Here is a 72,089-nt window from a genome sequence, read left to right as displayed (position 1 = left end):
TTGTCGGCTCTTGGATGAGTCATAAAATCAAGGTCTTGACCGCCAGAGGTTAATGAAGATAACTTTTACACTGGGTGTGCATGTTAGCTCTGACTTCCTAACAGAATTCCAGCCTGGCTCATTAAATGTAGGAGCTGGGTACTCTAACTTCTGTGCCTAGGGCTGAAAAATGGGCTCTTTGATTTATTTTATTTGAGTTTCAGGGCCAGATCCTTAGCTGAGGCTGAGCAGCGGTCAGTGCTCTGGAGGAGGAAGTATAGGAGGTTTGGCTTTCTACTACCTTATTGTCTTCTCAGTGCTGAGGTGGCCGTAACTTGTGCCCACTGGCATACCCCCCTGTGTGTGCAATGTTGTTGTAGCCGTGGTGGTCCCAGGGCAACAGAGAGATAAGGTGGGGAGGCTATTGCCACACTAGAGAGCTCTCCTGTTGACATAATTAATCCATCCTCAACGAATGGTGGCTGACATAGTGCTGTGCACACCGGCACTTAGGGTGGTGTAACTTATGTCACTTAGGGGGTGGCTTATTCACACCCCGAGTGACATAAGTTATACCAATGCAAGTGGTAGTGTAGACAGCCTAACGTAATATCTTTTATTGGACCAACTTCTGTTGATGAGAGAGAAGCTTTTAAGCCACACAGAGCTCTTCTTCCCTCTGGGAAAGGTCCTAGGAGTGTTACAGCTAAATACAAGATCAAATAGATAGTTTAGCATAAGTAGTTAGCACATATTCTGAGGGACCATTCAAGGTGAAGTAGCCCATTAATACCCTTGTGGTCGTAGAACAAAAAAGAGAGGTTATAGTGGGCTCCAGATTATTGTAATAAGCAACAAATCCAGTGTCTTCATTAACACCATTATTTTTAGTGTCTACCAAAGTTATGAATTTAAACCCCCAGGCTCAACTTTTGAGAGTGTCGTGCAGGTTTCCTTTGAGAATGGAAGGCTGGGAGGTCAGATACAGAGTGATTGCTTTGTGAAGTGTTTACCCACAGATGATATGGTGGTTTTTGTGTTTTAGCATTTCTGTGTGAGTTCATTCGAGAGTGTAGTGATGGTCTAGTTTAATCCACCTAGTTGTTAGTGGAGCTTTTAGTGCACTGGATGAGGTACATCATGTGTTGTGATAGGCATTTGTAGGATCCATGGATCTTGAAAGATTTGTTGTAGGGGGTGTCGATCATTGTAGCAGTGGAGATATGTCTGCAGGTTTTGCATCCGTTGTTCTGGCAGTGCACGGTGCTGCTTTGAGTTGGTGTGTCCTGGTCTGTGGGGAGTTTGCTTCTGATGAGCTTTGTGAGGTTGGGGGGTTGTTCGAAGGCCAGAATGGGGGGTTCAGAAAAGATTTCTTTCAGGATGAGGTCTCCATGTAGTTGTTTGGTGATATACTGTATGGGATCCAGTGTAGGGTGGTAGGTGGCAACTAGGGGTGTGCAATCGGAGTGGGTTTTTATTTCTATATTGAAGCAGGTTGTCTTGGCGTATGTGGGTGGCCCATTCCTTGATGTGATCTACTTCTCTGGGGGAGTGTCCTTGTTTGGTGAAGGCAGTTTTAAGTGTGTTAAGGTGTATATCCCGGACTTTCTCCTCAGAGCATATTCTGTGGTATCTGAATGCCTGGCTGTAGATAACAGATTTCTTGGTGTGTTTGGGGTGGTTACTGGATCTATGAAGATTGGTGTGGAGTTCTGTGGTTTTCTTGTATATAGTTGTCTGTGCAGTTCCTTTGTTGAAGCTGATCGTGGTGTCCAGGAAGTCAATGCCAGTATGGAAGTGTTCCAGAGAGAGTTTATTGGATGCGTGGTGGTTGTTGAAGTTGTGGTGGAAATCTGAGGAACTTTATATTGGCTCTCCAAATGATGAAAATATCATCCATGTATCTCAGGTAGATCATTGGTTTTGTGGTGCATTTGGCAGAGCAGGGGGTTGAACAGTGAGCACCTCACAGCACATTGGAAAGTTAGCATCTGTAGCTCCAGCATCGGAGTCAGCACCTATTCAAGGAGCTGCATATTAACCTCTGAAGAGCTGCATGGGGCTCCGGAGCCACAGGTTGCCCAACCCTGGTGTGAGAGCATCAGGATCTGAGTGGCCACACATGGCAGGTGTATAAGCCTTTCATTACAGCCCAAAAAGCACTGTAGAGTCCGCCAGGTAGATAGGTGCTATGTAAATGTAAATGATCATCATTACTCTCTATCACCAAATCAGTGTCACCTGCTGCAGGGCTCAAGATTTGATTTGTACTAAAAACAAACAAAAAAGAAGAGAAAGCCATAAACCCAGATATGTGTGGGGTTGATAGTGTGGAGATGGTCCAAGAGGAACAGTGTCTTTCATAGGCTATTAGGTGTATAAATGACAACAGTTCCCAAAGCTCAGCGGATGAATCTTTCTACACAGAACTGAGGTGATGGTTGGTTTGTTTTGCTTTTTACATACAAGCAAATCTACTTCATTCTCTGACCTAGTCAGTGAAGTTCACCTGAGAAAGGCAGGGAGAAAGTAAAAAGAAGAAGGCAGCTGAAATAAAAGACTAAGCCAGGTGAGCATAAAGAGATAAAAGTAATACAAAGCAGTAATTCTTCACCCACGTATATTGTCTTCCCTTTAAGGAGCTCATGGCCTTCCACACACTAATCCTTTCAGAGGTAGGGACATATTTAAATGCCTGTTTTGCAAATGAGGAATCTGAGGCGGCACAGAGAGGTAAAGTAACCTTCCCAAGGTCACAGAGGAGTTGATTAAAGCCCACTCTGTTGGTTTCAGGGGGGTTTGGATCAGCCCCATCATGAGTCAGCGGCCAAGTTGGCAACAGAATCCCGATCGCACACCCAATCTTGAGCCTTAGCCAAAAGCCAAGCCTTCTTCTGTACAAACATAAAGAAAGTGCTTTCAATAGCTACAGGGCCAGTCCTAGGTCAACAAGTCTATCAGGCAAGAAAGAGCCATCTAGAGAAAACACCTGCCTAAGGCAGTACATCACCACCAGAATGGGAAGGGGAGGACTCCAGTAGGACAAAAATCTTAATATAGTACCTCTCCTGCCTCAGAGATATCTATTAAAAACACACAGTCCAACAGGAAGGCTAGGCATTACTTCTGTAATTTGTATCCGTAGCGCTATTCCTTTTCTCAGTCCTGCTGGAAAGAGGTCTTTGTATGGGATCCCATTTCCAGAGCAACCAAAGAGAATATACAATGGAGTGAATTTATGTTTTAGAAATTACTCAAGGTCTTTTTTGTACATATTCTTTTTTTCCCCCTTTTTCATAGCTGTTGTATGTCCTTGAACAGTTCCGGTAACAGCTTATTTCATTTAGAGCTGAACATTTACTGTAAAACCTATTAGCATGATTATAGGAGTAGAAATATACCACCAAGCACCTGACCAGCCTGGGATGGTGATAGTGATTATGAAATATGCAGGGAGAATAGAGAGGCAACAAAAACAGAAAACTCAATAATAATTGAGATGAAATTTCTAGACACCATTACTGACTGCTTCTTGGAGCAACTTGTCCTGGAACCCCCAAGGGAAGAGGCAATTCTTGATTTAATCCTAATTGACGCAAAGGATCTGGTTAGGGTGACCAGATGTCCCGATTTTATAGGGACAGTCCCGATTTTTGGGTCTTTTTCTTATATAGGCTCCTATTACCCCCCACCCCGTCCCGATTTTTCACATTTGCTGACTGGTCACCCTAGATCTGGTCCAAGAGGTCAATATAGCTGAACTGCTCAGTAATAGTATCAGAGGGGTAGCTGTGTTAGTCTGGATCTGTAAAAAGCGACAAAGAGTCCTGTGGCACCTTATAGACTTACAGAAGTATTGGAGCACAAGCTTTCATGTGACATGCATCTGACGAAGTGGGTATTCACCCATGAAAGCTCATGCTCCAATACTTCTGTTAGTCTACAAGGTGCCACAGGACACTTTGTTGCTTTTTGCTCAGTAATAGCAACCATTATATAAATTAAATTGAACATCCTTATGGGGAGAAAATACCAAAGAAACCCACCACAGTAGCATTTCATTTTAAAAAGGGGAACTATACAAAAACGAGGAGGCTAGTTAAATGGAAATTAAAAGGAACAGCCACAGAAATGTAATGCCTACAAGCTTCATGGTGACTTTCTAAAAACATCATAATAGCAGCCAAATTAAATGTATACCCCATATTTAAATAAATAAAAAATAAACAGTAAGAGGACCAAAAGAAGGGCACCAGGGTTGAAGAAGAGAATAAAAGAGGCGGTTAGAGACAAAGAGATGCTCTAAAAATTGGAAGTCAAATCCTGGTGAGGAAAATAGAAAGGAGCATAAACTCTGGCAAGTCAAATATAATAAGGCAGGCCTACAAAGAATTTGAAGAGCAACTAGCAGAAGACACGAAAATTAACAGCAAAGGTTTTTTAAGCATCTCAGAAGCAGGAAGCCTGCCAGCGAGTGGTGTCACTGGACAACTCAGATGCTAAAGGAGTACTCAAGAAAGACAAGTCCATTGTGAAGAAACTAAATGAATTCTTTGCATCGGTCTTCACTGCAGAGGAGTCCAGCAAAGCCCTGAAGGATATGCTTATCTTTAGCCACGTGAATAGCTCCGTGAAGTCAGTTGAAATCCCATAAATCAATGGGATTACTCATGCACACAAAGTTAAGGATGGTCCTTATAAACTCTTTACTGGCTCAGGGCCATAGTACTCAGCACCTTGTAGGATTGAGCCCTGGCCCTGGATTACAGTTGAACTTGTGAGTTTTCGTTCTCTGTTGATTTCTGTGGTTTCACAGCCGCAGAAAGGCTGAAAGCAATACCCAGTTTGGCGGCTGCAGATCTGCTCTTTCTGGGGTGAGGAAACACGCACAGCAACAGAAAGGTGTCCTGAGGTATATAGATGACTCAGCATCACCCTTTCTGCACATCATGTACTCATTTGACTATTTTGTTTGTTATTGGCAATCAGTACAGTTACTCAGCTTCTGCAGCCAAATGTATACTATTGAAAGAAGCCTACCCCCTTCTGTCATTATGTGCTGTTAGCTACAAAATGGAAATTAAGAGCAATCAAACTCCGCAGCAACCTCCCAGGAAAAGAATCATACATGCTAATGAGCAACAAAACCGTGGTGGCTTCACAATCATGAACAGAGGAAGTTACACTGTTTAAGAAAGATGTGGGTTCCCACCCCCATTCTTCTCATAAACAGCAACTATTCTATATACAAGGATTCAGTGTATATTGAGCCATGCCAGGAACAAAGGGATATTAACATGATTTTGTTCTGTCATTTGTATCCTACTTAGTTCTCACACCATGATAGAAATAGTCTGGGGAACTCATTGATGGGACCCACGCATGCTAGGAATGGGAGAATGTATGTTTTTAGGAGAATAAATGGGAGTAAAGTGGGCTGGCAATTTGTGCAAATTACACATATTCTTTACCTCTGCCTGAGCCAGGTGAGTTTCCTAAGGTTATATGCAGAATTAGGGGAAGAGTCAGAAGCAGAAAACAAGTATCCTCGTTCCTAGTCCCTTGCTGTGATCACTAAACATCACTGTGAAAGAAGTTAGATTTACTGTATTATGTTAGGCCTCCTCATTAGGTGTTTGCAATATGCTATACACCATGCACCAAGTAATCACATACCTTCTTCCCCTCACCAAGTCTAAATGACGAGAGGTAGATGAAAGCCGCTTCCCGGATGCTGCTGGTTCTCATACTCATAATGCAGCAAATTGAAGCTATTTGCCTGAGTTTCTGATGAGTAAGCTATTTCCTGCTGTTCACCAATGGAATTAAAAACGCAGCCCGGAGGACAGGAGTCATTCAGGTCCAGAGTGGCGAGATCTCACCTATCATTTTCCTTATGCCCTTTAAGAGACAGGAAGTGAGGAATGGCTGAGGAGTTATTGACGCAGAGCTGGCAATTAGTGATGCTCTCCTGATGCTTTCTGCAGGCCTAAACTTTCCCTTTTCTTCCACCCAGGAGAACTGAACTCTGCCACGGGAAGTCTCCCTCTTCCTTCATTAATGCCTTTCTGAGCTGTCCCAGAAATAGCAGATATGTATGTAACAGGGGAAGGCAGGTAGAGCAGCTACCTGTGCTGACAAAATATAAACAAGACAAGATTGGGAAGCAGTGTTATTGTAGCTGCATGAGTCCCAGCATACTAGAGAGACGAGGTGGGCAAGACAATATCTTTGATTTAGAAGAGCTCTGTGTAGCTCAAAAGCTTCTCTCTTTCACCAACAGGAGCTGGTCCAATAAAATATATTACCTCCCCCGCCTTGTCTCGCTAAGATTAGGAAGCAACATGTACCATGAAGGGGCAATCTGTCTGACTTCTATTAAAGCCAATGGGCCTGATTCTCTTCTGACTCACTAGTTTTATCCCAGTGTAACTCCATTAATTTCAGTGGAACTACTGATTTGCACCCCTCTGATTCGAGGTTCAGCTGGTATTTCACATACACCTGGACCCACTGATTTCAATGGGATAACTCACCGGTGTAAAGGGAAGCCCATGAACAAGCACTTGCAGGATCAGGGCCAAGGTCCACTCATATTTACATGGGCAATTGTGGACGTGCATGGCTGAATGTTTGGGCAATTATTTACTCATTCCAAAAATACTCAAATTCTGGCCAGCAACATGTTGCATCTTAGATAACAGACGGGGAAATAAATCTCCACTCTGCACTTATAATGGCATCCTACAGCACTGCAAGGTACAAAGACCTGCCTTACGGGTGGATGACATGAGTGACTGCCCTGTGATCAATCCCACGCCCACTCCAGCCAGCCCACAGCCCCTAAAGGGAGCATTAGGCCCAGAGCTGGAAAGGGGCAGGACTGGGGGTGCCCCAGATGGCGGCTTCTACCTTGTGTTGGGCTCCAGCTGCTAATCCCGGCTGGGCTGAGGAGAGATGGGACTTCTTCTTCCCCTGCATGGGCTGCTCCCGGGGCCAGGTCAGACCCACCTCCAGGAACCTCCTTCAGCTGCAGGAAGCTCTGTGCGCGCGCACACACACACACACACACACAGTTTCCTGCCCCATCATTCCCCAGCCACAGGGGGAGCAGCCACTATATGGGGAGCTGTCCCTCTGTTTGCCCAATCCCCGTGCATCTGGACTCAAAGAAAGAGCACCAAAAGTTCACACTCAGGGTACCATTTTCCCTAAGGCCAGCGCTGAATACACACTGGGATTGCAACTGCTTTTTCACATGCAAAGCAATTCATTTGGAGATGATGGAAACAGCCAACATTCTGATTATTAAAGCCTCATAGGAGAAGCTTCTTATGAAAATCACATATCAAATAAATGACAAAATGATGATTTCCTTCATGGTGGTCAAAGTTCATCAGCTACTTTTACAAATGAAAGATATCAGTGATCAGTAGGGCTTGAATGAACAGTAAATGTGAAGCCTGAATTGAGGAGAGAATCTTATTTTTCCTGATCTATTTATTTAGTGGTTTGATTTAAAAAAAAAAGGCATTGTAATTTTTCCTTGTTTTTGTCCTTTTCTTCACACTGATATTGTATCTGGGTCTGTGTGTATGTTTACCAACATTTTTATCGATAACAACCACAAAGCAGACTAGGAAGGAAAGGCGAATTTCTACTCCTCTCTGCATCTGCCCAGACCACTATGCAGACCAAGCACAGAGTTCTTGATCTGAGGTTAAGTTTCAATGGTGAAATATTAACTGAATTGAAGTCATTGCAAAACTCCCAAGATTTCACCCCTGAAATCTAAACAATAGAGGAAAGAAAATTAGGACCCCCCACCCCCGTTCTGCAAATACCTACACATGTGAGTAGTCCCATATGATTCAATACGACTGCTCTGGTGCATCATGTTAAGCCTATGCAGAAGTGTCCTCAGGATCAGGCATTCAATGAAAGAAAAATGAAAGAACGCAGAATGAGGAGCAGATCTACAGCAGATCTATCTGAAAGTACACCAGTTCTCTGACTTCTAGCCAATTTTCAAAGCTATTCTTTTCCATCCTCTCTGATGTTCCATTATTGGCAGCAAACAATCACATTTGTCACTTGTGTTCTGAATACTAACCCCATATTGAAACTGTCCAAAGAAAATCAAGCATAATTGCTATTTTATTGTTTGCCTTTTCTTGTTTGAAGGCTATTGAAATTGACCCCTTCTCCTACTCCCTAGTGAGCAATATAAAGGCTGTTAAAAATATATGTTGATGGCAGAGTTCTGTCTGAAATAGCAAGTTGAAAGGCAGTGTTCCCATTCAAATACATGGCTACAACTGGTTTGATTGCATTGATCAGTTTTCAGTCAGTAACAAGTGCTTTTAATCTAAACTCAGTGATCTAAATTCAGGTGAAATAAGATCCAGAAGGAAAATAGTCTTGCGGAGAAGACACTGACTTGGGGTTCTGGAGATATGGAGTCATCATGTGGCTCTGCTACTGATTTCCTGTGTGAACTAGGACTCGTCCGATTTTCATTAGTGATTTTCAGTGCCTCAGTCTTTGGGTGCCCAACTTGGGGCACCTCAAAGAGGATTATAATGATCCCCTGGTAGATCACTTGTCCCTAGGGTGTCCAGAGGGCAAGTGTGAAAAATCGGGACGGGATGGGGGGTAATAGGTGCCAAAATAAGAAAAAGCCCCCCAAATCGGGACTGTCCCTACAAAATTGGGACATGTGGTCACCCTGTTTGTCCCTTGCATGCAGTCAGAGTGTATAGGTGTACATTTAGACACTTTTTAGTTTGCTAGCTACACACTTTGAATTCTGTTTGATGATGATATTGATATTTTAAAGTTCAAAGTTATGGTGCAAAAGAAAGACTTCTTGAAACACCAAACTATAACATCTATGTATCTGTGTCAAGTATCAGAGGGGAAGCCGTGTTAGTCTGGATCTGTAAAAGCAGCAAAGAATCCTGTGGCACCTTATAGACTAACTGACGTTTTGCAGCATGAGCTTTCGTGGGTGAATGCCCACTTCTTCGGATGCAAGTGAAGAAGTGCATCCGAAGATGTGGGTATTCACCCACGAAAGCTCATGCTGCAGAACGTCAGTTAGTCTATAAGGTGCCACAGGATTCTTTGCTGCTTTTATGTATCTGTGGTATTTCTAATTCACCCCTCTCTATAGTATCTAAACACTCATAAGCACGACAGTTTAAAACAACAAATGAAGGTAACTACTGGATGACTTTGATATCTATGGTTTGCAAAGGCTCCACAGAAACACGTGGATACTGTGAGCAACACTCACAAAATATGCACAAAAGACAACCAAGTAATTTTTTTACTTGGGGAGAAAAAAAACAACCAACCTGCTCAGTAACAAGATACACTGGAAGCCCCAGAATGAGTATTTAATTCAAAGAGGTAATAAAATAGACAAATGGCAGTCAAAATGAAAGCAAAAATGGGGTAGATCAGTGGTCTCCAATGCGGTGCCCATTTATGTGCACCTGCCTAGTGCCCAGCAGGGGAGAGAAGCCGCAGCCCTGTGCCTGACAGGGATAGAGAACTCAGGCTGCGGGCGCGGTGTTCTCTGTTCCCGGCAGGCACGGAGCCTGCCTAGTGCCCAGTGGGGGAGAGAAGCTGTGCATGCCGGGGACAGAGAACTTCAGGGCTGCAGGCTGCGGGCGCCAGTGTTCTTGGTCCCTGGCAGGCTCGGGGCCACGGCTTAAGCCAGAGAGTAGACACGGCTCCGTGGCTGCTGGGGACAGAGAACACTGGGGCTGCAGGCTGCAGGCTGCGGGCGCCAGTGTTCTCTGTCCCTTGCAGGCGTGGGGCCCGCCTAATGCCCAGCAGAGGAGAGAAGCTGGGGCCCCATGCCTGCTGGGGACAGAGTACTCCGGGGCTGCAGGTGCCGGTGTTCTCTGTCCTCGTGGCTTCCCTCCATGCTGCCCAGAACTGTCACCAAAAAAACCACAAAAAAAACGCTCCGACTCTGCCGTCCCAAGAATGAACGGAATGCCACTCCGTAGCATGTGCTGCCCCAGGCATGTGCTTGCTCCACTGGTGCCTGGAGCCGGCCCTGTACGTGAGTATTCTTCCACTGCACTAATACTGCTGTTTTCTTGTGCTTTGTGCTTTATTATTTTTTAACATTTTGCCCCAAAATGAGTGGTTCGAATAAAAGACAACGTATTTATTATTTCAACGCAGAGTGGGAAGAATCCTATTGTTTTATTGAAAATAAAGGGAAATGTGTTTGCTTATTGTGCAGGGGTGCTGTTGCAGTGCCGAAAAAACATAATGTCGAATGCCATTTCCAAACTAATCACTGCTCTTTTGACATTAACCATCCACTTAAATCTGAGTTGAGAAAGGTTTGATTTGAGTTGATTAATTTTCTTCCATCTGCCCAGCAATCTGTTTTCACTAGACAAGTGATAAAGTCTAAAAGTGCTACTATTGCTTCCTTTAAAATTGCTTATCTGCTCACAAAGAAGAAAAAACCCTTTCAAGATGGTGAATTGTTGAAGGAAGCATTTTTGACTGGTGCTGATTGCCTGTTTCAAGGATTTCCTAACAAGGTTGAGATTTTGTCGATAATACAAGACTTGCAGTTATCAGACAATACAGTTACGAGGAGGATACATGCAATTTCAAATGACATGCAAACTCAGCTAAAGGATGACTTGGAAATATGTGACTGGTTTTCACTGCAATTCGATGAGTCGACAGATATATCGGATACAGCGCAGTTGGCAGTTATGGTCAGTATGGTATTTAGTAACTTCACCATAAAAGAAGAGTTACTAAAAGTATTGCATATGAAAGGGCGAACAAAGGGTGAGGACATCTATAATTTATTCAAATCATATGCAACATCAGTTAGTATGCCACCACACAAGCTGTCTGCGATCATCACTGATGGGGCACCAGCAATGAGGGGCAGCGCCAATGGATTCATTGCACTCAGTAAGAAGAATGAATCCTTTCCGAACTTTGTCTTATCATTGCATTATCCACCAAGAAGCTTTGTGCATCAAAGTTCTTTCTTTTCAACACGTCATGAATGTCGTTATTAAAATAATTAACTCTATTCAAGCAAAACCTTTGCAACACCGACTTTTTAAGGCCCTGTTGGAAGATGTTGATGATAAACAATCTGATCTTATCTTGCACACAGAAGTACAATGGCTGAGCAAAGGTAAAGTTCTTACACGTTTTTTAAGCCTAATTGAAGAGATCAAAGAATTTCTGAAGTCCACAAATCAGAACTTCGAGCAACTAGAAGACTCCAGCTGGTTAATGGACTTGGCTTTTCTTGCCAACATCACTGACAAATTGAACATTTTAAATCTTGAGCTCCAAGGAAAAGACAAACATGTGGCTCAAATGATAGGTTCTGTAAAATCATTCAAAGCAAAACTGATCTTGTGGATGTCACATATGAAGACGAAGTCTCTCGTACATTTCCCAAGTATGAAGGAAATGGTATGTGACAGTGATTTTAACCCATCACCATTTGTTATCCACATTCAAACACTTCTGGAACTATTTGAAAAGAGATTTCAACAGTTCACCATCACTGAGCCTGTAGTTACCTTTCTTGTGAATCCTTTTACTTGCCAAATAGAGGTAACAGAAATGGCTACATCAATTGCGAGTCTCATTCAAGTAAAAACAGAAGACATGGAACTGGAGATTTTGGACCTTCAAAATGATATTGTTCTAAAATCCTGCACAACAGATGAAAACTTTTGGAATCTGGTTGACTAAAAAAAGTTTCCTGCCTTAAAAAATGTAGCATACAAAATAAAATCTTATTTTGGTTCCACTTATCTATGAGAAGTTCTGTTTTCAACAATGAACATCATAAAATCAAAATACAGATCTCGGCTTACAGTTGTCCATCTTGACGATTGCTTACGAATGGGAATATCATCCTACTCTCCCAACTACGAAAAATTGGCTGAAGAAATGCAGTGCCAAAAATCACACTGACTTTATTAGAAAAGACATGTGAATTAATTATACCTATTTTCCATTAAGTGCTGATGAGCACATATGATTAACTTGTGTTTAACTTTTTTTCATATTTGTTTGTTTCTTTATTGAAATCCAGATACAAGTAACAATACAAAGAATATTTTTAATTAACCATAACTGGCTATCTATGTTAAAGTAAGAATAATAAATATATTTGGACCAGCAGTTCAACAATGTTTTACTTTTTGTAAAAACTCCTTAATTTTTCTTACAGGTAGATAAAAAAGAGCAAATTCATATGGTAAGGTGAAAGAGTAATTGCTGAATAATTTAATTAATACCTTTTACATGTAAAATTATCTTTTTTATCTTATGGATTCATATATTATGTAATATTAAGTACGATGTTTTTCATATTATTTAATGTACAAATAAAAAATAAGCCTTGAAAAATTGTTGGCGTCCGCCACACTCTTCTGAAAACATGAATGTGTTACTGGCCACAAAATGGTTGGGGACCACTGGGGTAGACTGATGAACAGAATATTCCATGGAGTGCATAAAGAGAAGAGAGGGAGGTATTTTGCATCCAAGGCAAAAATTATTCAGTATAAATCTGCAAATTAAATTCAGCTACCATTTAAAAGAGGGATAGTTCCCTATTGTCACCGTGCCTTGGTGGGTCACAGCTGAGGACGCCAGATTCAGGACAAACTGATGAGAAATAGAGCAGATTCACCCCAAACTGAAGGTTATTCTATCATAAGATTACACCAGGCCAGTAACAACTTCTGTGTCACCACACTGGTTAACAAGAAGTCAAAAATGCAGTCTCCTTAGGCATTCCAACCCTAGTTTCACCACCCAAACACTGGACTATGAGGAGTGGTTACTGAAAACCAATTTTATCAAAGAAAGGGTTCTGATCTCAAGAGATCAACCACACAGCCCGGTCAATATATAATGTAGATCCTACCCATGCTGCTTCCAGTCCTTTAGTAACTAAAATCTAAAGGTTTTATTAATAAAAGAAAAGAAGGAGAGTTAAATGATTAATGGATCATATACATACAATAACCACAATATTCTTATATCCTGTTTGTAGAAATGATCTTATAGACTGCTGGCTTGTAAAGTCTCTGGTAACTTCCAAACGATTGGAAGGTCCTCAGTCCATAGTTCAATAAGCTCCTTTTAGCTGTAAATCCACAGCCCAGAGAATCAGGGCAGGAAAGAGGCAAAAAGGAGTCATGCCAGGGGTCTTTTATACTCTTGGCCATGTGCCTGGAAAATTTCTGTTTCAAACAAAGCTCACAGCCCAGTTTGTGGAAAGTTACTGGCACAATATGGCGTCCAGGGTCACATGAGCATATCACATGTCCTTACATGGCTTGCTGACTCACAGGAGCAGCCATTGTCCACCATATCCCTGTTAAGGCATCCACAGGAAGAGTACTGGGAAGGATGAATTTCTTCTATGGCCTATCATGAGCAGGGGCGGCTCTAGACACCAGCGCGCCAAGCAGGCGCTTGGGGCGGCCGTTTCCCGGGGGGGCGGCATTTGGCTCCGGTTGAGCTCCCGCCGGCTTGCCTGTGGCAGGTCCACCGGAGCCCGGGACAAGCGGACCTGCCGCAGGCATGACTGCGGCGGGTCCCGTCTTCCCGCGGCTCCGGTTGAGCTCCCGCAGGCATGACTGCGGCAGGTCCGCTCGTCCCGGGATCCGGTGGACCTGCCGCAGGCATGCCGGCAGGAGCTCTACCGGAGCCGCTGGAAGAGGGGACCCGCCGCGGGACCGGGGAAGGGCGGCGCAGCGCTCCGCGCTGCTTGGGGCAGCCCGATTTCTAGAGCCGCCCCTGATCATGAGAGTTAAGTGTCTTTAAAGGGCTATCAATCACATAGCTGTCTGGCTTCAATGTAGATTTTACCAGATGGTTGTTATCCAAGGAATACAGCACATATGAATGATGCCAGTACATAGTCAATATTTATTACTTCAGATACAAAAATCATATATGCATATAAACAGGATAATCATACTTAGAAAATCCTAACTTTTCCATTGACACCTTGCATGGTGTGCTTTGTACAAGATTTGTTGCAATTGTCTAACAGCGGCAATCTTAATGATATAAATGGTCATATTTCAATCATACAGCATCACGCCCTTTAATTTCAATAGAACTTTAAAAGCCAAATACAGTTTAAGAGAGACAAGGTGGGTGAGGTAATGTCTTTTTTTGGATCAACGTCTGTTGGTTACAGAGACAAGCTATATCCTGGGACCGACGTGGCTACAACAACACTGCATAAATACAATTTAAAGTGTTTCATTTAAGATCAGATAATTTCAAAGGATACATGACAACTCAAACTGGTCATTCTTTGACTATTACCTTGATTAAAATAGATTTTATTCCCTTATTTGAGATTGTAAACAGTTGTAGACCCTCAATTCTAACTTGAATGGAACGTAAACAAGCACTCTAAAGTTAAGAGCATGATTAAGTGCTTTGCTGAATCGGGGCCTTGGTATCTAGAAAGTAGCTACCTTCGCAAACTGCAAGCCAGGTCAAGATGATATTTGAAAGAGTACCCAGTTTGGGGGGAAATAAATGTCATAAACCAGTAAGGTACCAAGAAATGTAAGATGCACTGATTTTAATAGATGGGATTTTAATTTATAAATAGTGTTGTGTATGCTTCAGAAGGTGCCAGAGCACACATGTAATTAAATAATTGCTCCTAGAGATAGACAGCCTGGGATTAAGTTGTAACTTGGTTATTATGAACCCTTCAGATTTCACCCCTGAATTTACATATGGTTATAAACCACTAGAATGTTAAGAGCAAAATGTAGTAGGCAGGAAAAATATGAATGGATCATTATGAATGGAGTACTCAGATGCCCTTGAATATCACAATCAGAGAACAGATGGGGAAAAAAAAGACTAACCAAAAATATAATTGAGATGATAAACCCACAAATTGCCTTCTTTATACCTGTCAGATAGGGAATTAATTCAATTCCTATATAAAAAACATGAATGAGGCTGGAAACCGATCTTGCTGGAGACCTGCCTACTCACAGAGATACTCTCCAGAGTCAAGATGAAGAATATTGGCTGGAGATAGCGCAAAAGAAGCTTAAACTAATGATATTCCACTACAGTTTTACAAAGGACTTCGATCTATAGGGACACCAGACCAGCACATTTCATCAACAGCAAAGTCACTTATGGAATACTAATTTTAAAGGAAAACACTCTGCCTGCCCTGCACTCTAGTTCTGATCTGAGCTCAGTAGCCCTAATTCTCCTCAGAGAAATCTAGCAGCCCTTCAGGGCCTCTCAGCCCCATTCTTTAATGAGTTATATTTACACTTCTCCCTGTGGGAGTGTTTATTATCTGCTGCTAACCATAAAGACAATTGACCAATTTCTATCTTGGAGTTGCATCTGTTTAGCTAGCACTGTTGCCCTAAGGAATCCAGCTGGCTGGCTGGGAATGGTGCAGAATTTGTCAAAGGAAAATGAAGTCTTGGGACACTTTGGAACACACACAATCTTTTTTATCCTCTCTCTGGACTCTGTATTTTCTAAATGAGACTGTAGGTACAATGAAAAATCCATCGCCAACAATGTCAAGCATGGACTGGCCGCAAGGTTTTATAGCCATCTATATTATCTGAGTGTCTTACGGAAGAATATCACCATTTTCACTTGGTGTTCCCCAGAAGGTCACTTGCCAAGGCACTACAGCTCATCTTATCCATCCTGCCAGGAGTCAAATCCATATTTGTAGCTTGTCAACACTTTAATGGCACCTTCCCATATTTTGGCTATTTGTGCTGTAGAGGGAAAGGGATTGTCATCTTTCAATTCCCTTTGTGACACTGAACAGCTTTGGGGATCAAGTCTGTAGTGAAATCAGGAGTATCATATGGTACTAAATAAGAAAGGAAAGGCAATACTAATGCCAGCCATAAATTTATACCGTCCTAGTAGCCTTGTAAAAAATAATGAACTGGGCTATTGTATAGAATACTGAAATTTAACAAAACATCTAGGTAAGAAAAATGCACATGGTAGGAAGGAAAATGTGAAAAGCACCACCACTTTGAAACTGCCTCTTGAAATCCTTGTCTAGATTTTATTTTATTCAGATACCAAAATCAGTTAACAGGAGCCTCCAAAACAGGAAAATGAGTGCCTAGGAGTAGGAACAATCAGCAACTAAAAACAAAAAATATCCACTAAAGATCTTAAACCAAAATGGCCAGGTTTGAAGGTTTTTTTCTTATTGTGTTTCCAAGTTTTCTATATAACACAAGTGCTTCACACCATCACAAAACACTCTAGGCTAACAGCCCACCCAATCTGACCTTGAAGTGTGTTGCCTAAATCTTTGCTGCTGGCAATTTTCAATACAATGATTATAACCCAGACTTCTAGTTGAGTAACTACATTTTTCACATCACTCTGAACTTTCCTGTTTTAGGACTTAATCCAAAGCCTAGGGAAGTCGATGGAAAGATTCCCATTGAGTTCTCTGGGCTTTGAATCAGGCTTTTAGAGAATTTCCTTTCAAATAAGCAACACAGCTGCTTACATTTTATATTAGCTGGGCTTGGAGAACCGTGGCTTTTAAACTGATCGGTGGGACAGGTCAATCCTTTGTCATCAGCATCAGGGGATATCTGATCTGGCATCTCTTGGCAGAAGGGCACCAAGGTATTACTTGTTTCATGTGGCTTCATTGATTTTGGTAGAGATCAAATCTCTTGTTTGAAATGAGCACTCAGTTCTTGTTCCTCTGCTTAGCATCCCTCCCCGCAATAAAATTCAAATTCTAAAGGAACTCCAGTACAGGTTGGTTTGTTTGTGTTAGCCGGTGTAGCTAATCTCTCATTTTCTAATCCCTACGTTTTATGATGACATAATAACCATACTGAGCATTTAGCCAGCACCTTGCACTGGCAAATTTCTGTGCAAACATTAACAGGAACACTTGGGCCATAACTCTAGTGAAACTGCTTGGGAAGACAAGCCCCTATTGTACATTCCTTGGCACATGGCTGTGTCTTTATTAGCCTATAAAGCACTATGCAGACATCTGGCGCTGAAACAAACAAACAAACAAAAGAATCACTAGACTATGGTGGGTTTTTTTAGTCAAATACACAGATTGGTTCCTTTGGTGTTTAGCTGAATAATACAGCCATAGGCTGAGAAGACGTGCATAAGTTATGTAATATTACAGCAAGAACGCTAATACAACCAGTATTAAAATCACCTCTAGCCAGTGTATATTGCACGTACAACAAGCTACATTTTGGATTTTCTTATCTCAATTTAAAAAAACAAGAGAACATACGGTGCCTTGCATTTCAATCCAATTCCCTTTGGTTGGAGGTAGTGCTTTCTCGCTAGTTTGAAGACTTCAGAATAAGACCTCCAACTGGCAGGGTCTTCCTCCTGCCTTGATTCCAGCACCTCCTTCGGAATGATGTGATTCGGACATCTCCCTGTGTTCTTTCTTTCCCTGCCGGAGAAGGTCACTTCTGCATGCCCATCTCCAGGCAAACTGGAATTGAGCTATTCACCTTAGGGAGGAGGCAGGGCCTGGTTACAGTCTGATTTCTCCAGGGGTTGATTGTACGGTTGATATTGCAAACTAACAATACCTGGCTGTTATGCAGAACATGTTAAAACACTTTACCAAGGAAGGTGAGTATCTTTAGCACAGATGGGGAAACGGAGGCATGAAGAAGCAAAGCGACCTGCCTCAATAACCCATCCCCCCCCCAAAAAAAGGTCAGTGTAATTTAAGCAGCGGGGTGCCATACTGATGGGCTCTATAGAAGGTAGCGAGAAAGCGGGAGAGGCAGGCAGCTTGGCAATCGGGATAGCCTCCCTCAGTCCTTGCTCAAGGCACCCAACGTGCCCCTGGGGCTGCAATCTGCTCTGCTGGGGTTGCTGCTGTGGCGTCCGCACTGCCAGCGAGCTGGGCGCTGCAGATCGGCAGTGCCACCCAGGGCGGGGGACCAGCCCAACTATTTTGTGAATGAGAGCAGCCATCCCCCCACCCTAGTTGCCTGCAGCTGCCTCTGATTGGCCGGGCGGCGTCGCGCGTGTGGCCAGCTGAGGGGAAGCGGGCGGTGGGCACCATGTGTGAGTGCAACAGGCTGGTCCCCTCCAACGTGCTGCTGCGGGAGAGCGCGGAGGCTGCGGGCGAGGAGGACAGAGGGAAATCCCTGGCATGCAGCGAGCCTCTTGCAAAGTAGCGGGGCCAACGGAGAGCCGCCCCTCCCGGCCAGGCGGCTGGTTTCTGAAGGAGCTGCGGGGTGGCTGCGAGACCTCTCGCTGCAGCAGGTGGGTAAAGAAGCGAAGTTAAATATGGAGCAAAGGGAGGACGCACGTTATTTTGCTGCACTTGGCTCAGTGCAGCAGCTCTGTGAATTTAGCTTCTCGTGTAGTCAGTCGGCATTTTTATCGCACACTTTAAAAAATGTAGAGTGTGTGTGCCACTAGCTTGCAATCTCCGAGGGGGTTGTGTTTGTGTGTGGCTCGATTGCACGGTTTACACGGGAGTGTTGGCCTGCATTTCACTCGATTGTAACATTTTGTGAGTGTGTGTGTGTGTGTGTGACTAGACTGCAAAAGCTATTCGTGTGTGTGTGTGTGAGATTGAGAGAGAGAGAATGTCACTAGATTGCAATACTTTCCTGGGTGTGAATTTTCTATGCTCTCTGAAGAGACCCGTTGAATGGAAAGCGTTTTATACAAACTGATCGCTCAGATCAGGGTGCGAAGCTGGAATATACTTCTTTGCAGATCCCTAAATAAATTCCTAAATGGAAACAGAGAGAAATCCAGGAGACAGTGCTGTGATTGTTAGAGGATTTCTGTTGCTGCCCTTATGTTTTGAATCCGAGACACTTTTGTGACAGTACTTAAAGAAATTGCCTTTTAAAGCTGACAGAGTAATTCTTGGGATTTCTGTACAAAACTAAGCAAATGTGAGTGGAGGGCAGAATGAGAAATAAGTTAAAGACAAGGTACTTTGTTCTCCTAGTTAATTAGATTTTGCCTGTAATCTGTGCATAATTTGTACTTTTAATATCTGATTTTATTAAATAAATAGTTTATTTGCTTTTATCCTGGGTTGACAAAGCAATGGAGGAACAGCTTCAGTAATACTTATACATTCAGAATGGGATTTAACTGGCAGCTTGTGACTGTGAACAGAAAAGATGTTTTTAAACAGCTAGACATACATTCCAAAGAAATGGTGATGCCCCATAAAAGAAACATGTAAAAGTTTGTCTGAAGTTGTCTACTTCAGTTTTCCTCCTTTTAATATATAAATCTATAGAACTATGAGCTAATGCACAAAAACCTGCCTGCTATGCAAGCTCCCTTCAGACACAAAAACAGAATGTTTTCGTTATGACAGGATTACAATCTAGGTTTAGCTTAAACACACACAAATAGGAATTGCCATCGCATAGCAGATCTGTAGTACATCTGATCCAATATCCTGTCTCCAACAGCAGCCAGTACTGGTTACCTCAAATGACACTGGAAGAAACTCTCTAATGGCCAGTTAGGGTGGGATTTTCCAACCTACCTAAATGACTTAGACACCCAAGTGCTACTGACTCAGTAGGGCTCACGTGCCTAATCACTTGGACACTTTTAAAAATTCCACTCTTATAGAATAACCTGTCCTCAGGGGAAGTTTCCTCCTAACCCCCATCACTTTCAGGAGGGCTGTCAAACATATGACCTGCAGACCAGATCAGGACCACATAGTGTATGTATGTGGTCCACATGACCTAGCCACATTCTCCAGAAACTCAGCGTGTGTGTGTGTGTGTGCATGTGTGTGTGTGTGTGTGTGTGTGTGTGTGTAATCTTTTATGGTTGCAAAGAAAACCTTCCAAATGTTAAACCAGTGTAAACTGACACAGTGATGTCTGCTTGAGTCTGCCGAGAGTCTGATAAGATAGCTCTGAGGGGTGTGAACCAACCCACTCCCCATTCATCTAATTTGACACATCAGCTATAAAGCCCAGTGGTGATACTTCAACATCAGCATTAACTATTCCATGGCAGATCATTCTAGCAGACAGAACAGAAAAAGGGGGTGAAGGGACTAACACCATAGAAGAGCAGGGAATTGCTGCAGGAATGGAAATGCAAAGGAAGGAGTCACTGAGACTCTCAAAGATGGGAAGAGGGGAAGAAAGAGAGAGAAAGGAGGATGGAGAAGGAAGGGAAAGGTCAGACATAGTGGTGGCCTAAAGGGGAGCAGAGTGATGCTGAATATGACAACAAGGAATTGACTAAATTAAAGTTACTACAGGGTTTATATCCTTTCCACACTCTTTGTAAAATCCTTACTTAATGTAAATCTGGATATTCTCATTATCCATATAGACACCTACTCCTTTTAGAATCCTGCTAAGCTCTTGGCTTCAAAGATATCTTGTTACACGAGTTTCATGGGCTAATTGTGCCTTTTGTAAAAAAAAAAAAATCTCCTTTTTTGTTTGACATCTGCTGCCTTTCAGTTTCATTGAATGTGCCCTGGCTCTTGTGTCATGCAAAAGCATAACCACCACAGTCAAAGGCTAATCACACCCCCAGTATTATTTCGGTGTTCAGAAAATCAGATGTTTTTTCTGTTTGATTACTCCTGCTGTACTTAGCAGCTAAAAGCTCTTGGATTTCCCTGATAGCCCACCTTTCTCTCTTGTGAACAATTTAACAGTGGGAAAGTGCATTCAATGAGCTGTTTTCAGGATTCATGCTTCCTTCACTCTTTTGGATACTTTCTTCCAAGACCTGTATTTGTATCCATTTGTTTTTATAGACCATCCTTAGTACTGTCCTAAAAGACTTTCCAGAAACTCAGGCAAACACTAAGGAGAAAGGGGGAAGATATCAAGGGATTAGGAGGGAGAAGGGAGGTGTTTCAGACATGCAGAGAAAGCCAGAACCCCTTTTCAGACAGCACTGCCCACTTTTGTCACTATTGTGGGCCCGTACAGAGCCCCTACATTACGTATTGAAGTTGCAGATAAGTTATACTACTGCAGCCTGTTTCCCTGGGGAGGTTCCAGTGTAACCCTTTGGTGAATCTGGCCCATAGAATCATAGAATCTCAGGGTTGGAAGGGACCTCAGGAGGTCATCTAGTCCAACCCCCTGCTCAAAGCAGGACCAAACCCAACTAAATCATCCCAGCCAGGGCTTTGTCAAGCCTGACCTTAAAAACCTCTAAGAAAGGAGATTCCACCACCTCCCTAGGTAACCCATTCCAGTTATTCACCACCCTACTAGTGAAAAAGTTTTTCCTAATGTCCAACCTCAACCTCCCCCTCTGCAACTTGAGACCATTACTCCTTGTTCTGTCATCTGCTACCACTGAGAACAGTCTAGATCCATCCTCTTTGGAACCCCCTTTCAGGTAGTTGAAAGCAGCTATCAAATCCCCCCTCATTCTTCTCTTCTGCAAGCTAAACAATCCCAGTTCCCTCAGCCTCTCCTCATAAGTCATGTGCTCCAGCCCCCTAATCATTTTTGTTGCCCTCCGCTGGACTCTCTCCAATTTATCCACATCCTTGTAGTGTGGGGCCCAAAACTGGACACAGTACTCCAAATGAGGCCTCACCAGTGCTGAATAGAGGGGAATGATCACGTCCCTCGATCTGCTGGAAATGCCCCTACTTATACAACCCAAAATGCCATTAGCCTTCTTGCAACAAGGGCACACTGTTGACTCATATTCAGCTTTTCATCCACCGTAACCCCTAGGTCCTTTTCTGCAGAACTGCTGCCCAGCCATTCGGTCCCTAGTCTGTAGCAGTGCATGGGATTTTTCCGTCCTAAGTGCAGGACTCTGCACTTGTCCTTGTTGAACCTCATCATATTTCTTTTGGCCCAATCCTCTAATTTGTCTAGGTCCTTCTGTATCCTATCCCTACCCTCCAGCGTATCAACCACTCCTCCCAGTTTAGTGTCATCTGCAAACTTGCTAAGGGTGCAGTCGACACCATCCTCCAGATCGTTAATGAAGATATTGAACAAAACCGGCCCCAGCACCAACCCTTGGGGCACTCCACTTGATACCGGCTGCCAACTAGACATGGAACCATTGATCATTACCCGTTGAGCCCGACCATCTAGCCAGTTTTCTATCCACCTTACCGTCCATTCATCCAGCCCATACTTCTTTAACTTGCTGGCAAGAATACTGTGGGAGACTGTATCAAAAGCTTTGCTAAAGTCCAGAAATAGCACATCCACTGCTTTTCCCCTCCACTCTGAGGTCTCCTTGTAAGTTTCATGGTTCAGCCACTGGGCTAGTCATCCTCCTTCCTATTAAAATAATAAATGCCACTGAGAACAAGGCTGAGGTTGGGCAGTGTCTTTCTAAGCAGTACCAGCTTCTCTTCCCCTCATGTTAGCTGGCTTCTTTGAATTTCCCTCTTGCTTATGGGTGGGATTTTCAGACCTCACCATTATTACAAGCCCTAATGGGAATGTTACAGCTCACACTTGTTGACAAATCCACGAGTCAAACCATTGGCAGAGACTGGGGGCCAGATTCTCCAGTCCACAGAGGCCTGTTTGTGCCATGGCCTCCAAGAGGCTGGGAAAGGACAGTGGGAATTTCCCTCATATAGGGGAACTTTCTGCTGGCATTTGCGCCGTTACTGCTTTCCCTACCAGCTACTTCCCCACCCCAAACGGAAGGGGGGTGTATTCCAAGAGTGGAACTGGACAGCACAGAGCTCCACTACATACAATCCTTCAGTGGCCGAGGGGCCAAGCGCCACAAGCAACCCCCCCCCCACACACACACACAACACAGTCCAACCCCTGGTTCTGAAAACAATACAAAGGGAAAGTTCTGGATGAGACTAAGCACAGCTCCTACCAGCTTGGTCTATGATAGACTGTCTCTTGGCTCACCTGGCAGAGCTGCTGCCTATAAAAGACAGAGTCCTGGTTTTCTTCTTGGCTGTGATAATGTGTATGATTCACCCAAGCCGTGTCCTAATGCTGTACCATGACACCCAAAAGGAGTTCAGGGCTCTTTAACTAGCTTGCAAGGATTAAGATTTAGGAGCTGGGACAGCTAATACTATCCCACATATTGCCTTGTTGTATTCTTTCTCTCCTCCCAGTCTTGGCTTCCTGTCTTCCATCACGTTACCTCACATGCTAGAGGGTCAACTTCTTCTCATCTGCCATGTACCCTCATGTTCTTCTTTCATATCCCTCCTTCTAATGCACTTCTTCCAGCAGTCCTTTCATTCATCAGTAATCCTCACAACCCACCTTCCCTCTGCTGTTATCCTGTGTCTTATCTAGCTTAAAGCATGTGTTTTTCAGGGCAGGGAGCATCTCCTGCTATCTCCAGTCCAATGCTGCATGGAGTTCTGTGTAGGTACCATAAGGTGACTCACCATTAATGGTGTCTCCTCCTGATTATCCTGGGGATGAGCTCTGGCCAGGTATTGAACCCTTCTCTGGTGATGTCTCTCCCGTCATATCCTCTGTCTAGGGACACCTCTCACTCTAAGAACTGCAACCTCCTCTTCATGACTCTGGGTCACCATACACTACCCCTGGAAGGGGAACACATAACAAAGTCTTTCCAGGATAAACTGTCCCAGGCAATCTGCTGTCCCCTGCCTGGTTGGTGCCACATTCCCAGTGGCTGGTAGGGAAACCCAGGCCTGTCCTTTACTCCAGGTTCCAGCTCAGGGGCCCTCTGGTCAGCAGCCAACGTCTGCACTCCTATTCCTTGCTGCTATTCCCCTGAGCCTTCACCTACCTTAATGGCTTCCTCCCGCTCTGAGTTTGCCAGCCTACCCATTCCCTCTCCTCAGGGAGTACATCCTACTTCCCAGCAGCCTCCTTCTGTTGCCAGCTAACTGGCTTTATACAGGCCCCACCCATGGAGTTAATTAGCCTCCCTGGCCACCTTAACCCCTTCCAGTCCTGTAGAGCTCCTTGCTGCATTTGGGTCCACAGTTGTAGAGCACCAAGCAAATATAAGGTGCTATTACAGTGATTTCTGTTACTGATAAAACAGTTCTGGGAGGTGGGGAGGAGGGTAAGTCAGTGCCCTGTGCTTATGCTGCATTGAAAGGATAGTGTATACAACGAGCAAGAAATATCATTCTCTGGGAACAACACACAACTTGGGTATTGGGGTATCCCCCAGCACTGGCAGATAGCAGTAGAAATACAAGACTGTGGGTTTGGTCAATTTGGTGAAAGGGTCAGAAACACTGGGCAATAAATTCCCCTCCTTCAACCTAGCTAGGGGCAATATTTATTGGAAACAACAAAATGGATGCAAAGCTTTAGAATTCTTGCTTTCCACAGGTGTTTATTGATTGTATTTGAGATTTACAGTCTCTGTGTGGGAGCGTATTTCTCCTTAACATTTTTCACTGAGTTCAGTGGGTGGTGAAAGATGCCAGATTGGCAGGCCTGACCGAATCACTTGCTTATCCTCCAAGCAGATATAGCATAGTGTAAACTTCCCCCATGAACTGCTCTCACACTCTGCTTCATGGTTGAAATGGAAGGACCACCTGGAAGGGAGAATTGTCTATAGAGACTGGCCATTTGAATTCGCTCAAATCACCACCCATTATACCTGCATGTCTAACTTCGTATATTGTGGCTGGGGCAGTGTACAAATTGCTCACCCTACTGCCTCTTACTAGACTACCCGAAAAAATATAGGGCTATAGTGTGTGTGTGTGTGTGTGTGTGTGTGTGTGTGTGTGTGTGTGTGTGTGTGTGTGTGTGTGTGTGTGTGTGTGTGAGAGAGAGAGAGAGAGAGAGAGAGAGAATATTTCCCCACCTACAAACCTTTGAGCGGCTCCAAACAGCTTCCACTTTAAAAAAAAAAGAAAAATCAACCTGCCAAAGAAGTGTTTCCTTCTTTGCAGGTTACCCTGACACAACACTGGCAATAATTAGGTGACACGATTAAAGTACATGAGTCGGTCTTTGTACCATTAGAAAGCCAGAAACCTTCCTTGCCCAATGGTTTAAGGCTTAACCCCGGAAGCTTGTGATGTGTACAGTCCTTAAAAGTGTGCTATTCAAATGTACTAAAAGCTATTTTAGAAATTTTTGAAAGATTTCCTTTCCCTCTGAGGCCTGTTGAGTTGCACTTACAATAGTGAAGACATCTTGTTTCACAGGGAGAGGGATATGCAAAATAACATTGATGCAACTTTTAAGTAGCATGTGTGACATGTCATTCCATATTCTTTATGAAAATATGCTTAGGGTAATGAATATGACATAACTGAGATGTACTTCATGCAAGATGACTCATGTGAGATATCATTGGAAAGGCTGTGATTTACTGAATGCGATTATCCTATTGGTATTCATGTATCATTTCTGTATCCGAAGTTAAGAGTATTGACTATGAATCTGTATTTCAACTATGCTACTTGGGGTGATGCCCACTGCTAACACTTCAGATACAACAACAGGAAAGCCAGACAAGGTGGATGGCCCATCAGAGAGGACAATGGACTGTAAAAGAGCTTAGTCTTCCTGTGAACCTGTGGGTCAGCCTGTGGAGGGCCCTACAGAGTCAGGTGGTCTTGTTACCTAATATTAAAACATTACCTGGGACTTCTTGTCACTTTCCACTGTAAGGGAAGTGGGAGGGCAAACTAGGAAACAAAGTACTCCTGCTTTATGCAAATCCTATTTAAGGGTGGAGAGTGAGGTAATCCAAGGTCATCATTTCTCCCCTGCTACCCCACCCAAGATGACTGCTGGAAACAACTAAGACTGAATGGGGGAAAGAACTGGCTGGAAGGGCATCTGGCCTGTGAAGAAGATTATTAGAACCACATTTAGGGAGAGAACTTATATGTAACCAGCTTCTTTAGTGTATTAAGCTTAGTTTACAAGCTCTGTTTTATTTTCTTAGTAATCTGCCTTGTTCTGTCCGCTACCTCTGTAACGACTTAAAATACACCTGTTATAGTTAATACATTTATTTCTGGTTTATAATATAAACCAGTTTATGTAATTTCTAACTGGGGGGGCGGGGAAAGAAGTTGTGTACACCCTCCTCCACATTGAGGGAAGAGGCAAATTTCATATAATTTGGGGTTTATATTCCAAGGGAGGTGGACATCTGAGTGCTGGAGCAAGTCCCTTCAGCTGAGTCTTCCCAGAGCTGATCTGCAGGTGAGCTCTGCCTGTGTGTGTGTGTTAGAGGAGGTTTTAAAAGCCTGGCTCAGCATGACTGGTTAAAGGGGCCCAGGCTGGCAGAACAGGTAGACTCAGTGGTATCTCAGCACATCAGATGACTTCCCAAGGGGTCCAACCCGTCACAGCATGTAACACTTTTTGCTCTCTAATGTGTATATATGGCATATGCATAATACATGATGGCGGGATATAGTTAAGTAATTCCCGCTAACAACATCTTTTTGCCATGCCACCCTGTTAATCAGTATCATACAAAAAATGTATTGCTTTCTGCTAATTGCAGGTCAGTTGCCAGAAATATCTGGATGTGCTCTTAGAGGGGGGCTCAGAAGGTATTAGGAGCTAAGCTTTTGAGCCTAGAGGAATGTTCAAGTCCTTCTGCATCTACATAATAGTTTATTTGTATATGATATCAATAGGCCTCTAGCTGAAAAGGTCATTTACCATCAAATATGAAAGAGTGGAAGTAGAATTTACAGCTATTGTGTGGAAGAGAAAATAGCTTATAATGTTCTTCTGATATAATTCACAGGTTCTGAATATGCTCTGGACAATTATCGTGGTTAGATGAAGATAATAGCTATTTGTGCACTTAAGGATAGTCCTGGAAATGGCTGTGCATTTCATTTCAACAGAAAAGGGTAAGGTGGTCAGAAATAAAGAAATGAGGATGAACACAACAGAATCTCAGAAGGGTGAAAGAACAATAAGTACAGCTGAGAACAAGGAGAGAAGCTGAAGTGGGAGTAGGACAGTGCCAAATGCTATCCAAGATTAGCATTGACCTGAGAGATTGTTACAGGTTTACTTCATGTAGTTTTGGATTTTTTTCCACCCTTTCTTAGTGGCTAATGCAATTTTTACCACATGAAAGAGTTATGAGAGTCTGCAGTTCCTCACAACTCCTTTCCACGCTGCACATCAGAGTTAAACAAGACCCTACTGCCTTTCGGATTGCACAGAAGAATTTATTGTGCCCTGTAGCCGCTCTCTAACTTTACATTCTAAAGGCTGACTTTACTAATGCTGACTGCATGCACTCTAGCCTCGTAGAGAAGCAGCGTCTCCAAAGTCAAACAATCACTAACCACGCTTCCTGGAGCTGCAACTTAAACTGTGTCTGCTCTTAGCTTAACCCAGTTGGAAACCACAATGACTCGCCCCCTACATCAGTCACTTCCCTACTTTCCCCAGGTCACAGGAGTTCTGGAGGCATTTGACCATAGCTCTTCCTTGGCCAACCTCATGTCAATCTACCAGGCAGCCAACAGGACAGCCTTCAACTGGACAGACAGCCGGATTGTTGAGTGGGAGAAGTTTGCTGAGCTGGCCAAGTATGAACCAGAGTCCCAGAAGCCCACAGTGAAAGCTCTTCTAATCGTGGCATACTCAGTTATCATCATCATATCCCTGTTTGGCAACATGCTGGTCTGCCATGTGGTGATCAAGAACAAGAGGACGCACTCAGCCACCAGTCTCTTCATTGTCAACCTGGCAGTGTCCGATATCATGATCACTCTGCTCAACACTCCTTTCACTTTGGTAAGTGCCACAAGCCGCGCTGCTATGCCTGCTGAAAACAGAGCTAGGCATGGGCTTGGCCATCCAGCAGAGTGCTTCATCTGGTGGCTGCACTCACTCGCTGCAAGCTTCTGGGGCTAAGACTTGAACTGGGCAGAGTCATGGCCCATAGATAGCAGCTCTGCCAGGTAAGCAAAAGAGGGGTCTTTCCAAATCCAAAATTAGCTCCAACATCATCTCCTAGTCCTTGCCATTGAACCACTAGAGTGCAGTAGAGCTTCCATGCAAAATGGAGTGAGTGCTTGTATAGACTCCGCCACTGGACTTATTTTGGATGTATTCACAAGTGGGGTGTGATTTACAGGCTCAACCCTTTAGAAGGCTCTAGATGAGATGTGAAGCTCCTAGAAGTCGCTATTTGGCAAAATGTCTGGAATTTCAGTCTTAACCTTTATAAATAAGGCTAAGATTTTGTCAGGGATATTTTTAGTAAAAGTCACGGACAGGTCACAAGCAATAAAGAAAAATTCATGGAAGCCATGGCCTGTCTGTGACTTTTACTAAAAATATGTGTGTCAAAATGGGGATCTGCGGGGCAGCTATGGGGCGGCTAGGAGCTCTGGGAGCCCCCACCACAGGTTGGGTATTGGAGCACTAGGGTTCCCCACCACCAATGGCTGAGAGCTCTGGGGGCCCCCACCATCTACAGCAGCTGGGGGCTGTGGGGTACCCCCGCTGCCCACAGCTCTGGGGGCCCACGGTGCCTAGGAGCCCAGGGGTTCCCCCGCCACCTGCAAGCTCAGGGGCCCCCACTACCCACTGCAGCCAGGAGCCTAGGGGTTCCCCTGCCGCAGCCAGAAACTGTGGGGTACCCCCACCACCTGCAGCGGCTTGGAGCTCCAGGGGCCACCAGAGGCAGGGGGGGTACCCCTTCGGCTCCTGGCCCCTGTGGGTGGTGGGGGACCCTGCAGCTCCCGACCACCTCAGGCTGAAGTCACAGAGATCGCTGGAAGTCACGCATTCCATGACTTCCGCAACCTCTGTGTCTAAGTCGTAGCCTTATTTATAAACAATTACCAAGGAGTTTCAATGTCTAAAGTTGACAATAGTTTTCTTGGGCTTCAAAGGAAACCTGCCCCAAGCGACAGAGGGCACCATAAGGCTGTGTATGTTCATGAGCTCTCCAGATGCAGTCTCAAGAGCGCCTCTATTTGTTTGGCTCGGGTACACGAACCACTGTGCCCTGCTGATGGTTTTGCTGATTTGTTACATTCCCTGCAGGTTCGGTTTGTGAACAGCACGTGGGTCTTTGGAAAGGCCATGTGTCATATCAGCCGCTTCGCGCAGTACTGCTCTCTTCATGTCTCCACACTCACCCTGACAGCCATAGCTCTGGACAGACATCAGGTACAGAATCCCCAGACTACTGTAAGATTCCTTTGGCACAGCTGCTCCAAACCATTGTATCCCCTATCTAACCATGGATAAGCAAAGTGGAGTCCAGAACTGAAATAAAATGGGGTGTCACAAGAGGGGGCATTATCAGAGTTGAGAGGGGTGTTTACATAGCATCTGCCTGTTTTATTCTGGCCTACAGCCATTGGTATCAGCCTGTCATTTTTGTGAGCACTACATTCATTACAAAATGTAGAGAGAAAAAAATAGGAACATACAAACAATGTCCCTTCCCTGTAGAAAACTTCCATTGATATCAGGCAATTAGTGATCTTCAGACCCTGAAATTCTTCACAAATAATGTCAAAAAATAAAGAGCTCAGTTCACCTTGTATGAAAATTCAAAATACCCAAGCCAGGTGTGCTCTGTTGCCTCAGTTACAGTGTGAGGCATTTCTTAATTTGATATATTTAGAATAAACATCCTTTCAATCTTACACAATTGTCACTGCTCAGTCATGGTTTAAGGTATGATGTAATTTCAAGACAAACCAGAGAAAATTGACTTTGGTACCAGTTGTAGAGTTCTACGTTTCAGTTTTCTCTAAATCACTCTAATTTGTTAGGCATTTCTCTAAGTATTCAGTGACTTTCTTAAAAGCATTGGAACATGTGAAGAAAAATATCAGTTACGGGTAACAATGAAGGGACTTTTCTTTCCCGGTGAGATGATGGTCACTGTGAAGTCTCTACTGCAGGTTATTCTGAACCCACTAAAGCAAAGGATGTCACTAACAAGAGGAGCGCTGAGCATTTCTGTTATCTGGCTGATGGCAACCTGTTTCTCCCTGCCCCATGCAATCTATCAGAAGCTTTTCCAGTACAACTACCGGTAAGTTGCTCCTGTGCCCCCATGGCACGTTACACAGTCATTTAGAAGAATCGCTTCCCCCACTACTGAAATGTAGTTACTTCTTCAAGTGGGAAAAGCTGCAGCTGACATAAAGCAGGATAGTTTAGCCCAAGAAGTGACGATCACTGTGTCCAATTGACAATGCACGGGGAGTTTTATATAGACAGAATGGCCCAGATTCTCAAAGGCATTTAGGCACCTATCATGGATTTTAATGTTTGTTAGGTGCCTAAATACCTTTGAGGATCTGGGCCAATGTGATTACACAAAATGGAGTTTGGTCAAGACAGCTGGCCCACTGTGAAACTTGGGGCCTTTGGAACTTTAGTGAGCGCAAGTGCTCAGGGCCATGGTTTTCTATCATCGCTAAAAGACTTAGAAGTACTGTGTGGTTTCTCTCAGCACTAGATTCACTCCTGGAAGGCTATTTTAGCTAGAATGCAACTGTTTTCCCCATTCACTTTTTTGTTCATAAACAGGACACCCCTGCCATCCAACAAACCCTATATTCTTGTGAGGGAAGGTGAAGGAGGCAGGAATCAAACTTTCAAAACCACAGCACTCACGTCTGGTACTTACAGAGGCAAAGCTATACGTGTCTACGCCGCACATAGAACTATCTAGGGTCACCACATTACACAACAAAGACTTCCCTTGCTGATCAACAGGAGCGCAAACCTCAGCGAACTGAGCCACAGGAGCTGATTTACTCAATGAGCGAGATCATCTCACTTCAGCATCTTTGGTTTTATTTGTTTGATAAATCTAAACAAGGGGAGCCTCTCTCAACACATTAGGCACCTCTGACAAACACTTAAACACAATACATCAAAATAGAAGCAGCAGCACCATAACACATGGCGGTGCTTTTTAAGGTGGTCTGGTGATTCTGCAGGAAAATAAAACCTTTCTTGTTAATGCCACTTTGCTTTGGTTATTTTGCTGTGAAGAGGAGGTGAAGAGTGCTGTTTGCTTGGCAAACCTGAAGGAGATCAAGTGAAACTTCACATTCAGAGAAGATTCACAAAGTTCCACAAGAAGGTGAAGATTCTGAGCTGGAGTTTGGCATAGCAAAATCCATAAACGTTTCCCTTCTTGCTCCATTTGGGGAGGGGAGGGGAAGGGGGAGTCCAAAGATAGCTATCTTGCATCCAATTTCAAGATAGTTATCTAGTCTACCATGCGGAAGCCCAGACCCAGCAGTTGTCTCTTCTTAGTTAAGCCTTAAACTACTTCTCCCTTTATACGAGATTTCTTCTGACCCCAGTGCCCACAAAGCAGCATGGATCAGTGCGAGCAAAAGGCATGTAAATCAAACTCAGGGTGATACCTGCAATATAGCCAACACAGATGGGCAGAAGCTATTGAGGACTTATGGCTTTAGGATCCCGACATCAAAACATTGTATCATGGGGGCAGGATGGGGTGATGAATCCAGGGATCATTGTGCTCTGGGGCAGGGCCAAAATCATAGGTACTGCCTTAGTCCACTATTGACAGCAAGCTTGTGGCACCAGCTAATGAGACTCTCTTCCTAACCAGTAAAGAAAGAAGGTCTCTTCGGGATAGATGCAGCCACATATGATGCATCAAAACAAACCAGGTTTATTTTTTCCCATGTTCTCGTTCAATACTGCTGGTCAGTAAATATCAAGGAGAATCCCACTGGAGCAAGAGAGAATTGATAGTATCACAGTGAGCAATATTGTCTGCTTGAGATTTCAGTCCCAAGGAGAAGAATGTGTAGGCTATAATAATCAACATTAGAAAGATTTTCATCTTGCTTACAGATCCCTCTGACTTATCTGTTCAAAAACCACACAAGATAGCCTTGGCTTTCTTCCTTGGCTCACAGCTACTTCCCTCCTATGAATGGACAGCAAAAGAGAGAGGACCCAATGCTATTACATCAAAACTATTATATTAAGAATGTTGTCTAGAAAACCTTTAATACAAGTGCCCATTTGTTTTCCCTTGCCTCGCCTCTTAATTTCTCACTCCCTTTTGGGGAGGCAGGAATTCATATTTAAGATGATATATAAAATTAACGTGTAGTATATTGTATTCCTTTCTTACTTGAGCTTGCATTTTATTTGCCTGGGCAGTATCTTACTGATGTATACAATGCCCTCACTGGTTAGACCACGCAAACAGAATGCTGGATTACCTCAGTGGTTGCACTGCTTTGCAGCTATGTTTAATGTATAAACATGTTTATGAATGAACAAATGCTGCTCAGACTGTTACATTTGCCCCTGTCTCTGCTCATCCATTGACACATTAGACAGCTCAGCAAGGGGAAACATTGCCTTGGGTTGGGACTGGAGTTTTTGACAGTGTGAGGAACTGGTTAGGGAGTATGTGCATCATCGCCCTCTCGATGGCATTGAACGGAATCAGAACTGCACCACTGTGCGTCGCTGACATATACTGCTAACAAGTTCTGGAAATTCTTAAGTAGTAGTGGGCTAGGTTTTTGGAGCAGGATACAAGTTCTGTCAACAGCAAGTTCTAAGTGGCCATAGTGTGCAGCACTGTGGGAACCACTGAGTTCCTTGAGGGCCATAGATTTATTAAAATACTGTGATATGCCTGGTTTTGCTCTCACAACAGTTCTTTCACAAAGGGTCTACAACCTTTTACTATGCATTCCTGCATCCTTCTAGAAATCCCTGGAGATAAGTACCTGGATGATAATACCCGGAGAACTGTGAACTATGAGGATAGTCATCCATCTCAGAGTTCTCGTGATGGCATAACCCCACCTTGCACTCCTTTACAATACAATTTGAACCTCCTGATTCCTTCAAGTGATATTCCCCACCCTTGCTTTCACTAGCAGATTCGGATATTTATCAGGGGAGACATCACGTTGGGTGCTTGCCCTGTGCGCTGACTGCCTGATAAGCCTGGCTATTTATAGTGCTAATTCTGGATGTGCATAACTGTATATGTGCCAAGTGCTGGTGAGTGGGTTTGGTGGTATCTGTAAGAAAGGTAGGTCAGAGCACAGATACAGGTCATATGATCAGGGTCTAACTGATCACCAAATGTGGAACTGTGAAGGAATTTTTCCCTGGATCAAATTGGCAGTGACCTTGGGGGTTGGGGGGAGAGGGAGTTGCCTTCCTCTGAAGTGTGGCATGCAGTTTGCTTTCCAGGATCATCTCTGCCTGTGGCACATAATAGTTTAGGCTCCTGAGGGCTGTAATACCTCAGTCTAATTTCATTTGTTAGGTTTAGTGTTTGGCTGCTAGGTGGTATTGGTATGCAGGAGGTTAGACTAGATCAGCGGTTCTCAAATGGTGGGTTGGGACCCAAAGTGGGTCACGACCCCATTTTAATGATTTTAATTGATAATGGCCTGTAATATTCTGAACAAGCCTTACAGAAGTAAGATAAACTTTACTGAATTAAGTGAAACCTTACTGAATTAAAGTTAGCACCTCTGGAGTTGGTTGTATTACAAATGCAAATGTTTATGTGCTGTTGTGAGATTGTATGGAACTTCTTTAGCAGAAGGACAAGATTAATGCAATCTCTGGAAGGTATGAGAAAGCTCAAAGATCTTTTTGGAACAATGTGTTGGAAATGGATTTCCTTAGGAAATACACTGAGGTGAGAGGAATGCAAATTCTTCTCCTCCGAAGCCAACCTTTTGAAGATATGCCCTAAGGAGAGAGAGATCCTTTGTATACTTACTAGCTGCCTCTGGAAACTCAAGTTTTAAGACTTCTGAACTGTATAAAAAGGGAACTGAATGTGTTCAGAGTGGACTTGTTGTGAGCTGAAGCTCTGTTGAACTTGTAACAACAAGGACGCCCCTAGGGTGGGGTATTAAAAGATGTGCTTGCCAGAGCCCAAGAGAAAGTTAGGATGAACTCTAGTAAGCTTATTAGGTCCTTTTATTTATTTGAATATGTTTTCTCTGTAATGCTTTGTACTGTAAGAATAAAATAGGCTTGCTTAGAAAGAACTGTGTGGTAACATGTCTGTAGCAATTGCAGTATTATCCATCTCTGAAGAGAAAGCAAGCAGGTGTCCTAAGGTAACCTGTCCATGCTGGGAATGACAGAGTGAAGGCAATGGAACTGTCCAGCCTGGGAAAACCCCAGTAAGAAGGGAGAGACACACTTGTTTCCACTCAAGAGAAACAACACCTGAGGAGCTGGAAGCAGAGAGTGGATGCCCTGGCAGGACCACTGAGGGGAATCCAAGTGCAGTCATAGGCACTGACTTTGTGGGTGCTCTGGGGCTGGAGCACCCATGGGGAAAAATGGTGGGTGCTGAGCACTCACCGGCAGCCCTCCATCAGCACCTCCCCCTCCCCCCAGCACCTTCTGCCCACTGGTGGGCTGCACCGTTCAGTGCCTCCTGCTCCATCCCCATGCCTTCCCCCACCACAATCAGCTGTTTGCGGGAGGGAGGAGTGAGAATGTGGCATGCTCGGGGGAGGGGGCAGAACGGGGCAGGACAAGGCAGGGGTGGAGCCTTGGGGGGAGGGATGGAGTGGGGGCAGGGCATGGGGCAGAGCCAGGGGTCGAGAACCCCCCGCACATTGGAAAGTCGGCACCTGTGAGTGCAGTTGCCCTAAACTGTGACAGTCCTTTCTGGCCTTAAATTCTCTGTCTCAAAGTCTGCTTTCTCCATTTGCATCTACTTCCTTATTATAAAAAGTTTCCAAGTCCTAAAAATCCAAAATCTCTCTAGTTACACACCTGCCATTTGTCAGCTCCCCTGAGGGTTGCAGTCATCCCACATTCTCAGAAGTCAGTTCTGGAGGGTCTTCTATTAATGGCATAATAGTCAGTGTAGGAGGTTGACAACAGGATATTAAAGATATTAATCAAACTGTGGAGAATAAAGTCGTCTGACAGGGATTAAGAAGTCTTCAGTGACTGCAGCTGAGTACAGACGGAGGTAGGAAGAAGACAGGTAGGGAGAGACAAAGTAGAAGGGGAGAGAGACAGAATGAGATGGTTTTAAAACACCCCCAGGAAATAAATGTGTGTGTCACCACCTCCCTTACTAGTTCATCAATTCCAGCTACATGTACTTATTTTTGGTCTATGGGACGTTCAGTCCCTTCTGGTGGGGGTCACTGAGAAATTGATTAACTTAGATTAATAGATAACCTGACCCTATATGATAGGCAACTAACAGGCAACACCTGTGAGCTTGGGGAAGTGTGGGGAGGCATTGGATGGAGGCAGCCCACAGCTTGGGATATTACAGAGACACACTCCTACCTTCTGTTTGTCCCTTTGGGGTCTGTGTCAGGGAGATGAGTAGGAGGGTTGTGTAGTGTTCCTAAGAATGGTCTGATAGGGCTTTGTCATTCCTTCAGGGAACTCCCTTTTCTTTGCGGTTACTTGCTTTAAGACAGCTTTTGGTATCTTGTTTATAAAAAATGGGTCATAAGAGTTTCTCTTTGCCTTATTGAGGGGACAGGAGGACCCATCTCATGCCATGACAAACAAAACTGCCCGTTTCTCAGCAACAGCTTCCAAGAGAAGATTTCAGTTTTTTAATAGGCCTTTCTTGTTTAGAATAATGCAACACTTCAGAAAGAAACCCACACAAAGCATGTCATTCACTCTTGACAACAGGAATGTGGACCTCAATACAAGGAAGAGCACACCATGGTGACAAAAAAGCCCATTAGGATACAAGGACCTGATTTAGTCTAACACTTTTCTGAAATGCTGCTCTCCTTGGTCAGGATGGGAACCTAACATCTTCCACTTCATGCAAATACTGGAATGATTGTACTGGAACTGCCCTTCCTTTGTATCATAATGCACCAGACTAATGGCCCATCCAACAATGGCCAATGGTGGATGCTTCAGAGGAAAGTATAAACATCCTAGTGTGCAGTACTATGCTGTGACACCAGCAAGTAATCAGTTTACACCATAGATCACCATTAGCACTTTTAGTGTAAAAGTAGATAGTATTAATATTATTATTGTGCATAATAATACTAATTTACACATGTATGATACATATATGGACCTGTATTTTAATTAAGCAGCATGGGCCATATTAATTCTTGGTGTAGCCCCATTAGCCTCTCTGTATCAGTTACCTTTTCTATAAAATGGTGATGATCATGTTTACCCAGCTTTGCTAAGCACTTTGAAAGCGATGGAGAAAGAGGCCTACAGAAGTGTAAAATATTCATAAACAGAATTACAATATGGGGATAGTTATATTCATTTAACACAGAAGGGCTCAGGCTTTTTTGCCACACCATGTGTTGAAGGAAATTAAAAAAAAAAAAGCTGCGATTGGCGGCACTTAGGTGGCAGCTCAACCACGCTGCTTCATTCTTCAGCGGCAATTCGGCAGCGGGTCCTTCGCTCCGAGAGGGACTGAGGGACCCGCCACCGAATTGCCACTGAAGACTGGACGTGCCGTCCCTTCCCATTGGCTGCCCCAAGCACCTGCTTCATTCACTGGTGACGAGGGTTTGATTAATATCTGCTTGGAGATCATTGGCTGGAAAGCCTTAGAGAAGTAGCATTTTGTTACTCCTCTGCAGTTCCGCCCAAACATACCACAATCAAAATTGTACAGCACTCCCCTCCACATGTGTGTGCATACACACAAACACACACTATTATTACACTTCTGCATACGGTATATTCAGTTTCATAATCTGTCCTGCACAGTTAGCCTTCCCTCCCCCCTCAATTATAATTTATTATTTACAGCACCCGTAAGTGCAAGATGCTCGATAGACAAAGTCATGTTTTCTGTTCCAAGGAGCTCAAAAGAAGACACAAGTGGCACATACACACAAATAGGAGGATATGGAGAAGGAGAAGTGTCACAAATACAAGGCGCGGGATAATAGAGAATGCACACAAACATCTTGCAGTTACACTGTTACAGTATCTATAAGTAGTCACATCTGTAATTTATTTGTTTTTCTAGCAAGGGAAGGGGGGTTGGAAGTGGGGTGACATGAAAGACAGAGGTGGGAAGGTACTTCTTCCCCTTTGAAGGATATTAGTTACTATGAGCCAGGTTCTGCCATCCTTCCATCTGGTAGTATTTTACTATGGGAGTAGTCACATTGATTGCAATGAGGCTGCTTGCATATTAAGGTATGGTTCAGTGTACACAAGGCTAGCAGATTTGGGTCCTATGGAAGCAGTGGTGGCAATACTAGCTCTGTGATATCCACAAGTGCTGCAGACAGGCCATTTATATTGTGGCCTGAAAGTCTCACACTGGTTTGGGAAAGGAAGGAATTTGCATGAAGGTTTTTGTGGCCACATACTATAAAAAATACTTTTTTGTTTTGAAAGGGAAGCTACTGTCCGGAGTTTGTGTCTTCCTGATTTTCCTGAGCCTGCAGAACTGGTGTGGAAATACTTGGACCTTTCCACCTTCCTCCTCCTCTACCTCTTGCCCCTTCTGATCATCACCATCACCTACACACACCTGGCCAAGAAGCTGTGGCTGCGCAATGCCATTGGGGACATCACCACGCAGCAGTACATCACCCACCACAAGAACAAGAAGAAGAGCATCAAGATGCTGGTGTTGGTTGTGGTGGTCTTTGCTGTCTGCTGGTTCCCACTCAACTGTTATGTAGTGCTCATCTCCAGCCTTGGCATCAAGACCAAAAACTCCCTCTATTTCGCTCTGCACTGGTTTGCCATGAGCAGCACTTGCTATAACCCCTTCATTTACTGCTGGCTGAATGAGAGCTTCCGCTCAGAGATCAAGTCCTTACTCAGCATGTGCCAGAAGGTCCCGCAAACACAGGACAATGTGTTGCCAGCTGTGATCATGGCCTATCGAGAGGCCTGGATCGAGCAAGCCAGGTACAAGCAGAGGCCTTCCTCACAGAGCATTCGCTCCACCACAAATGTGCAGACAGTCAACACAGATTTGTGAATTGGAGCGTCAAGGTGAGTTCAAAACGTTTGGTGGCAAAGGGCTTTATTTATGATGCATCATTCACGTCAACAGGTTGGGAAGGGAGTTTTAGTGGAGGAGTTAAGTATGCCAGGAAATGAGAGATCATGGATATTGTTGATCCAGAGGCATAACATGAAAAGGGAGATGTGATGGGGTATGCCAGGCCTTCACTGTCCCCCGCTGTGGGTATCACTGGCCTGGCACCCCCCTGTCTAGATAAGCCACTCAGGCTCAGATACTTACAAGACTTGATCCTCCAGCAGCTCGAAGGGTCAGGCAATGGCCAATCAGGAGCCACCAGGTGAGTTACAAAGGCTTCCCTGCTTTGTCTAGGGGAGAGTATGGGGTGAAATGAGGACAAGAGAGGAGCTTCTTTGTCTGACTCAAGACTAAACGTGCCCAGTTTTTTCAGTCTTTCCTCTTCTATCATTTTTGTTGCTCTCCTCTGGACTCTCTTCAGTATGTTCACATCTTTCTTAAAGTGTGGCTCCCAGAACTGGACACAGTACTCTAGCTGAGGCCCTCACCAGGACTGAGTGGAGTGGGACAATTACCTCCTGTGTCTTAAATACAATACTCCTGGTTATACGCCCCAGAATGATATTAGCCTTTTTCACAACTACATCACATTGACTCATATTCCATTTGGATCCATTATAACCCTCAGGTCTTTTGCAGCAGTATCACTGCTTAGCCAGTTATTTTCCATTCCTATTTGAAGCAGAATGGTGTTCAGCTCACTGCCGCTGACAGATGCCTCCTCAAGCCAGGGGCAATGGATTCTTCCTAAAAGTGGGGGGACTGCAAGGCCCTGCCTCCTCCTCTTTCCCTGATGTCCCACCCCCGGCCAAGCCGTAAGCCAGAACCAGGCTGGGGAGCCCAGGCCTCTCCACCTGCCTGGGGTGGAGGGGCCCGCGAGCAGCCCCTGGCCCATGTTCCCACTCCCTTGGCCTCCCACCCAGGGCAGGTGGAGGGTCTGCGGCTCCTCTCAGCTGCACGCATGGCTCTTACCCCACTCTGGCTTCCAGCCTGGCCTAGGGGTGAGGACTTGGGGGCTGAAGAGCCACAGTTGGGCCATGATAAGAGCCATACAGGCAGCTGTGGGGAGCGGTAGACCCTCCATCTGCCATGGGTGGGGAGGCCAGGGGGCAGGGACACAGGCCAGGGGCTGCTCTCGGACCCCACCCACCCCAGGCATGTGGAGGGGCCGGGCACAGGCTGCTTTCCAGGGCCAGCAGGGGGGGGGAGGGGAGGGGGGAGGAGGGGAAGAGGGGACTGTGGCAAAGCGGAATGGTGTGGCCCTCCTCCCCCCCCCCCCCCCCCCAGCAGCTCCCCCCACCCACCCCATTAGCATCCATTAACCAATTGATACTAGTACTAAACAATGATGGTGACAGAGCAGAGCCTGGCCAAACTCCTGTGGAAATGGGAAGTTATGTCATGTATCTGCTGCTACTATTGAATTATTATTTTATTACATTTACAATGCCCACACAGATATCCATGTCACAAAAAAAAAAATATAATAATATATTTTTTTTTTTATGTCTAATGGTCCCCTAGCTAAAGCTAAAGAAAGAAATGTATTTATATGGATAACTTCACCCACTATTGTCTCCCCAGGCCCACCTGATGGATGGATGGCACATGGCAGCCATACAGCAGCTAACTGCCTCGCAGGTTACCAACACCAGAAGGGAAGGATTGAAACTTGAAACTGAAAAGAAAGGTTGTAAGGATATATTTATCTGAGGTAGAATTTCACCAGGACATCAATGCAACAGTGAATTGAAGACAGGACTAGGTATCAAGGACCCCTGAGCAGCTCTGACACTGACTTGCTGTGTGACTTTGGGCATTATCTCCAATAGGTATAACTGAAGAGGACAGTTTACCCCTGCAATTAGAATTGACTTAAAAAAATTGTTGATGCAGGAACCAGAATGGAATCCAAGCCATGTAGGAATTTGGGCAGATGCTGGGATTTTCACTGCAACTCTTGCGGAAAGTGCATAGGTATTTTCATAACTGCAAATAGTTAAATGGAATCCAGCAACAAGCTCTGGTGTCAACCTTTTAAGAAAGATGTTGAAATAATAGAAAGAAGAAAGTGCAGAGAAGAGCCACAAAATAATTTGAGAGCAGGAAAAATGCTTTTCTGTACGATTCAAGGAGTTCAATCTCTTTAGTTTGACAAAAAGAAGAACAAGAGATGAGCTGATCAGTGTATGAGTACCTTCAGGGGGAGAAACATAGCAGGTACTAAAAGGCTCTTTAATCTGGTGGAGAAAGACATAACAAGGCCAATAGCTAGAAATTAAAGCCAGCTCTACTCGAATTATAAATAAGGAACAAATATTTAATAGAGAGGGTGATTAACTATTAGAACAGGGGTTCTCAAACTGGGGGTCGGGACCCCTCAGGGGGTCTCGAGGTTATTACATGGGAGGTCGCGAGCTGTCAACCTCCACCCCAAACCACACTTTGCCTCCAGCATTTATAATGGTGTTAAATATATTAAAAAGTGTTTTTAATTTGTAAGCGGGGGGGTCGCACTCATACTGTATGAAAGGGGTCACCACTACAAAAGTTTGGGAACCACTGCATTAGAACAAACAATCAAGGGAAGTGGAGATTCTCCGTCTCTTGAAACCTTCACAAACCTGGATGCCTTTCTGGGAGCTATGCTTCAGTCAAACTCAAGTTACTGGTCTCAATAATGGATGAATTTCTATGGCCTGTGTTATACAGGAGGTCAGACTAGATGATCTAATGGCCCCTTCTGGCCTTCACATCTATGAATCCAGTTTGCTCTCACAGTGCAATGTTGGCTCTGCATATCTAACAAGAGTAAAAGCAGACAGAACTGATTTTGGCAGCAACATTAGCAGATATAACACAGAACACACACACACAATGAGCACGTCCATGGACTGTGGGTCATTATTACATAGCAACTTTTCAAAGTGGAACTTCACTTTAATATCAGGTCCTAGTTTGATTTGTTATAGTTTGGGATTTTTTATGACAACATTAATTGAGTGAATGGATTTACATTGGCACTAAGCTAGAGGCCATGAATGTTTTCTCAGGATTGTAGCATTTATTAACTTAACAGTTATATTACTCTATAGTGTTACTGCCTGTTATATCATAGTCTTAGTTAAACAACCGAGTTTACAGGAGCACAGCAACAGTGAGGATTTTATTTTTGCCTTGGAAAGATTAATCTGACTATGCTGAAGCAACTCCATTAGCTAGAGGGAGCTGCAGAGAGAGGAAAGGAGAGGGAGAGTTAGGGTGACAGAGTCAGGAAAGAAGAAAAAGATTTAAGAGCATTCAAAAAGAAGGAAAACAGTTTTGCCTGCCTGACACCTACAGGCAGCGTGGTACAGCGGACAGGTCACTGCACCCTGATTCAGGAGACTTGGTTTCTATTTCCAATTCTGCTAGTTGGCCTCAGGCAAGGGACTTCCCCTCTTTATGACTCTGTCTGTCTTGTCTATTTAGACTCCAAGCTCTTTGGGCAGGGACTGTCCCTTGCTATTCATTTATTCAGTGCCTTTGTCAATGGGGCCCAGATCTTGACTGGGACCTCTAGGCACTACCACAGTGTATCTAAGTACCAATAATAAATACAGACATTTTTTCTCAGTGTAGGCAGGTATTAAGGATAATTTTTTTTTATTTGGTCCTGCATACAAATACTTACTGCCCAATGCAGATAAACCCCACCCGAGGCAATTAAGCTCTGTTCCTGAGTCCCTAGGCTCACAGGAATACATTGTTCTCAGAGAGAGATGCTTTTCTTATGTGAACATCAGTGAAAAAAGAATTATTCCAAGAAATACTAAGACATTTCAAAACTACATTAAGGACTCATTTAGCAGACAACAGAGCAGGAAAACAGGCTGCAGTAAACTAAGTGTCTCACAGCAGGAAACTTAGGCTGGCAAATACCAATTCACTTCTGTTAACTACTGGGAATAGGTTTTTGAAGTTTTTATTCAAGGAGGGCGGCAGAGACGTGCATTAAACTGAAGACTTCCTCTGGCAAACATCCCATTTTACCTAGTATCAATAAGGCAATAATGGGGGAATTATATTGTACCAGACCAAAAATTCCAAATCAATCTGAACCACAGCATCCTCCATGGACCTAGCCTTAGCCAGTAATGTTTTGTAACCACAGAGGAGATAGTGTGGTCCAGTGGATAGACAGGGTACATCCCTGGAAGTAAGATGACCTGAGTTTTAATCCAAGCTCTTCCATTGCCCTGTTTCTTGACTTTGGAACTGGAATGTGATCGAGAGCAACCCTTGCAATAAACCAGAGAGATGACAACCTCTAATAAACAATTTTTAGTAGCATCAGAGTTGAGCTCATGGCTTGAAAATGTATGGTAGGTACATGCAGGGTGACCAGATGTCCTGATTTTATAGGGACAGTCCCAATTTTTGGGTCTTTTTCTAATATAGGCTCCTATTACCCCTCACCCCATCTCGATTTTTCACACTTGCTGTCTGGTCACTCTAGTCACATGCATCCAATGGGTATATCAGAAATATTTTTAAAGGCAATTCTTTTTGGAAGGAGAAGCCTCTCCCTTTAGATTGGGGAAGGGTAGGGGACAGAATGAAATATACTGGTAGAAGAGAGGGACAATGCTAACCAGAGACATATACATAGAATATCTGGAGAGGGCTCAGTTTTCCTGACACCAGTTCATTCTCCAAACCTGGGGACTTTTCTCCTTTTGATTCTTATCTATTTAACTTCTAACCATAGAACAAAAAACTTATCTTTCTAGCTCTGAAATCACACCCTGCAAAACCTATTGTTTGAATCCACTAGCTTGGAGCCTTCAGAGGTCATATATCATTTGACCAATTTGACAATGTAATCAGCAAAGGAAATTGCTCTAGCGACAGAGAAGATATGGTAATGGCTGGTTTAAAACCGCAGATGGAGAAAGTAGATGAGGATTCTTCAGGTAATGGAGTGGATGAGTAGAGCCAGAACTAGAAAACTGATTACGCCCCCCCCCCCAGCCCCTGCCTTAAGCATTTGACCTAAAGCTTTTCTAAGGCCCCCAAACTGGGCAAATGCCTTCTACTGTCCAGGGAATCCTTTTCCAGTAGCTGACCCCATATCATAGTCCTCTGGTTGGGAATATAATTTATCACAGGCCTTGAGGCTGTTTAATTCAGCTGATAGTGACAGGGCTCAACATCTATCTCTTGCGCAATGTTCTTTAAATTGCAGTTCATCTTTGTTCTCCCTCTTAGTAAGTCTGCCTGCTGAAAACTCTTAATAAACAGCCTACAAGATTGTATCAGTGAAGTGCCCAGGTTTCAAGTGCAATCTGCCAAATTATAAATCCTGAATGAGAGTTTCATTAGGAAGGGTTATTAAAAAAGGAGAGTATGGCAGATAGAGGGTGAAGCAGATAATGTTTTTATATTAGCAAAGACAGTTTTGTTTGTTTTAAACTCCCAGAAGAAAAGTTCATGGGATGGCCCAACTGCCCAGTTGTGTACAAAATCTATCACACCACAACGTAATCACCTCACTGATGACAATGCAAAGTCATACTGAAAACAAAATGGAAGAATATTTTCCCAACAGGCAAAGGGAGGGGCTTTTCTTTCAGACTTCCAGTGACTTGAGATGGGGGTGCTGTGGCATTATCACCATGCTCAGAGATTCCAAGGCTGGACTGGTTAAATACCCTCTTTGTTAAAAGGTTACAATTTATTTCCAGTCTGAGTTTGTCTAGCTCCAACTTCCAGCTATTGGATCATGTTATATCTCCCTCTGCTAGATTGATGAGCTCATTATTAAATATTTGTTCCCCTTGTAGGTACTCATAGACTAATCAAGACATCCATTAGCCTTCTTTTTGTTAAGCTAAATTGATTGAGCTCTCTATCGCTATAAGGCAAGTTTTCTAATCTCTCAATCATTCTTGTGGCTCTTCTTTGAACTCTCTCTAATTTGTCAACATCCTTCTTTAAATGTGGACACCAGAACAGGACACTGTATTCCAACAGCCATCATGCTAGTGCCAAATACAGGATTCCCCGGTTTATGCATCCATGGATTGCATTAGTCCTTTTAGCCACAGTGTCACCCTGGGAGCCCATGGTCAGCTGATTATCCGCCATGATGCCCAAATCTATTTCACAGTCACGACTTCTCAGGATAGAGTCCTGGATAGTTATTTAAGGTGGGGAAGATGGAGAGACACAAATCCAAGAACTTTCTCTGATCATGATTGCCATTCATTTAGAGTTGAGTGCCCAGTTTTGGCCAAGTACAAGTGGCCCCTTCTTGGCCAAGGGACAGAGCTTCTTTCTAGGTGATACAGTGAGTCGAGCATAGATGTTGAGGGAAGCAGGCAGCTCTGTAACATAGTAAAAAGGCTTTTAAAGTGGAGTTTTGGGGTGGCAGGGAGAGGTGTTCAAGGAGGTTTGTGTGATCCTGACCTTTTAACGTTCTGTAGATATAGTTCTGAGTTCTGTACCTTTGACACTTCTCAATGATAAATCATCTAGGCGAATGGGGGATTTGGTGAAGTAGTCATTGGCAAGAAAACCCCAGAACTCTCCCTCCTATACCCCAGTTTCACAAGAAGGCAAGCCTGTCACATTGAAAGTTTGGTGAACTGTCTGTTCCAGGCAAAATTTTGGAGCACAGGCTGATGTGAGTCAATATGTGAGGATTCAGGAGAGATGTGTCTAATGACCAATTAACAACATGGATTTATTATCACTAGCTCAAGCCAAATGAATCTAATGGCCTTCACCATAATTACTGATGAAATAGATAATGGAAAATGTGCTGCAGAGGATATTTGAATTTCAGAAACATGTTATATGGTCGCACTACATAGCAAACAAAGATGCAGGAAAAATGCCAGCTAGATAAAGATAACCCACCGTGAATTAGAAATTAGCCAATGAAGGAGAAACAATATAATCATTAGTTGTAGCCCTTCGAATGTGAAACAGTACCAAAGGCCTGATTCAAAGCCCACTGCTGTCAATGGAAAGATTTTCATTGATTTCAATGGGCTTTGATTCAAGTCGCAAGTGTAGCAAATATCACAGGGGTCACTATAGGAAACTACACTGAATTTTTCATTAATGACCTAGAAGAAGGTATAAATGTAACCATACTTAGATTTACTCCCACCAAGATCAGAGGAGAGGAAGCAAACAGACAAGCAGCTCAGAAGCAAACTGCAAAGAGATTGTTTACAAAGAGCCAAAATCACTGTTTCAAATAAATAGGTCCCCGCCAGGGCCGTTCCTAGCCTTTTGGGTGCCCTTCGCAGCTCCCACCACCCAGGGTCTGGGAGGCAGGAACTGTGGGGGGCCACTTTTGGGGGCCCCATATGCCCAGAGTGACCCGGGGGATTAGCCGGTGGCAGCCCGCTCCACTTCCCTCACCCCGGCCCCAGCCGTGTCGCTTGGGGGAGGGCGCTTGGGGGAAGGGATCCCCTACTCACCGGCAGTGGCAGGAAGCGGAGTAGCCCATCCCAAGTCCACTCTACTCCGCCAGCTCCCAGCCGTGGCGCTCCGCTTCCCGCCGCTGGTGAGAGCCGGGGGCCGTCCTTTCCCCAGCCTGAGCGACATGGCTGGGGCCGGGGCAAGGAAAGCGGAGTGGGCTGGGGCCGCATCTCTCCACTTCCCACCACTGCTGGTGAGTGCGGGGGGCGATCCTTTCCCTGCACTCACTGGCGGCGGGAAGCGGAGCGCCACAGCTGGGAGCTGGCAGAGTAGAGCGGGCTGGGGCCAGGTTGCTCCACTTCCCACCGCTGCTGGTGAGTGCGGGGTCACTGGGGGAAGAGGTGGAATGGGAGTGGGCCGGGGGCAGAGCAGGGGGGAAGGGGAGAAGACAGGGCAGATGGAGTTGTCCTGGGCCCCACCCGCCCCCTAGGGACAGCCCTGCCCCTTGTAGGGGGGGCCAGCCGAGGGATAAGGCTGGTCACCGGGGCTGGTGCTGCCACGTATGCAGCACACAGCTGCCTAGAGCACCATGAAATTTGGGGCAATTTGGTGCCCCAAATTTCATGGTGCCCTACGCAGCTGCATATGCCTAAGGACGGCCCTGGTGCCTGCTGCAGCAGAGACTGAAGTAAAAGCTTTTCTCTCAGGTCAGGATAACTTGCTCTACAGCTCATTGGCTGAATGGTAACATGTCTGCTTCCCACACACATGGCTGGCATTACCATGAGGCGAACGCCTCAGATGCCAGACTGTGGGAAGGCGCCAGTAGGACCCAGAGTGTAGAAAATTGTGTCTGCTGACTGCTGCATGTGTATTCTCTGTGCTTTAGATGCACAGAGATGGTGGAGTGCTATGCTGGAGGAAGGAGGGCACGAGAGACATAACAGGCAGGCAGGAGAAAAGGTGAGAGGGAATAACAGAAAGCAGCAGGAGCTGCAGGGAGAGAGAGGAGGAGGAGCCTCTTATGTACCTCTCTAGCACCCCCAGGAGCCCTGGACTGATTAACATCAGCTTCTCAGGAAGCTTCCTGTTTCCTGCTGCTTCCCTGAACTCACTTGAGGAGAACAGGCAGTCAACTGAAGTGGTAGGAGCCAGTTACGCCCTTAAGATGCTGATATCTTCCCTCACTCAGGCCCTGCTACCAGCCTGGTTATTTGTTCCTGTGATGGGGCAGCACTGCCCTGCACCAGCCCCAGCAGCGTTGGGCCAGTAGTACTGACGACGGAAGTCCCACCCTGTCCGTACTGGGCACGCTCCAAGTGCCCTGGGAGTATAAAAAGGAGAGAGTCCAGCTAATTCTGGGCTGGCAGCCGCAGGGGAAGGACCTGACCGGGAAGCTCCTGCGGAGGACCAGTGACCAGCTGTGGAGGTGCCGGGGACTGAAGCCTCTCCAGGCTGGCTCAAAGCCCTCCTACAGGAGGAACGCAGGGAGGTGACTGACCCAGAGGCCCACAGGGAACCTAGGGTCTCGTGGGAGACCTCAACCCTCAAGCCAGTAGGAAGCGACCCGGGGGGTGACGGACTGGTACCTTGCCCCTGGCAAGACTCAGCGTGTTTCAGTGGGAACCCCTCGCTGAGCCAGGGGCAAGGTCCTATGCTGTGGTTATGGCTGGAGGCCGGGACCTTGTGGAGTGGGAGAACATCTGGCCACTAGGCCGTATTGCCCTGCAACCCGGGGCGACTCTGTGGACTCTGGCCAATTCTCATTCATTGAACTTGGTGGTCAGTGATGCAGCATCAGCTTCTAGTGAGGCTGCTGAATTTTTTAAATGTAATTCAAAGCATCTATGTATTTTTCTCTGCATCAACTTATCGACGGCAAATTTTGAAGCAACATCTGGGAACTTTCTCTCTGACACTGAAACCACTGAGTGCCACACAATGGGAAAGTCAAGTGGAGGTGATAAAGCCTATCAAACACCAAATTGGAAAGATAGATGATGCCATAGTTGCCATTATAGAGGATAATGCTATGACAGGAACTGTTCATGGGAGAACAGTGGCAGAGGAATCACCAGAAACATACATAACTTCAAATTTCTGTGTGGCTTAGTGTTGTGGCATGACATACTGTTTGAAAGAAATGTTGTAAACAAGGGACTCCAAGGTGTTGACCTTGATATATCTGGAGCAATGGAACCACTGGACAAAGCAAAGTCATACCTACAGTCTTACCAATCAGATGAGGGATTTCAAAACATTCTGAAGAATGCACAGAAGTTGCAGAGGAACTTCACACTGAAGCTATTTTCTCACCCATTCAAGAATACAAAAGTTGCACGAACATTTCATGCAGCTCAGGGAACACCGCAATATATTTGGGATGTTGCATGATATTCCAAAACTCCTCACTATACCTGAAGAAGACCTACACCAGTAATGCAGGGCACTAGAGACAGTGTTGACGTATGATGACATGCACAATATTGATGCGAGTGATTTAGATGATGAACTGAAAACCCTTTCAAGATACATTTCAGCAGGATCAACTCCAAAGGCTATTCTGGAATATATGTGCACAAATAAGATGACCACCCTCTTTCCAAATGCTTTTGTTGCTCTGTGCATACTTCTAACACTTCCTGTAACAGTTGCCAATGGAGAACGCAGCTTCTCCAAGCTGAAGTTAATAAAAACACATCTATGCTCCACAAGGACCCAGGAGAGGCTGGTCAGCCTTGCAACCATCTCAATAGAGCATGAGCTGGCCCAGACTGTGGACCTTCAGCAGGAAGCAGTTCAAATCTTTGCAACCAAGAAGGCATGGAAAGCACCACTTTGATTATTCAAACAGATAAAAATGCCAGTGTTTACTATGCAGACAAGAAAAGTTACATTTGCTGTTCAGGCATTTGAAAGTTAAGTGTTACTTAAAATTTTTGAACAAGGCATTTTAAGTTGTTAGTTCTCCTTTATTGGAGTAGGTAGCAGAGCAGTACCATGAGAGGAGTAGGACAGGAAGAAGGCAGAACTGAGACCTTTCAAAGTTTTGGCCCAAGCGAGGGGGTATGGGGACATCATTTAAGCTCCTTGCCTCAGGTGCCAAAATGTTGTGGGCCAGCCCTGCCCTCACATCATATATTTAACGACACAGGCGTAATTTCAGCAGGTAAGCTACATTTCTGAACTTCCTACACTTTGGATGAAACCCCAGTTGGAAACCTCTGAAGGACACAAAGGCAGATTTATTAAACCAAATGTAATTTATTTCAGACACTCTTTAAAGAAGCTAAGCTCTAAGGGATGGTCTGCTAGCTTTGAAGGCTCAGATATAGCAGAAAGTCAGATGAGCGGAAACCATACAAAGCCTGTTCCCTCACTCACTGCTATGGCATATGGTCCCAGCTTTCTGAATAAAGTGTCATTATTTTCTTTCTGAATTTGTCCCATTTAAATCCTTCCATCCTTTTCATTCTTCTCTCACATTGCCTGCCTGAATCTGCTGCACATCGTTCCAGGCCTTGGCATTCTCCTTTTTCTTTTGACAGCAGATATTTTTGCCAGTGGTTTGCTTATTAATCCAGTATTTTACCTTTCATCACCCGGTCCAGGGCTGCGACAGAAGATAAAGCCATATTCTTGTCTTCTTGATTGTTGCCTCAGCGCCTAATCTCCTACTAGTGTGGGAAGGGCTTAGATACAGCCTGTTGGGGGAGGGGAGGGAGTTCTCTGGGGGAGGGGAGGGACTTCTGACAGCTTGCCCAGCTACAGGTCAGAACATTCGGTCCAGGTTGTTTATGAAGCGGTGTTTTGTTACACACTCAGTAGATGTTGTTTCTTTGTATTCTTTAGCATCTATTCCCTGAAAAGGGCTCAGGCTCACTGAGATACTAAAATAAACTAAAAAAGGCCCTGAGAAAAATAAAATCTGTCTGATGACACAGGGATGGATGGACTGACTGCAGTATCTGGGTGCAATCCTGCTCTCACTGAAGGCTGTGGGGAAGAGAGAGAGAGAATTCAACACTACACTCTCAGCTGACTAGTACCAGCTACTGGGAGGTCCCTCTGCCATGGTTCAAGACTCTATTTTCCCACCTAGATAATGGATGGCTGGACAGCCCCAGTCCCCAGCCCTGTAGCAGAACACTGTTTGTTCTCACGAGCTTAGCAGTGCCACCCTGATCTGACCTTGCAGTGCTCATACTCAGCACTTAGCTATCAAAGTTGTAATAAACAGAGCTTTTTTTTTTTTTCCTTCTTCACACAACACATAGTCAGTCTGTGGAACTCTTTGCTAGAGGATGTTGTGAAGGCCAAGATTATAACAGGATTCAAAAAAGAACTAGATAAATTCATGGAGGATAGGTCCATCCATGGCTATTAGCTAGGATGGGCAGGGATGGTGACCCTATTCTCTGTTTGCCAGAAGCTGGGAATGGGTGAGAGGGAATGGATCACTTGATGGTTACCTGTTCTGTTGATTCCCTCTGGGGCAGCTGGCATTGGCCACTGTCAGAAGACAGGATACTGGGCTAGATGGACCTTTGGTCTGACCCAGTATGGCCAGTCTTATGAAACTTGTAAGAGGGTTTAGTTCACTTTCAATAATAACTCCTACCCAAACCCCCAGCTCTGATTGAAGCAGACATCAGCACACATTCATTAGGGCACTTCAGAGAGTTTGGTTATCAATTTAGTCTCAGTGGACACCTTTCCCCATAACAAAACCACCACAGATTGTCATGATTAGCAGCCTGTGCTTAGTCGTTTCAGAGAAATTTTATGACTGAGATGCATTGGCAAAGCTGTGTAGGGGGTCTGAAGATTGGAATAGAACTTAACTGCAGTGAGATTCACGGACAGTGCTAATGGTGTGTGACCAGGACTGGAATAACAAGGGGTCCAGAACTGGCATCTAAACCATGCTGATTGTCACAATAGAAATGCCATGGGCTAAATTTGATTAAGTAGAACTGAGGCTTACTGGGAGGTCTGAGTGAGGGAAATTTGCATATCATCTGTCTGTCTAAAGCTTGGATAGCATGTATTTCTGGCTCAAGTCATTGCTGTTAGCCCCTTTTTAAATTGACACCACAATTTTTCCCCAAATTAAAACAAAAAGACAAATCTACCTCAGCACCCCTTGCACTTTCTTATGTAGAAAAGAAGATGCGTTTAATACATTTGAACAATATTTGGCCTAAATATTTGCAGTTTGCCCTCCCACTAGCCAAGCCTGACCTCCAGTTCCCATTTCACCTGAACCAAACTACTTGCACATCATGGTGTCATCATAGAACACAGAACTGACCCTCAAGTGCAGCTTTCCAATATTATATGTGCACACAAATAAGTTCCTCTTGTTGAACCTGCTAGGAAATGTGGGTCTGGCTTTGTGATAGGGAAATCTGTCTATTTAAGAGACTGTTGGTTTCTTTTAAAGACTGCTTGATCTCTAGGACAGGCTTCATTGAGTCTCTATAGCAGATAGGAACATAGGTATTGTCATATGACATTGTACCAGTGGTCTATCTAATCTGGTTTCCTGTGGCCAGTATGAGATGCTTCAGGGGAAGGTGCTTAAAACCCTATAATTGCCAATTATGGAATAACCTGCCCATAAAGGAAGTTTTGTCTTAAGTTTTCTAAGTTAGTGATTGGTTTATGCCCTGAAACATGAAGGTTTATATCCCTTCTACATTTTATATCCCATCTAGTGTATCTCTGGAGGCTCTTGTTATATGTATAAAATGTCTAGTCCTATAAACCTCTGGGCTTCAGTGATAGCTGTGTGCACAATATGACTGCTATTCCTATTCACAGCAATGGCTCACAGCTTCATTGAGAAGCGATGGCTGGGAGAAGAGTATATCTACCCTCCAGGTCTTTGGCCTCCACCTCCAAGAGAATTTCAATAACTAATCAATAGCCTAAACGCTTGTCAACTCACCTGCCTGTATTGTTCTGGAATCTATGTATATGGTCTTCTTGTTATGAAAAGGGGGACGAAGAGGGAGGGAACCGCAAATATTTGTCACTAAAAATTGCAGCTTTTATTTTCTGCTCACTCAGGATGAATGAATTTTGCAACTCTGGTGGGAAGTGCCATGTCAAGCAACACTCAATGGAAGCACAGGAGAGATCAAAGAGCAGAAATTACATTTTTGATCATGGGGTTTGGAGAGGAGGGAAGAGAATCTAAAAAGATACACCCATGAGGAGGAGAAATAAATGGAATAAAAAGAGCAAGGGATTCCCTTCAAAAGTTCTCCTCACTTTGTCCCCTGATTTTTTGAACCTTTTCACAAATCACAATGAAACTATTTAGAACTTTATACAAATGTTTGACAGGAAGCAGATGTTTCTCCCTTTTATTATGACTTTCAACCTTCACATTTCCAGTAAAGGTCTTGTGCTTGTCTGAGTTATTGATCTGTCTAGATGTAACTTTTTATTTTTTCAAAAGCCAGCGGTGGGGATTAAAGCATCAGGATCCCGTCTGTTCTGTGGATTTACTGCATCTCCTTGCTGTCATAACTGTGTGATGTTTCCTAGTTACCTCTTGGTCACTGGGGCATAATGGCATGGAGCTTCTGGCACAGGAAGAACCCAGCTGATGTTCAAAGTTCCTGGAAATGTTTCCTCATCATTAGTCTGGGATTTTTAGTTAATAAATAAATAAACTGTGTTCCTCATTGGTCAAATTGTGCAAAGAAAATGGGCCTTAGAACAAATAGAAAGTTTGTATGTATTATGTGAAATGAATAAAAAGATGTCACATCCCGAAGTCTGTCTATGAATGTTAAAAGTTACAGATGGAAGAGGGAAAAAAAACAACTGTGGGATCACCCAGTTCAGCTCCCAGGCGCAAGTCTGGATTGCCCCATCCAGGACATTTTCTAGCAAAATTATGGCTCATTATGGGTGATTTCAAATGAATAAATTTATATCCAGTGTATGACATTAAAAATTCAACATTTTCCCCAGTTTTGTGTTCTGAAAATGGGGCTGAAATTAATATAGATGTTTATTTTCACTGGCATTTTCCGATACATTTTAATGATGTCTGTCATGAGAAGTTTTTAAAGGATCCTATTGGAGTAGATACCTAATTGATTTTCAGTGGAAGTGGGGTGGCTCTCTGCTTTGAAAAGCCCAGCCTTAGAATCTAAAGTAAAATTACCCTTTCCAATTAGAACAGTTGGAGGGTAGGTGAAATGTTGGATTGAAAGTACTCTACAATCTCTTTTTATGTGTGTGAGACATTCTGGGGCACAATCCAGACTAGTGGGGGGGACTATGTCACCCACGCCCTGTAACCTGGGGTGCCCTTCATAATGCTCTGCTGTTGTAGCCTCCAACCTGGGCTGCTCACAAACAACCTCCAGCATGTAAGTCACTCCCAGCTATGTCTATGTGTACTACAGCCAGCCAGCCACACCTTGGCTCTCACCAGCTTTGGTTATGCTGCAGGGCGACCTCAATACACCCCCAGTCCTGGATCTTCCCCCAGAAATGTTTGTCCTGTACTGCCCAGCCCTCTCCTGGACAGTACAAATATAATAAGCCTGTTATTCCTTTAAGGGAATAACATGCCAGTTTATTATTTTAAATAGTTATCCAGACACTTCAATTTAAACACACTGAATTAGATTAAAACAACGAAACAAATTTATTAACTACAAAGACAGATTTTAAGTGAGTACAAGTAATGAGGCATAAAAGTCAGAAATGGTTACAAGATAAAACGCTTCCTGGTACTTATAATTTTTAAGTTATTAGATTCAAAGCTTCCTAGCCTTCAAAGCAAAGTTTTGTCACCACATGCTTTCGACAGTCTTACTGACCAAACTCTTTAGGTCAGGACCCTTCCCCCAGAGTCCAACTGCTGCTTCCTTTGTCTTTTCAGGTGCAGAGAATGTGATGGGCAGGGAGAGAGAGAAGGGTTTATTGGGGTGTCTACCACTTCTTTTTATAAGAACAGTCATACTGGGTCAGACCAAAGGTCCAATCTAGCCCAGTATCCTGACTTCCAACAGTGGCCAGGTAATGGTCCATCAGCCTTTGTCTCTGAGAAATGTGTTTGGCCACTGCCCACATTTATCTGGAAAAAGATATGTTTAGTCATGATCTCAGCTCATGTTTATAACTTCACATGTAACACACCGATGTGCATTTTGCCATGCTATTACTGATCATCAAATTATGAGGTTTTTAAATGATTCCTCACAAGGCATACTTTATACAGATGTTAATACAATAGCCTATATTGTGTGTGAAGCCAGGGGTATATTCTGTCACAGTGTGAAAGCATTTGTTTCTAGGTAATGAGATTTACCTTTGGTTCCTGTTAAGATGAGCAATTGCTCTCTATGAACTGCCTTGTTAAATGACAAACTGAGTGACTAAAGTAGCAGGAGGAGGAAAGATCCTCAATCTGATCCAGATTCAGATGTCCATCAGAACTCCAGGGGTTGGATAAAATGTGACGGAAAATCCAAAACATTTACTTGTATTTACTGGGAGGTGAGTGAATCAGTCTGATCAAGTGTGGCAGAGAAACAAATACCATAGTTTGGGATTTTAAATAACAAGCTTTGAGGGAGCTCCAGTTCAAGCAACTCCACAGATCACTGTAGAAGAGGGACAGGCTCTTGAATTTAAGTTCTTTTTGGAGTTTGTTACATCTACACATCTGTTGACCAGGCACTTGGACATACTTAGCGCAGTCCCCACCCAATGGCAGGAGCTACTATTTGTACTTTAACCCAGCAGAGAATCCATATGGGACCCTCTTGGTCTAAAAAGAACTGCTCTCCCATTGGCTGAGATGGTAGGAGCTATGCTGTAATCTCACCTGGAAGTCACTGTCTGTATATTTTACAGCCGTCAATGCTACCACAATTGGGAAGGTGGCGAACTGTCAGATTCTAATTGATTCTAACAGAAAAATGTAAATGTGCTCTTCCTTATTGAAATCTAGATGAACAATGGGCCAGATTCAGAATGGGTATATTATTTAGATCATGAGCGTTTGGGGGCTAGGCACTTTTTCTTCTACATGTCTGTAAAGTGCATACATGGTGTTGTTGCTATAATAATAGCCAACAAATCATAAAGTGTAAGTAGGTGCAAAACCACTGATGTCAACAGAGTTGAACACACTTTCACCTGCTCTGAATTTGGCCCACCTCATGTAGTTTTGCTCACCACATTTAGGGCCTGATTCTCCATTGCCTTGCACTAGTGTTTGCTCATTTGCACCAGAGCAAAATGAATGTGAAGTGGGTATAAAATGCTACCATTCTGTTTTCACAAGGCTTAACCCCCACCCCTTTTATATTGGCTTAAATGACGTCACAAGTCACAGGGCCATAATGAATTAGGCTCTTATATGGTAACTAACATCTCCATAGGAGAAATGCTACTGAACTGATCCCTGTCACTATCATCTGGCCCCTTGAATTTCTAAGGATTCATGAGGTAAATTATCCAATAATAGCCTGAAGGTGATGATCTGAATTGAGAAGCCACTATGAATTATGCCATTGCATAGATTGCTTGTTAAAATATCTTTTTCTGCTTTTACCTACCCAGTCAGCTTGACTTATGCAAATTAAACAGCTTTTCTATAGCTTTTGTTCATCCTGACTAGTACATTTTCCAGTCCTAAAACTCCACATATTAACTAATAATGTAGCACTTTGTGTTTGGCACTGTCATATTACATATGCATAATTTCCCCCTCAATACAAAAGTCACTAATGGATCATCACTCTGCAAATGCACCCAACTGTTTCGGGGGTAGGAGGAGTGGGGGGGGAGAGACATACTGAAGGCTAGACTGCTAAGTGACATTGCTTGTGAGTATATGGCACATTTCCATAAGGAAACTGATCATTCATTTTTTGAATTCACACTGAAAGATTGGCTTCGGGAAGCGGGACTAAAATGGTAAAATAGCAACATGTTTCATCCAGTTTAAAGCATGCACAGCCCATCATCACACTGATTGTTGGCTAGCACCTTGATTTAAATTACATGGCTTGTTAGTAGAGCTATGCCTGTAGCAATATCACCTTGGGTTGAGGCCTTGTCACTTTGTAAAGCACTAGAGCTGGCTGAAATTTAAAAAAAATTTTTTTGGTTGCAAACATTTTCACAAAAAAGCTCCCTCCCCATTCCCCAGCCCCATTTCTGACAAGTTCCACTAAGCGGGGCTGGACCGTGATAGTATATGGACAAGAGATCTCCCAAAACAAAAATCCAAATGCAGTAGGACATGCTGTTCTAATAGGTGGCATTCGTCTCTCCAAATCAATAGTGAAACAGTGTTCTAGCACATTATTAATGGGTGCTATGCTACTGCAGGTGCTGATTATAGATTCATAGATGTGAAGGCCAGAAAGGAGCATTAGATCATATAGCGTGACCTCCTGCATAACACAGGCCATAGAAATTCATCCATTATTGAGATCAATAACTTGAGTTTGACTGAAGCAGAGCTCCTGAAAGGCATCCAGTCTTGATGTGAAGACTTCAAGAGATGGAAAATCTCCACATCCCTTGGTAGTTTGTTCCAATGATTAACTACCCTCTCTGTTAAATATTTGTGCCTTATTTTTAATTTGAGTAGGGCTGACTAATTTCCACACACTGGCCTTATTTTGCCTTTCTTTAGAGAGCCTTAATACCCAATATGTTTCTTCCCCTGAAGGTACTAATACACTGATCAGCTCATCTCTTCTTCTTTTTGTTAAATAAAAGAGATTGAACTCCTGGAATCGTATAGAAAAGCATTTTTTCTGGCCCTCAAATCATTTTTGTAGCTCTTCTTGCACTCTTTTTCTCTAATATTTCACATTCTTTTTTAAAATGTTGACATCAGAACTGGTTGCCGTATTTCAGTTAACTATTTGCAGTTATTAAACTACCTAAGCACTTTCCACAAGAATTGGAGTAAAAATTCCAGCATGTGCCCAAATTCTTACATGGGCTATTTTATTCCACCTTGCCGGAATGTTCCCTGTAGTTTCAGTCAGATACAGTATTTTTCCTCTCTTCTAAACTTGTGTGGCTGCATGCTGGCAAACTTGTGTTTCACCTCAGTGATGGATGGCTACACTAAAATGGTGGGCGGAGTAATTTCCATGTGCTTATCCATGGTTTTTTTTATAATACTATATATCAGTTTGGTTGAGATCTTTCTGGCTGAAAGCTATTTTACAAATATAAGACAGCATTGACTCGGCAATTCATGTTTCTGCTCTGCGAAGAATCAATATTTTTTCCCACGCCCAGGTCCACTGTTATTTTCATGAAGGAAGGTCTGACCAGCTTTCTTCTCAAAGAAAGAGATAAAGTTTAACAGCTACCAAGTCTAGACAAGTTTGTGATGAATTTCTGGTCTCTGAATAATTGTGTAGGACCCAGAGTCTAGGTCATATACAGTAAACAGCTGGCACAATTACTAGATAAACTACATGTAAATGTAGAGCTAGGAATAGAACAAATTGGTAGTTGATAGAAAAAGAACTTTCTAAACTGTGCAATGAAGGCCATTAGTAGTGCAAATTTTGAAGCAAGTGTTATCTTCCAAAACTGAGACTAGGCATCCAATTTTGAGAATGTGGACATGGGGGATCCAGTGGATATAGTGTACTTAGATTTTCAGAAAGCCTTTGACAAGGTCCCTCACCAAAGGCTCTTAAGCATAGTAAGCTGTCATAGGATAAGAGGGAAGGTCCTTTCATGGATCAGTAACTGGTTAAAAGATAGGAAACAAAGGGTAGGAATAAATGGTCAGTTTTCAGAATGGAGAGAGGTAAATAGCTGTGTACTAGTCAACGTATTCAGAAATGATGTGGAAAAAGGGGTAAACAGTGAAGTGGCAAAAATTGCAGATGATACAAAATAGGGATTGGCAACCTTTGGCACACGGCCCATCAGGGAAATCCACTGGCGGGATGGGATGGTTTGTTTACCGGCAGTGTCAACAGGTTCAGCCAATCACAGCTCCCACTGGCCGCGGTTTGCCATTCCAGGCCAATGGGGGCTGAGGGAAGCAGCAGTCAGCGCATCCCTCGGCCCACGCAGCTTCCTGCAACCCCCATTGGCCTGGAATGGCAAACCACAACCAGTGGGAGCTGCAATCGGCCAAACTTGTGGACACTGCAGGTAAACAAACCGTCCCGGCCCACCAGCAGATTTCCCTGTGTAGGGATATTAAAGAAGGTTTATATTAAACATGGTTTATATGAAAAATGATTTATTGTTAAAAATGATTTATTGTTAAATGATACTTTATAACTGAAGGTTTATATTAGAAGTAAATGTGATTCCCAGCATTTAGCCTCTAACCTGCAAGTCACCAGCTGTGTCTGTGTGAAGCCTGCTCAAAGAAATACTTTGTATAAAACTTGTTAAACATTAATTGACTCTTAGTATATAGATAGAGACCCCCACCCTCTAAGTTTTCATCTCACTTTATTTTCGATTGTTAAAAGACAGGGAGTCTCACATAAATTGGTAACACCCCAAAAGGTAAAGAGACAGTGAAATAGATATGATTAAGATAGAGAATGTATGTGAATGAGTGCCTAGTTTAAATAATGAATGAATGGTTAGGGAGTTACCAGGCTGAAGAATTCAGTGTTGGCCAAAGAAGGTGTCAAGTGGGATCAACCAGATGACCCCTGGAGGGCAAACTGGAATCCACCCCACCACCTCCAAGGAAGGAAAAACAAACATCTGATAACATGAAGCCAGCCACCTGCTGATTGATTTAGCAACAGCAGAATGAAGCAACTCTCATGGTCTGACATAGGAATAAATTCCTATAAAACTGGACTCTGAAGACTGAGGACTTTGAGTCTATGGTTCTGCTGCCAGCCTCCAGGAGCATCAGATGCATCCTCATGACCAAGATACCTGGCCAATAACTTGGCATGAGCAACGTCTAGGCTGGTAACTATAACACCTATACAGAACCTGAATGAATGATTGTGTAAATGAATATGTATATATGTGTGTGTGTGTGTGTGTGTGTGTATAAGAAATAAGTATCAGAGGGGTAGCCGTGTTAGTCTGGTTCTGTAAAAGCAGCAAAGAATCCTGTGGCACCTTATAGACTAACAGACGTTTTGCAGCATGAGCTTTCGTGGGTGAATACCCACTTCTTCGGATGCAAGCAGTGGAAATTTCCAGGGGCAGGTATATATAAGCAAGCAAGAAGCAAGCTAGAGATAACGAGGCTAGATCAATCAGGGAGGATGAGGCCCTGTTCCAGCAGCTGAGGTGTGAAAACCAAGGGAGGAGAAACTGGTTCTGTAATTGGCAAGCCATTCACAGTCTTTGTTTAGTCCTAAACTGATGGTGTTAAATTTGCAGATGAACTGGAGCTCAGCAGTTTCTCTCTGGAGTCTGGTCCTAAAGTTTTTTTGCTGGAGGATGGCCACCTTAAGATCTGCTATTGTGTGGCCAGGGAGGTTGAAGTGTTCTCCTACAGGTTTTTGTATATTGCCATTCCTAATGTCTGATTTGTGTCCATTGTATAAGTAGTAAAACAATGTTGTTTGCTTTTGTCTTTTGCTTTACTATTATATTTACAATAAATGTGGCATCTTTGCCTTATCCCTCTTAATAAGATCCTGCTGGTTTTTATTATATTGGTATAACACCTGATGGGCCACATGCCAAAGGTTGCCGATCCCTGCTACAAAACTACTCAAGATAGTTAAGTCCAAAGCAGACTGCGAAGAGCTACAAAGGGATCTCACAAAACTAGGGGACTAGGCAAGAAAATGGCAGATGAAATTCAATGCTGATAAATGCAAAGATCCTAACTATACATATAAAAAGATGGGGTCTAAATTAGCTGTTACCACTCAAGAGAGAGATTTTGGCGTCATTGTGGATAGTTCTCTGAAAACATCTACTCAATGTGCAGCAGCAGTCAAAAAAGCTAACAGAAGGTTGGGAATCATTAAGAAAAGGATAGATAATAAGACAGAAAATGTCATATTGCCTCTATGCAAATCAATGGTACACTCACATCTTGAATATTGTGTGCAGATGTGGTTACCCCATCTCACAAAAAGATGTATTGGAATTGGAAAAGGTTGAGAAAAGGGTAACAAAAATTATTAGGGAGATGGAATGGCTTTCGTCTGAGGAGAGATTAATATGATTGGGACTTTTCAGTTTGGAAAAGAGATGACTAAGGGGGATGTGATAGAGGTCTATAAAATCATGACTGGTGGGGAGAAAGTAAATAGGAAGTGTTCTTTACTCCTCATGAAAAACAAGAACTAGGGGTCACCAAATGAAATTAATAGGCAGCAGATTTAAAATAAACAAAAGGAAGTATTTATTCAAACATTGCACAGTCAACCTGTAGAACTCCTTGCCAGAGGATGTTGTGAAGGCCAAGACTATAACAGGGCTCAAAAAAGAACTAGATAAATTCATGGAGGACAAGTTCATCAATGGCTATCAGCCAGGATGGGCAGGGATGGTGTTCCTAGTCTCTGTTTACCAGAAGTTGGGAATGGGCAACAGGGGGTGGATCACTTGACAATTACCTGTTTTGTTCGTTCCCTCTCAGGCACCTGGCATTGGCCACTGTCGGACGATAGGATACGGGGCTAGATGGACCTTTGATCTGACACAGTATGGCCGTTCTTATGAGAAGACTTTTGCTTCATTAAGTTGTCCAAGGATGCATTTAGTCGACAGGACTACATGTCACTCTCTACAGACAGAAATTCCCACTGAGCTGGGTAAGGTCTACGCAGATCCTCACCTCCTTGTTGTATGGCCCCTAGCCATCATGAGTAGTAGCTCTAAACATTCACAACTATAACCACAGAACACTGTTCCGTCAGAAGGAAAACCTAGATCCTCTACAACAGTGGTTCTCAACCAGGGGTCTGGGTAGGGGCATGGGTGGGGAGAGGTGCTGCAAGCAGGTTTCAGGGGGTCTGCCAAAATAAACCAGAGAGTAGGGATGGTGTTAGACTTGCTATAGCCAAAGCCCAAGCCATGCTGCCTGGGGCTGAAGCCAAAGCCTGAGTCCCACCACCCAGGGCTGAAGCCAAAGTTTGAGCAACTTAGCTGCATGGGGGCCCTGCTTATTACCTCCTAATGCCGGCTCTGGCTTTTAAGCTACTGGATGTGCAGAAAAACAATTGTTGTGGCACAGGTGGACTATGGCATTTTTATAGCATGTTGGAGGGGGCCACAGAAAGAAATAGGTCGAGAACCCCTGCTCTACAACAAGGAGGTCTTCCTTAAAGTGGTTGATAGTGGTAATAAAATTCTCTATTCTCTCTGTGGGCCAAGCCACGGGAGGAAATTTGATCTCTCTCACGCACACACAACCAAGAATCTTACAAACAACACACACACACATTGACATAAAGTTGTACTACAGTGCCTCATCCTTGCCCTGAGCTATCACCAGCAGTCAGATTTTAACAAACTGGGGGCATGGCTCTACTCCAATGGGGTACTTTTTAAAATTAAAGAAAAAAAAAAGAAAGATCATTGGTTTTGATTCACTTCTCAGGTTATAGAACTTCCTCAATAATGATTAAGGCCCTGAGCCTGCAAAGCACTTAAGCATGAGTTTAACTTTAAACATGGGTAATCACAGCAAATTTCAATCGGGATAACTCGTGTACATAAAAGCTAAGTACTTTGCAGCATCCAGGCCTGAGTTTATAAGCTCACTGGACAGTGATTATGTCTCTCTGCATTCTTGGGACACACCTAGCCCTCTTTTGGATGTCAGTAATGATAAACTTCCAAGAAAGCAGAGTGGAGGAATACCACTAGTTACAGTATTACCAGGGGCGGCTCTAGGCACCAGCAAAACAAGCTGGTGCCTAGGGCGGCAAAATGTAGGGGGCGTCCCCTACTGCCGGGGGGGGGCGGCAGGCTGGGCCGGCGGACCTGCCGCAGTCATGCCTGCGGGAGGTGCACCGGAGCCCCGGGAGGACTGGACCTGCCGCAGGCATGACTGCGGAGGGGGCGCTTGTCCCGCGGCTCGGCTGGACCTCCCGCAGGCATGACTGCGGCAGCTCAAGCGGAGCGAACCGTCCGCAGCCGCGGGAGGTCCAGCCGAGCCACGCGGGACCAGCGGTCCCTCTGCAGTCATGCCCGCGGGAGGTCCGCTGCTCCCGCGGCTCCGGGGCGCCTCCCGCGCATGACTGCTTGGGGCGGCCAAAAAGCTAGAGCCGCCCCTGGGTATTACCCATAGTGAATGATGGGCTTACTGTACATTTAAGAGCCTCAGAAGGCATAGTAGAGAGAATGAACTTATTCTGGAACTCTGCACTTTCTTATGAACACCGATTCGGGATTATGACCTTTTGCATTCAAGTTAATAAGCTAAAGTGCCTCCTAGAACTCACTTCTTCCTAAATGTTCACAAAAAGTGATCCAATTCCAACCTATTCCTTTCCCCAGGTTTCCCTTAACAGTGCATCCCCTTTTCTCCATATCTGTCTTTTGGTTTGTAAGGTCTTTTGGGGGCAGACTATCTTCATTTTGTATACCGTATTGCACCAAACCATTGTTAGCGCTTCAGTAAAGAACAACAGTAAATAATGCTAGTGTCTCTGAGCAAAGGCAGCACTAGTTACTGCTCAGAACAAATGTTATTTACGTCCAAAATGTCTCCAAAGCAGGTTGCAACTATGCCCTTCAGTCAATTTACTTATTCATTTTAAGGTGCCTAGAGCTAAGGCTGGTTATGTGAGGGGCTTTTGGGTTAACAACCCCAGACGACTGGAATAAAGTATCTGTCCCATTGAAACAGGCACCTGCATCATCTGGTTTGAAAAGAAAAGAAAAAAGAAATGCATGTCTTTTATTATGGAGAAGTCTTGTCAGTGTAAAATAAATGGAAATGGTAATTGTTTCAGTTCTGTTGTCGGCTCTCTTAGATGAAGTATCTCCATTTATATTGCTTGTGCTGTACTGAAAGATGCTGGAGTAAGAAGCAAAATTGCTTCCTTCTTGGGTAGCTAATGAAAACAAAGTGCAGATCTCAGAAGGCTATTTCAAGTAAAAAAAAATAAAGTAAATTAATTCATATTTTCCTAAAAAAAAACATTATGATTGTCTGGTGGTGGGTGGGGAGTAATAAGCATCCAGATCAGGAGAATTCTCACAGAACAGATCCTTTTTTCATGCAAATACTCTTAGCTACAGAAGAATAAGGGAGAAGAAATACAGAAAAAACAAACAAACAAACAAACACACGGACCATCTAAGAGGTGGGTAGGAATGACTCCCCCTAAATAGACCACCTATGTCTATGAGCCACTAAAGACAGTGTGAATGAAAGGACCCTGAACTTCTTTACCCCTTTCATTATTTATATCACAGCTAAAACCTAGATACCCCAGTGAGATCTGAGCCCGATTATGCTGGGCAATACACAAAGACTCAATCAGAAACAATCCCTCCATCGGAAGCTCACAATCTAGACATGATGGATAAAGGAAGGATTATTCAGCCCATTTTACAGATGGGGCAAAAAAGATCTCTGAAGTCAAGTTCCCATATGTGTCAGAATATCACTGCACAGTTAAACTGCTCTATCAGTTAAATTTCCACTACATGCATTCGACGAAGTGGGTATTCACCCACGAAAGCTCGTGCTCCAAAACGTCTGTTAGTCTATAAGGTGCCACAGGACTCTTTGCTGCTATCAGTTAAAGTAATTGATTACAATGATGCCTCATTTTTTCCCCTACATATTAATTGCTCATGCATTGTATTTAATGGAAAACACTGGCATTCTCTGGAGACCTATGCTGTGCCCTACAGTTTGCAGCATATAATGCAAAAAATGTTATTCTCATACTCCAGGGGCACAGCACAATGATTGACACAGTTAATAATTACCATGAATATTTAGCAATGCACTTTGACTCCTTAGTTTTCAACTGAAGCAGGCTTGAAACAAACATTCAAATTGTTTGGCTCAAGGCATTAGAATTCCCCAGACGTCCCCATGTTCCTCATCCATCAATCCCTGCCATGAGCAGTTTAAGTTGTTTAGAAACTAATTGATACCCTTGTAAAATATTTTGTGTGTGAAGACAGAGGATTATAGGTTTAAGATTAGCACGTTATGTGGCTGCAGCTGAAATGATAAGGTTCTGTGACTATTATCTATCCCCAGCATTGATGTAGGGAATAAACAGAGAGGTACAAGGCTCAGTGTCAGACACCTCTTCTGTTATCTTTGAGATTTAAAATTGTATTCTGTGGGCCTGATTCTGATCTCACTTACATGGTGCAATTCTTCAGTTCACAGATGTTGAAACTGAGGCACAGAGAAACCATGTAACTTGCCCAAGGCCACCCATTAAGTCAGTGGCAAGGCCAGGATTAGAATTCAGGATCTTGTAATGCCAGTTCAAATGCAGTCTCCCAACATCCCCAAATGGGTGTGGGTAGGGGGAAGATGGCTGGAATCTGAACATATACTGAATTTAACATCTGGCCTCTATCTAAAGACCAGGACAAATCAAAATCCCAGATCTGAACACCCATACGCTTAGGGGATCATAGAATCATAGGACTGGAAGGGACCTCGAGAGGTCATCTAGTCCAGTCCCCTGCACTCATGGCAGTAGTATCTAGACCATCCCTGGCAGGTGTTTGTATAACCTGCTCTTAATAATCTCCAATGATAGAGATTCCACAACCTCCCTAGGCAATTTATTCCAGTGCTTAACCACTAGGGTGACCAGATGTACCGATTTTATAGGAACAGTCCTGATTTTTAGGTCTTTTTCTTATATAGGCTCCTATTACCCCCCCCCATCCCCGTCCCGATTTTTCACACTTGCTGTCTGGTCACCCTATTAACCACGCTGACAGTTAGGAAGTTTTTCCTAACGTCCAACCTAAACCGCCCTTGTTGCAATTTAAGGCCATTGCTTCTTGTCCTATCTTCTGAGGTTAAGAACAACTTTTATCCCTCCTCTTTGTAGCAACCTTTTATGTACTTGAAAACCTGTTATCGCATCCCCTCTCGGTCTTCTCTTCTCCAGACTAAACAAACCCAGTTTTTTCAATCTTCCCTCAGAGGTCATGTTTTCTAGACCTTTAGTCATTTTTGTTGCTCTTCTCTAGACTTTCTCCAATTTGTTCATATCTTTCCTGACATGAGGCGCCCAGAACTGGACACAATGCTCCAGTTGAGGCCTAATCAGCACGGAGTAGAGCAGAAGAATTACTTCTCTTGTCTTGCTTAGAACACTCCTGCTAATACATCCCAGAATGATGTTCGCTTTTTTTTTTTTTTTGCAACAGCGTTACACTGTTGACTCATATTCCGCTTGTGGTCCACTATGACCCCAGAGCCCTTTCTGCAGTGCTCCGTCCTAGGCAGTCATTTCCCATTTTATGTGTGCAACTGATTGTTCCTTCCTAAGTGGAATACTTTGCATTTGTCCTTTATTGAACTTCATCCTATTTACTTCAGACCATTTCTCCAGTTTGTCCACATCATTTTGAATTATAATCCTATCCCCCAAAGCACTTGCAACCCCTCCCAGCTTGGTATCTGTATTATGAGGAACATAAAACAAATCCAGATTCACATTTTGCAGGTCTGGCGAATTGCTAGCTTCAGTGGGTTTATATTCTGCTGTATTTAGGGTCACATCTATTCAAATTAAACCCTCTTCAGGATTTACTGCACACTGTGGAGCAGAACTCTTGTGTGCATAAGGTGGTTGGGGATCTGCTCATGAAACAATTCAAGCTTTGTAGCATTTCTCTAACAGAGCAGAGAAAAGCCAAGAAGTATCAAAAGCTATACCCTCTCTCAATCAGGGCAAGTAGAGACAGATGACCCTGAGAGCACAGGGTACATTGACAAGTATGGCATGGGCTTGGTTGTGTATAAACTGGAAGTGCTGACATGAATAATAAGAGATGCAGTTTAGAAACAGTCTGCTCAGCAGGCAGGTATCTGCTCTTTGCTTAATTTCACAGATGGATAGTCCAAGGCATCTGACAGTTAAGGGACTTGGGTGACACCACACACAGACTCAGTAGCTAAGATACTATCCATGGCCAGAGTGTGCATACACACACATACACCCCTGAAGGGATGTTTATGCTGATGTAAAATACACTTTCATCAGCCCACATGGCTTGGGAACATGCTTGCTCCATCAGCTGAGTGAAGCAGAGGCTGGTAACTTCAGAAAAAAGGAAGCATCCACTCCTTCCCACCCCCCAAAGAGGAAAGCAACAACATCAAGATGAGCTGACTAAAGCACCTTGCCCTATGGAAATGTATTTGTGACTACCACCCCTCTGGGAATACCTGAAAACACAAGGTAGGTCACACGAGGCTGCCCCAACAAGCAACATCTTGAATAAATCAATGTCTCACTTTTAGAAGAACAGAGCCTGTCACAGTCTGTCTCTCTCCCTCTCCCCACCTCCAGGTGTCCTAGCTAGCTTTTGCATTTCCATGAAGGATACTGAGCCCTCTGTTTTTATGCCTAAATAAAGCCACCTACTCAAGCATGCACCCACCCATGGCTCCTCAGCCCTCATAAAGCATTACTTCCAAAAACCTCACCTCACCCCTCAGTGCATGTCTTTTAAAAAGGCAGAGCAGCACAGGTGTGCTCAACCAGCCAGACCTAGCGAGCAGCACATGCTACCATTTAATGAAGGGAAGGAAAGGGGTCCCCTGAGTGGACGGAAGCAAGGGAGTGATTGTTATTGATGGAAAACAGATGAAGTGGCTGGGAGGCTCTGAAGATGGGAATCTCATGTATATGGTCAATAGCTGCACTGAGAAAGGAAAACAGGCATTTTAAAGGTGTTCCCCACCACCACCTGCAGAGACACAGAGCAGTAGATAAAATACTTTGATTTGTAGGAGTTAAGAAAGAGAAAATTGAAAATGACTTCAGTGATCCTGAGGCTGAGACCTGTGTGGAGCCCATAAAAACTAAATGAAAGCCATTCTGCCTTTATCCGTAATTAACACCAGCTGACTACCCCTTCAGGACCTTTTGAAAGTCTGTGTTTCAACATGATTATATTGCTGCCTCAAACAAGCTTCTCTGATCTACAGCAGTGAGGCAATCCCCTTTTGTCATGAAGATACCAGGGCAGATAATGTTTATTTCAGTATATATTTTCTATAGATGTTATAGCAACCCCTTCTACAGATCAGCAGTGGTTATAGAACCCCTGGCCTTTGGGTCTAACAGCTTAGGTACGTCCACTTGTACTGAATCAATAAGTCTCATAGCTAGTTTCTTCTCTAGGAGAGCCAGCTGTGGGAGGTTAAGGCCTGGCACTGTAGCCACACACTCATAGCTTTTGTGTTCTAATATAATAATCTGGTATATAATGACTATACCATCAATGGGTACAATTTTCAAAAGCACCTCTGGCCAGGATCCTCAAAGGGACATAGACACTGCAACACTCAGCACTGCCATGCCCAACTTTTAAGTACCTAGAAAATGACTGGAACAACAATGGGATCCACAAGCCTAGGCTCTCTATAAAATGAATAGGGAGAGACTAGCACCTTAGAATAGGATCTACAAAAGCCATCACACTAGGCAGATGGCCACCTAAGTTGGCCAATGGGAGATGCTGAGAAGAAGAGTATGTCCTAAGCCCCACCCCTCTCACACAGGTTCCTAAAACTGCAGGTAGGTACCTATTGCTGCTAGCAGTTCCTAGGCAGGACTCCTCTTCTGGCACCTAAGCCAATTTTTGCAAGAATGAGTTAGGTGCCTACCTCACTCCACACAAAATGGCCTGGGGAAGAGAAGGAGACCACCTCCTTTAGCCCTGTGGTTAGGGTCTCACCTGGGGCATAGAGATCCCAATTCAATTCTCCCTTCTGAGGAAAGAGGATTTGAACAGGGATTGCTGTAGCCACTGAACTATAGAGAGATTCATATGCTTTATCTGGTCCAATTAATATTTAATTAAATTGTAATGGTTTCAACAAGAGACATTGAGAGAGACCCACATTAGACTATCTCATAATCTGGTGGTTAGGGCACTCACCTGAGAAATGGGAAATCCCCATTCAAATCCCTTCTCCTCATGAAGCTGAGGGAGGAATTAAGGCAGGGTCTCCCAACTCCCTGGGGAGTATTCTAACCACTGGGCTAACAAAGGTCATAGAGGCTACTTTATAGAATTGTAGAACTGGAAGGGATCTCGAGAGGTCTTCTAGTCTAGTACTTTTCACTCAAGGTAGGACTAAGTATTATCTAGACTATCCCTGACAGGTGTTTGTCTAACCTTGTCTAACCTGCTCTTAAAAATCTCCAATGATGGAGATTCCACAACCTCCCTAGGCAATTTATTCCAGTGATTAACTACCTGACAGTTAGGAATTTTTTCCTAATGTCCAACCTAAACCTCTGTTGCTGCAATTTAAGCTCATTGTTTCTTGTCCTATCCTCAGAGATTAATGAGAAAAATTTGGGGCCCTCTTCCTTGTAACAACTTTTTATGTACTTGAAAACTGTTATGTTCCCTCTCAGTCTTCTCCTCTCCAGACTAAACAAACCCAATTTTTTCAATCTTTCCTCATAGGTCATATTTTCTAGATCTTTAATCATTTTTTTTGCTCTCTTCTGGACTTTGTCCAATTTGTCTACATCTTTCCTGAAATGTGGTGCCCAGCACTGGACACAATACTTCAGCTGATGCCATATCAGCGCAGAGTAGAGTGGGAGAATTACTTCTCTTGTCTTGCTTACAATACTCCTGCTAATACATGCCAGAATGATGTTCCCTTTTTTGCAACACTGTTACACTGTTGATTCATATTTAGCTTGTGATCCACTATGACCCTTGGCTCCCTTTCTGCAGTACACCTTCCTAGGTAGTCATTTCCCATTTTGCATGTGTGCAACTGATTGTTCTTTCCAAAGTGGAGTTCTTTGCAATTGTCCATATTGAATTTCATCCTATTTACTTCAGACCATTTCTCCATTTTGTCAAGATAATTTTGAATTTTAATCCTATCCTCCAAAGCACTTGCAACCCCTTGCAGCTTGGTAGTAATAATAATATATGGAGATATACCTATCTCATAGAGCTGGAAGGGACCCTGAAGGTCATGGAGTCCAGCCCCCTGCCTTCACTAGCAGGACCAAGTACTGATTTTTGCCCTAGATCCCTAAGTGGGCCCCCTCAAGGACTGAACTCATAACCCTAGGTTTAGCAGACTAATGCTCAAACCACTGAGCTACTTCTCCTCCATCATCTGCAAACTTTATAAGTGTACTCTCTATGTCATTATATGACTCATTTATGAAGCTATTGAACAGACTAGACTCAGGACCAATCACTGCAGAACCCAACTCGATATGCCCTTCCAACTTGACTGTGAACCACTGATAACTACCCTCTGGGAACAGTTTTCCAACCAGTTATGCACCCACCTTATAGTCGCTCCATCTAGGTTTTATTTCCCTAATTTGTTTCTGAGAATGTCATGCAAGACAGTATCAAAAGTCAAGATATACCACATCTACTGCTTCCTCCCTATCCACAAGGCTTGTTGCCCTGTCAAAGAAAGCTATTAGGTTGGTTTCACATGATTTGTTCTTTACAATACCATGCTATTAGTTATCACCTTATTATTTTCTAGGTGTTTGCAAATTGATTGCTTAATTATTTTCTCCATTATCTTTCCGGGTACTGAAGTTAAGCTGACTCATCTGTAATTCCCCAGGTTGTCCTTATTTCCCTTTTAATAGATGGCCCCTATATTTGCCCTTTTCTAGTCCTCTGGAATCTCTCCATGCATCACTTATGTGAGGATGAGAGAACTTCTGTTTCTTTTAGTGGGTGCTGTATGGCACAGACAGGAACAGGGAAGGGCCCCTATAGTCACAACAGAGCCAAATGCTTTATTAATGCTTCTGTTGACTGGCCTCTTCCTCCTTCTTTGCCTTGGCCTCTGTGTGCATTTAGACTGTTCCTTGTTTTCTCTCTTTTGGTCTAGGCTTTGTCTTGTTATTTTACTTCTTTTTGGACTGGCTCTTTTCTTTCACCTTGTATTTGCCATATATTATTTTGTCTTTCTTTCCCTCACTTTCCACATTCTCTAGTACAGCATTCCCCTGAAAGATTAGTCCAGACCCTGGAGTTTCTCGATCACTATGACACGAGAAGCCATTGTCTTCTGTATCATCACAGATCCATCATAAGTTTTGTCCATTACAGCACTTTAGCTCTCATTTCTGCCATGGCCATGGACTACATGAAGCCCTTGCGTCTGATGAAGTGGGTATTCACCCACGAAAGCTTATGCTCCAATACTTCGGTTAGTCTATAAGGTGCCACAGGACTCTTTGTCGCTTTTTACAGATCCAGACTAACATGGCTACCCCTCTGATACTTGACTACATGAAGCTCTTGTTTGTGGAAAGAAAGTATATTCTTCCTGATTTCTGTGACAGCTGTCTGCAAGCTCCCTGTGACAGGATGTACCAGACCCTGAGGCCCCCTGGTGGAGGCCTTGTGGCTCTACCAAACCCAACCCCACCCCAGAAAGAACAGCTGTGGGGAAAACAGCCAATCAGAGAGAGGCTGCAGGGAGCAGCCAATCAGAATGTAACAGGCCCAGCTAAAAGGAACCCCAGGGGCTGAGGAGAGTCAGTTACTGCCTGGAGCTGGAGGAGCAAGAGTGGGGCTCTTGGTTGGCTGAAGGAGTTGCAGCATGAGGACAGAGCAGTTGCTGACTGGGACCAATAGATGATTGCTGGGGCTCAAGCTAGAATAACCCCAAGGCAAGGGTGAAGCTGAAGGGGCTGCATGGGAAGTGACCCAGGGAACCCTAGCAGCAGCAAATACTTAAAGGACACAGCAGATGGCTGTTAACTGTAGGGTCTCTGGGTTGGGACCCAAAGTAATGTGTGGGTCACCAGCAACCTAAGTTCCCTCTAAGCTGTGTGGCCATGCAGCAGCCTATTAAGCACTGTGCAGGCACTCAGGACTGTGGTGGGGAGAGATACATCTCAGCTCTGGACATGCTGTGGCCAGGAGAGAGGCACCTAACCCATGGCACCAGCCTCAGAGCTGATGCAGTGGGGAGGGGTGCCTCTACCCTCTCCCCCTGCCCCCCCCCAGCCCAGGTGCTGCTGCAGGGAGAGCTGGGGGGAGTCTTGTAGCCCCAGGGCAGCCTGCATCCCAAACTCCTCATTTCTGGCCCCACCCCAGAGCCTGCACCTCCAGCCACAGCCCTCACCCCAACCCTCTTCCCCAGCCCCTCATCCCTGGCCCCACCTTAGAGCCTAGACTCCCAGCTGGAGTTCTCACCCCTCTCCTGCATCCTAACCCTCTGCTCAGTCCTCAGTCCCTCATCCCCAGCCCTACCCTAGAGCCCACGCCCCTAGCTGGAGTTCTCACCTCCCTGCACCCTAATTCTCTGCCCCAGCCCTGAGCCCCCCTCACACTCCCAACCCCTCATCCCCACCTCTGCCACACACATTTTGTTCACCCATCACCTCCATATTGGTGCACATAACAAAATTCATTCTGCACATGCGTGGGAAAAATTAGAGGGAACGCTGCCAGCCACTAGGGAAGTGGCTTAAGTCCTGAGCAAAGGTGTAGCCCAGAGAAGGGGCTGAAGACCCAGCGAGAGGGTCAGCATTTGTGCGACTTTTGATATCACCCCGGAAAGGGACTGAATTGTGAAGAGTAACTCACCTGGAAAGCTAGGATCAGCGAAGCTGCTATAGGCAAAGAGTGCCCAGGCAGGAAGCCTGGGGAGCCCTGCTTCATACCAAAGTAAGGACAATGAGAGAGAACCCAGAAAGGGCTGAGAGGCAGTTCAAACCAGGGTATTGTGGTAGGGGCCCTGTTGGACTGAGTGAGAATAGAGCCCAGAGATAGGGCTGCAGATAAAGAGACGTTACAGAGGACACTGAGGGTATATCTACACTACGAAATTAGGTTGAATTTATAGAAGTCAGTTTTTCAGAAATCATTTTTTTTACAGTTGATTGTGTGTGTCCCCACAAAAAATGCTCTAAATGCATTAAGTCGGCGGACTGCGTCCACAGTACCGAGGCTAGCGTCGACTTCCAGAGCGTTGCACTGTGGGTAGCTCTGAGTAGCTATCCCACAGTTCCTGCAGTCCCTGCTGCCCATTGGAATTCTGGGTTGAGATCCCAATGCCTGATGGGGCAAAAACAGTGTCGCGGGTGATTCTGTGTACATGTCATCAGCCCCCTTCCCCCACCCCGTGAAAGCAAGGGCAGACAATCGTTTTGCACCTTTTTTCCTGGGTTACCTGAGCAGATGCTATACCACAGCAAGTATGGAGCCCACACAGCTGTCCGTCACCATAAGTCTCCTGGATGCTGGCAGACGTAGGACTGCATTGCTGCACAGCAACAGCTCATTGCCTTTTGGCAGCAGACAGTGCGTTATGACTGGTAGCCATCATCTTCATACTCCTGGGTGCTCTTTTAACTGACCTTGGTGAGGTCAGACAGGGTGCCTGGGCAGACATGGGAGTGACTCAGCCCAGGAGATGACGATGGCTAGCAGTCCTACTGCACCGTCTTCTGGCGAGCAGCCAGGAGATGATGATG

General features: G+C 44.2%; 1 protein-coding gene across 1 annotated transcript; it reads left to right on the top strand.

The window, feature by feature from the left end:
* Positions 1-26,915: 26,915 nt before the first annotated feature.
* LOC120372254 (probable G-protein coupled receptor 83) lies at positions 26,916-52,085 on the top strand. Its single transcript, XM_039489190.1, has 5 exons — positions 26,916-27,773; positions 29,034-29,159; positions 29,906-30,039; positions 37,377-37,985; positions 51,526-52,085. The coding sequence occupies exons 1-4, from the start codon at positions 27,384-27,386 to the stop codon at positions 37,969-37,971; spliced, it is 1,245 nt and encodes a 414-aa protein (XP_039345124.1). The 5' UTR covers positions 26,916-27,383; the 3' UTR covers positions 37,972-37,985; positions 51,526-52,085.
* Positions 52,086-72,089: the final 20,004 nt, after the last annotated feature.

The sequence above is a fragment of the Mauremys reevesii genome, linkage group 9 (assembly GCF_016161935.1).
Source record: "Mauremys reevesii isolate NIE-2019 linkage group 9, ASM1616193v1, whole genome shotgun sequence".
NCBI lineage: Eukaryota > Metazoa > Chordata > Testudines > Geoemydidae > Mauremys > Mauremys reevesii.
Note: the sequence above shows the minus strand (reverse complement) of the source record. Positions and strands in the feature narration are given on the sequence as shown.

What these genes read in the sequence shown, in the direction of transcription:
- LOC120372254 (XM_039489190.1), top strand. Translation starts at nt 27,384, where the DNA reads ATGACTCGCCCCCTACATCAGTCACTTCCCTACTTTCCCCAGGTCACA. An exon ending in TCAACACTCCTTTCACTTTG is followed by an intron (nt 27,774 to 29,033) that starts GTAAGTGCCACA and finishes CATTCCCTGCAG; the next exon opens with GTTCGGTTTGTGAACAGCAC. An exon ending in CTTTTCCAGTACAACTACCG is followed by an intron (nt 30,040 to 37,376) that starts GTAAGTTGCTCC and finishes TTGTTTTGAAAG; the next exon opens with GGAAGCTACTGTCCGGAGTT.